This window comes from Malus domestica, chromosome 02, assembly GCF_042453785.1.
Source record: "Malus domestica chromosome 02, GDT2T_hap1".
In the NCBI taxonomy this organism is placed as follows: domain Eukaryota; kingdom Viridiplantae; phylum Streptophyta; class Magnoliopsida; order Rosales; family Rosaceae; genus Malus; species Malus domestica.
In genome coordinates, this window is record NC_091662.1 from 33,888,605 (window position 1) to 33,957,080 (window position 68,476).

The 68,476-nt window shown below is 38.9% G+C and overlaps 2 protein-coding genes across 4 annotated transcripts in view; one reads left to right on the plus strand and one right to left on the minus strand.

Annotated features, from left to right (window-relative positions):
• Nucleotides 1-559, minus strand: part of LOC103434683 (uncharacterized) — a 5,216-nt gene extending 4,657 nt beyond the window's left edge. Inside the window, exon 1 of the mRNA XM_029099155.1 lies at nucleotides 215-559. Within this exon, the coding sequence (XP_028954988.1) occupies nucleotides 215-559 (345 nt within the window). The remainder of the gene's footprint in view (nucleotides 1-214) is intronic.
• A 31,437-nt stretch (nucleotides 560-31,996) lies between these two features.
• LOC103411978 (E3 ubiquitin-protein ligase KEG-like) lies at nucleotides 31,997-53,427 on the plus strand. 3 transcript variants are annotated; one of them, XM_029095812.2, is made up of 16 exons: nucleotides 31,997-33,055; nucleotides 43,142-43,504; nucleotides 43,597-43,827; nucleotides 44,438-44,563; nucleotides 44,660-44,996; nucleotides 45,089-45,246; nucleotides 45,773-45,930; nucleotides 47,624-47,745; nucleotides 47,874-48,008; nucleotides 48,746-48,870; nucleotides 49,161-49,265; nucleotides 49,371-49,604; nucleotides 50,394-50,727; nucleotides 50,807-50,995; nucleotides 51,100-51,405; nucleotides 51,793-53,427. In XM_029095812.2, the coding sequence occupies exons 1-16, from the start codon at nucleotides 32,331-32,333 to the stop codon at nucleotides 53,008-53,010; spliced, it is 4,866 nt and encodes a 1,621-aa protein (XP_028951645.2). In that variant the 5' UTR covers nucleotides 31,997-32,330; the 3' UTR covers nucleotides 53,011-53,427. The 3 variants fall into 3 exon arrangements, with proteins under 3 accessions (XP_028951645.2, XP_070666058.1, XP_070666064.1); XM_070809957.1 differs by having other exon boundaries at nucleotides 32,023-33,055; nucleotides 47,627-47,745; XM_070809963.1 differs by having other exon boundaries at nucleotides 32,165-34,575; nucleotides 42,723-43,504.
• The last annotated feature ends 15,049 nt before the right edge of the window (nucleotides 53,428-68,476 follow it).

Here is a 68,476-nt window from a genome sequence, read left to right on the forward strand (position 1 = left end):
ACACTTGTTTTACATTTGCCATACTGAGATGGCAGTGGCACACCTAAGAATTTAGTTAGTTTTGATTGTGAGTTTTAAGACTTATACCAAAGGCCCCACAAAGGCACCTTTCAGAACTAACTTTGTCATCTTCTTACCGTATTTTGGCAAACTGGAGCCCGACAATTGACCAAAATGCCAACTCCTCGGGGAGCTATATGCTCGAGCCAGGGACCCCTCCCAGTGAGATTTCCTGCTTGAACAGCTTTAGTGTGGCCATGGCTTCTGCAAGAACTGCTTGTCCAAAATGTTCTCTTCGTGTCCGGATACTACCTTCGTCTGCCCCTACTGCTGCTATGTCACAGTTGTCAGGAACTCCGTTTAGGCCCTCTGCAAGAACTTCGTTGTGCTTGCCTTGATTCACTCCAGCTCTAATGGTGTCTCGTCTGCTGCTACCGCTAATTTCGATTACGATTACACAGAAGACGACGATGAGGATGGGGATCGACGATGTGCTCGTGGAGCCCACACGTCGAGCTCGGGTGGGTGTGAACAGGCGATCGAGCTGGTGGTGCACCATAGCTTGAAGTTGGTTTCTGAGAAAAGACAAAACAGAGTATGGTTTCTCTAGGGATCACAACCCGACCATCTTGGAGGCCGAAATTGCACCTTCTGGGGACAACCCACATGAGTTTATGAGGTAATTGACTTTAAACTCATGGTGAGTTTCTGAGATTTCTGAGGTGAAATGTCTGCAGAGTAGCAGATTTTGAAGAGGAAAATGCGAGGGTTTTAAATCCCCAACCCTAACAACAAATCTTTTAGTTTTGGAAAAAAATGGATAACCCAATTTGCGTGCCTTCAGGTTGAAGAGGGCTGTCATGTTAGACGCCACCGTCACCGATCAATTTCAGGTGGAAAATCCAAAACCTCGGCGGCTCTTCCGTAGCCTTACACTACTAGGAATGCCCCTGCGGGTTTTCAAACTATAATCGACAACCTACATGAATAATATCCATAGAAAAATTAATTGAAATTGCTGCAGCAATACAATTGCAAATTGCATTCTTAAATGTAGCAATTTAGACAACACACATTTTATCTAAGTAACGCTCACAAAACCACAAACAACCTCATAAAAGGTACTAACTTAGAATCAAATCAAGTATATAGGATCACACTTGCACTCAATAGAGGGGAACCAATCGAAAGCAAATTTGTAGCTTTTCTAACTTTATTGTTTGGCCTAAAGAGAATTTGTGGGCAATAACCCTAAAAGCTGTCGAATAAAAAATAAAACAAAATTTTACAAATTATCTAAATAAATTTCAGCAACAAATTGCAAATAAAAAGCACACAGCTCATAAACAATCAAAATTAAAAGTAGGAAAGAGTGAGAGTAGTGTACTAGGACGATGTTCGACTCGTCATGGAGAGCTTCAATTACTGATTCTAGCAACTCGATTGAAAGATCTTTGAGAGAAAAATAAGCATTATCGCAACTATCTCGAGAAGTGAATTTCACATCCATAACTGAAATTTCAAAACCCACCACATAAGCAGCATATGAAAACAACAAAGAAGAAATTTAGTCAAAGTTATTTTATGATCATTAGTATCTTAACCAAAGCAATTTCTAACTTCAACATTCAAAACGAAAAATGTACAGAGTGTGAAATCCCGTCCCCGAATTTCACTATTTAAAATTACATATTTCGTATTTCGTATTTCATATTCTTCTTCGTAGTTTCGACGCTTTTGTATTTGTGATGTTTTTTTTTATAATTTAAAAGGACAAAATTGCCCCTATTGTATTAAACAGGATTCTTCACAGACATATTTGATCCTTTCATGATTTTCCAGATTTCTTTACATATTCGGATAATATGTCTATGTAATTTGGAGTTATAACGAAAGAGTTATAAACGAACAAAGTTGAGGGCAAAATGGTCAATTGACCATAAATCTAGAAGGCTCGGTAAATCTAATGTGCCACTTGTGTGGCTGTGATTGGAGAAGGATGAGAGAGAAATGAGGGAAATGAGGGGGGAACGGCTTAATTAGAAAAAGGGAAAGGAGGGGACGAGAGGGAGAAGAAAACCACCAAATCGGATCTTTTTTTTTACCTGTGACCCGACCTGGTTCCCTTCGTCTTCTCTAGTGGTTTTTCATCGGTTTTTCTAGTGAACCACGTCACTTAATCACTGAAAAACATTCATCATTGCTCCCTCTTCCTTTTCCACCAAAAAACCAACAGGAATAGACCTCAATTTAGTGAGATTGCATCAATGAGTTCATTAGTGCACGGTGGCGGAATCTGTCAATTCTGAACTGTTTTCCATCAAGAACCACCACCAAAATACTCCCCTTGAACCCAGGAACAAAGCCCAAACAAGTATAGGCACTGCTGAGTTGCAAATGTTTTCTGGGTGAATTGGACTTCAACACAGGTATGAAAGTTTTTTTCCCTTGACGAGTTTTACATTTCTATAAAATTTGGTAATTTTTGGAGTTAGTTGGAAAATTGGGTTTCCGTTTGCTAGAAACCACCACTCGCGGCTGCTTGTGGCTAATGAGCTGACGATGCCATTTTAAGCCAAATTAGATGTCCTAATTTCATATTCAATATCCACTTGATGTGATTTGATTGTTTGAACCTAATTTCATTATAATACGCCACTTGATCATTATATGATTCGATGATTCGACCGTTGGACTGTCATCAAACTTTAATGCTTTATAGTACGTAATATTTGAGGATCTTAGAAGCTTACGGATCGAGAATCCGATGTATGGATCTTTCTAAATTGAATTTCTAAGTTTGTAAACAATACATTGACCACCTTGTATCTTTAGTGATTGGCAGAGATTCGACCGTTGGATCGTTCTAAAAATTTAAGATATTATTCTAGAAGATTAATGAGACTCTTGGGGAGTTACAGATTGAAAATTCATGGTCGGATATTCCGGATCGAATTATGTAGAGCGGTGGACCCCACCTTTGACTGAGAGTTGACTTTTGGTCAACATGTCTCAAACAGTTTGAAATACTAAAATTAGTATTACTAGAGACTTAGGGAGGCTTTGTGAGCTTATCTCAGTGAGTGACTTTAATACATGTGATATAGTTATTACCCTGAAAACCTCAGGTGCTAGTATACTATGTAAATACAACACATATTTCTAAATTATGTTTTATATTAAATAATTGTTTTTATAAAGTTTGTCATTGATCTACCTTATGAAAAGTTATGTGACTTGCCTATTTGAAATGTTTGCAAAATGTATTTAAAATATATATATATATATATTATATATATATATATATATATATTTGAAATGTTTGAGAAACGAGAGGACTAGTAGATGACCATTACCCTAGTGTCACAGGGTTAGATGACACCGAGTCTGCACCATGTAGCAGTGGTACATGAATGGTCATACTTGGTTAATCCGTGATAAGGGACCATATTATTTATGGGTTCTGCTTGGTTAATCCACGATAAGGGACCTTACTATTTATGGATCATGCTTGGTTAATCTGTGATGGGCGATCCTTATGGCGATACATACTTAAGGGTGATCATGCTTGGTTAATCTGCGATAGGTGATCACTGCCTAACAGTTCTGTAAATGTGACTCTGCTTGGTTAATCCGCGATGGGCGATCCTTATGGCCATACATACTTATGGGTGATCATGCTTGGTTAATCCATGATAGGTGATCATTGCCTAACAGTTTTGTAAGAGTGACTCTACTTGGTTAATCCGCCTTTCTCAAATGTGGCTTTGCTTGGTTAATCCGTTGTAGAGGGCCACTTCCTGTTTGGTTACTTATGTAGGCTTCGGCCGAACTGCGTCCATCTAGCCCTAGTTTTAATGTATTTATGAACGATAGTTTTTGAGAATCTTTGTGGTTGGAATTAGAAAAGCTGTTGGATGTTTGGGTGACTCATTCAGAGTTTTCAGTGACTTGATTATGATTTCATAAATTATGATTTTATATTTGAGGTTTATAAATTGTGATCGATGGTCTGATTTTATTGATTATCACATATATTGTATTATTCTCACTCACACAAGCTTCGCAACTTATCCAGGTTCTTGTTGCCCGGTGCATCATTTCCGTGGTGTAGGCATTGATTGTACAGATGAAAGGTCTAAGTAGATTACAAGTAGTCGCTTGGTATTTTTGGTTCCGTTGAGTGGTTCAGAACCCGATATTATTGGATTTCGTTGAGTAGTCCAGAATCCTTACTCTTGCTCATTTCCATAAGGTTAATCCAACCTTAGATTCGAGTGAACAAGAATTGCTCACAATAGACGTTGTGTTTATAAATTAGATTTATCATGTTATTACTTGGAATCCAAGTAGGGAATTATGTAGAATTCCTTTATTAAATCTTGTGAATTGATATGTGATCTTATTGATTGATTAACGTAGTTAAATGTTAATATCATGCATCTTTGATTATTGGGATTGATTAATTGGAGTGATTGTGGAATGATGTTAGATATGATTGTTATTACTATGATCAGATTCGATGACCAATGTGGCTAGAGAATAATTTGTGCTCCATTGGTTGTTCGCTGAGATGTTGCATGCTATAAATTTTGGTCTAGTCTCGGAGGCGAGACATGATAGATAAATAGGAATGTGGTGACGTGTACGTGTCGATCTTGGCTGTATGTCGGGATCAGGGCGTGAAACAGCGTTTATATTGATCACTCAAAGTGATGTTTACATTTTGTACTACTACAACACTACTGATTAACCTTTTCGAGGTCCTCATTAACACTTGAAAACTCTTGGACACATAAAGCTGAAAACTGCAAATAAGTAAATTGCTTCAAAAAATATATTAGGATGATGTTACCTTCCCAATCACAACCCATTTGCATCTTGCCAAAACTATCGGACTCATATTTAAAAAATTTCGAAGTTGTATTGGTAGGAGGACCCAATTGGCTTGATTAAAAAGCGCTTCTTTCCCAAAACCTTTGAACTGTTCAGAGTCCAAATTCCATAAAACAAATGCTAATGTCAAATTTACAGCCAAATGAGCAATCAATTTACTGAACTCCAAAGAAAAATCTTCACATAAAAAATATCTAATTTCACAAAATAAATGAAACCATATCAAATGTCTTGATATAAACTAAGAACTCAAAAGCTTAAGCAAAACCCACTCCCAACAATATTGTAAAAAAAAAAAAAGGGCTAATTCATTCATAATTTGAAATAATTCAAAATTGCAAGCAAGAAAACACTCCATTTCAAAAAAGCTTTGCAAGGTCATGAAATTGCCCATGAATATCGCCACAAATTGTCACTGACCTTTTCACTGGCATGCAAATAAATAATAATAAGTGTCTACCCATATAATTTGAAAGATCTACACTAGCGTTACCAGCTCAAAATGAAGGACAATAATAATGTTTTTTCCCCATATAAAATGCAATAACAATGAAATATGTAATGTAATACAAATATAATAAGAGACTAAAGAAACCAAAATTTCCACCTGAACATTGCTTTCTCCCATTAAAATTTCCTTTGCTTTCTCACATAATATTCTCACCTACAATGAAGTAATGAAGAAACGATCATGTACAGATAGACGGTTCTGATACTAAAAGATAGGAGATAACTTTTTTTTTTAAATAGAAAACATAATATAACTTAAAAGGTGCTTAAACAAACCATTCTGGCATATAGCCAAGTTCTATACTGAGGTAAATGACACGCCCGACCCGATATCCTCCAAACACCAGGGTAGGCACATGTTGGCCGACACCCCAAGGTGACGAAGCCATGCTAACATGCATGAGTAGAATGAAGAAATACGAATATAAATAAAACTCATAAATTTAACTATAATGAATATGCAATTGGGGAATGTGTTCAGAGCTTACAACTAATCTGAGACACTATAAAGGAAAAATATAATATTGAAAGAACAAAGGAATGGGTCCTACACTGAGAGGACTCAAAGATGCCGATGCAGGAGTGCCTTGACGCCGGGAATGTACGTCTCAATTCTAAGTCCTGAAGGGGCACAAAACAAAACATGAGTGGACCAAGTTGATATATAAGTAATACTAAAATAGTTATTCAACAACGTACTAACCCCCAAAGTTTATGAAAACTCAATAGTATAATATTTAATAGGTTTTCCGTAATCCTAGCATGCCATAAAACCTTCATTAAGCATATAATGTATATAATATGCTTAGTAGTGGTATCATCTCCCGCCTGAAGACATATAGAACTCCCAATTCGCCCGAAGGCATATAAAACTCTTTCGACCGAAACCACCTACACATACCCGGCTGAAGCCAAAATACGTATCATCCGCCCGTAGGCAGTATCGTATAAGTAACCACTAAATAAGCACATAAAAACATGAACGTAATATTTCCAAAATATATGTATATATCTCATAGGAGCTCAATAGCTTAAACATCATATCTTAAATCATATTCATGAATATCTCAATAAGCATAAATCTAGTGAAGGATGATATTTCATAAAGCGTAAAACCAATTAACTCATAAATGTTTCATAAAACGTAGCCATTAAATCATGTTTTTCATGTATGCATTTCTAATAATAAAATCATGCATTTTAGAAAGGGGTCCACTCATAGATACCCTGTTGTCGAAGAGCCATGTAAACTAGGGAGGACGAAAATGCCACTAACAAATGCACCTAAGCACATAAAGGGACCAATTAATAAAGCTATACTATAACGATTGAATTTGGGAAAACGGAGAAAGGATTTGGAATCAGGACGTCAAAGTTACTCTAGGAGGGATCACAGCCAAAACCCGAAAAAGTCAACATTGATAATCAACAATTAATGTCAACGGTCAAAGTCAACGGTCAGGTCAACGGTCAACAGGTCGAGTCAACAGTCAACGAGTCAGATCCGGGTCTGGGCTTTGGGTTTCTGGGTTGGATTGGTTTATTGGGTTGGGCCTATTTTGTTGGGTTAAGCCTTACTTTGGTTGGGTTTAGTTTAGTGGGTTGGGCTTCACTTTGGTTGGGCTGGGTAGTTGGGTTTATGGGTATGGTCAACCCATTCACTGGAAAACCCCCCGGAAATTGGGTTTTTGGCCAGATTCTGGGGTACAATTTAAAGCTCCATAACTTCTTCAATACTCAACAAAATCGAGTGATTCAAAAACAAAAATTATACTTCTCGAAGAGACAAAGAGAATGGTACCTTTCTTGATGGCTAATTCGTTGTGGTTTGGCCGAAAAAGCCTCGAAAGTGGAAGAGGTTGCTGGAAACTGGGTAAACTTTAAAAGGTTATAACTTCCTCATTTCTTAGCCAAATCGGACCCATAATATGTCAAAACGAAGCTTAAGACGAAAGGAATAAGATTATACCTATTCAGAATCCAAAATGTGATTGGACATGGCCGGAAAATTCCTGCAAACACACGGGTCTTGCTAGTAAACTGGGGAAGAGTCACCTCGCCATTTCTGGGTTTATGGGGTTCACATAGAGGGTGGGGGATGGTGGTGTGCAGCATCAGTTGTTGTTGTTGTGTTTGTGTGCCTTCCCAAAGAATGGAGGTTAGAGAGGGAGAGAGATGATAGAAATGAGAGAAGAGAAAGTGAGAAAGCCTACGGAGGAGAAGAAAGGGAAAGAAGATAGAGAAAGAAGATAGAGGGAACCGGGGACCTAAAACAGGGGTGGGCCTCACTAGCAAACCAAACAAGATCAAAAGCAACCATTTACAAAATATCTCCCAACCAAAGTGAAATTACAAATTTACCCTTCCATTTCATAAAAATCTAGGACTGGTTGTTATAATCTACCCCCGTTAAGAAAGTTTTATCCTCGAAATTTGAAATAGCTTGCTATACATAAAAACTCGAAGATAGAAAGAATATATATATATATATATATATATATGTATAAAGAAGAAATCAAGTCAGAGCAGTTGCATAAAAGAGAATATGCCACACCGTCGCGATTGGGTTGCAATGATTCATTTTTTCATGCCTCCAGGCTCATACATTCTTCCCCCATCAGTGTAAAAGTAGAAACATACTTTATAAAGATATAAAGTCGAACACATATAATAACGTAATGTAAAAAATATGTATGTAAAAATACGATAACATCAAAATAGATATGTACTAACATAGAGGTTGAAAACTCGTACTGAACTTAACACTAAAAGTGGAAAAGACTCAACCAAACATTTGTAATGTCAAAAATACAAATATAAAACTATAATAAGGTAAGTTAAAATACTTGTACTGAAAAACCAAACCGAACATGAAAGTGGGTCTCGCCCAAGCATACGTAACGTCACGTACTTCGAGAACATGTGTGTCTTTGGGTCGAGCCCCAACAATAACTACTCAGTAACATCTACCGTAGGTGGGTCTACCTGCTTACTTCCTTAACAAACCCAACAAATAAGTTATCGATATTACAGCCAGTTGCCCGTAATATTAACCACACATTGTTGTCTCGATAAACAAGTAGTAACCTACCAAGGGTGTAAGACGAAAGGCTGAAAATTCATAACCAACGTCAAGAAAAGTAGGGATGGGAGTATGAGTAGGACGATGTTCCAAACATCAAAAATTTCTTTCCCAACCTTTGTCCCACAAAGATTTATAAAAGAAAATGATGTCAATAGATTTTCAAGTAAGATGGTAACCGTTGGCTCAAGGTCGAAGATAAGATGGTTCGCATTATACGGTTTTAACCATCCAGATGAACACACGTCACTCTGTCATGCTGCACTAGTTCACAGCTAGACATTAATTATCACATCACCGTAGGATTAGAAATTTATCGATGTCGTCGAACGGTATGAGAACAAGAATCAAGCAAGACAACACTTAATTGTTAGAAACTTCGGCCACCATCAGCATTGCAAACAAATTGTTTGGCCTCATAGTCAGAAAAGAAAATAGGGTTATGCTCAAAGAACTGTTAAGAACTACTCAAATGAGGTGACAAGACCAATGATATTTCGTATTCACAACACCTTGTGAGGATTTTCAATCCCCAACGACCGCAACCCATTTTGGAAATTGATAAGAATAGCATTTGTTACCAAAGAGTCTCCCAAGAAAAGTATATACTCTAAACAAACAATGTTTGAAGAATTCGGTGTAAAGCTGACTATCGATGTTTTGTGAACCTAGCCTCGTTGTTGGAGTAAGCAAGAAAGTTATCGATAGAACAATCGTCGAGGATTGTTCTAAGGATCCACATGAATTTCCTCAGCGGGAATGAGTTCGAGAACATTGATTCGATCCCACAAACTAACACTTACTAAACTTCGCAACAACTAACGTTTACTCGCTTTCTCCAACACGCACTTCGAATGTTTTGAGCAATTTCCATTAGGGTTGGGTTGGGTTTTAAACGGAAAAAACCGAAATTTCGGTTTTTTTTTCTTTTCAAAATAATGTAAAAAAAATTAAAATATGAAATTTTAACATCTCCAACACAATTATCAATCAAGTCTTCCAAAGTCCAAACTTAAAATAAACATCAAAGTTTAAGTTTTCAAAAAGTCCAAATTTAAAATAAACATCACACAAGTCTTCCACACCTAAAATAAACATAACAACGTCCAAACATAACAATGTCCAAACTAAAATTCTAAAGTCAAATAAACCTTCAAGGAATAGCCCACAAACTGCGACACTCACTTTGCTTTCAGGCAGAATCCTTAACGTAGCAAATCATTAGCAATGCTTTTGCCCATCTTCTATGTCTTCTTTCTTGGGATAAAAGGGTTTTCTTACAGCAGCTACCACCAACCTTATCATATGATTAAGCCATCTTCCTAAGGAACTGTTTTCAAGATAAGAGAAGATTACATACTAGAACATTGGGTGATTCTAGCAAAAAAATAAAGTAAAAAGGCTAAGGTATTTTCAGATGTTTTTCTGACTTAGTTGAAGAAGTAGCAATCAAACTTCATCAAACCAAAAAATATGTGTTTCAATGCTTCAGTTTCAATCCTTCTAATTTATTCTCTTTGGATCCCAAAATCATCTAGCACAGTTGTAAAGGGATGGGGATGGAAGTATGGAACCTAATTATTTACTAGGTCACAACAGACAGGTAAATTAGTTGATGAATGACTCGAAAGGAAAACCACAAATACAAAGTATAATAGATATGCTTATTTCAGGCAAATCAATGACCATACTAAGAATCTTAGGCGGCTCAAGCTATATGCAAAGTCTAAGATAGAGGAAATATGTGATAACAAATAAGGACAAACCTCTCGTGCTATATGCAAAGCCATGTTCGTGCTCAAGTTCAACGCTTAGGCGGCCTAGGAGGCAACATAGCACCTTTCTTTGAACTTTCACTTTCCATTTCTACATACAAATAAAAAAAAAAGAACATGATGTAATGCAAGTATGCAACATAGCATCTAATTAAAATAGTCTAACAAAACCAAATGCAATAATTAAGATTACCTTTCTCAACTTATTCACAAAATTCAATCTCCTCAATGGTTGGCTCATGATGTAATGCAACATAGATAGACCTAAGCCAATTTTGTGTACACATCAAAGCCTCCACCATTTTTGGACTCAAAGAACTATGATATGGATTCGTCCACTTGTGCTAAAAGAGGATTTCGAAGCAATGGTTGATACGAGAATAACTAAAATCTCTTTTCCAACTCATGCCAAAATAGGATACTTAGAAAGTCCATTCACCCTCCACCAATTCAAGATATCAAAGTTTGCCTTTTCTTCCCCTTCATTAGGATCCGAAAATACTTATCCAAATCATTGTGCATAATACGAGCTCTCTTTGCTTTTCTCATTTCACTTTTCTCTTTCAATTTTCTTTCAATCTCTGTCATTCTTGATAAAGGATCTCCACTTGTGGTTGCCAATTGAGAACTACCACCACTACTTGTGCTTTGTTGTATATCAAAAGACAACTCTTCATGAATCTTATAAAGATCAAACAACAAATCTTTCATTGCATTTGTTGCACTTTCAACTTTTTCTTGTCCTTGCCAAATAGTATCTCATAATAATCAACCACCTTCTCCAATTTATGGCAAGGATCAAGCACAAGTGTAACAAAAACATATTGATTCATATCCTCAATTGAACCCCAATATTTGTCATATTTTTCTTGCATTAACATGGAGATCATAGACAAAAACTCATTATCTTTGTTTTCATGGATGAGACTTTTGATCTTAAACAAATCACCAAAAGTAGTATGAATTGTTGGAGTATTAGAACAACATACTTTTAAGGTGACTTCATAAAAAGTTCTCAAAAAGGATGCAAATATTCCCACCTCACTCCAATCATATGTCAAAGTTGGCCCCTCCCTTATATTATCATGATTGTCTTTACTAAAGTAAGGAAGGTAATGACCATCATTTACCTTTAACCTATCAAAAGCCATCTTGAATTTCAAAGTCGATTCCAACATTAAAAATGTGGAATTCCACCTAGTAGGAACATCCAAAATCACAAGCCCTTTGCTATCTATTCTCACTTTCTCAACACACCTTTTAAAGCTGTCCAACCTTTGAGGTGAAGATCTTACATACCTAACCGCATTACGAATGCTTTGTATGATGGTATTCAACATCTTTATCCCATCATTCACCCCCAAATTAAGGATATGAGCAACACACCTCATGTGCAAATATTTTCTATCATGCAAAATTGCATTAGGAATCCCCCACCCACTTATTCGGTGCACCAAATCCCTTAATCTGGAATCATTTGCTGAAGCATTTTCAACTGTAATAGTTAACACCTTCTCTATGCCCCTCCACTAAACACTCATCCAAAAGTTGAGTAATGAATTCTCCTTTATGATTTGGAATGACTCAAAAGTTCAAAATCTTTTTATGTAACATCCAATCATCATCAATAAAATGAACGGTGAGAACCATGTAATTTGTTTGTTGAATAGAAGTCCATGTATCCGTTGTTAGACACACCCTAAATGTCTTCAACTGACTTTTCAATTTCTCCTTTTCAGAGTAAAACAAGCTAAGTACATCTTTAGCTATTGTCTTACGACTAGGTACCCTCCACAAAGGACTTGCATGCATGCAAAAATGACAAAAACCATCTCCCTCAACGAAAGAAAAAGGTAACTCGTCTATAATTATCATCTCAACACAAGCCTTAGTAACTTCTACTTGAGAAAAACCTATAGCTTCCAACTTATCTTTTGTGCCGGCAAAGGTTAAGATCTTTTTCCTATTTGTGGCAAATATTTCCATATTAGGCCCGTAGCTTCTACATCTTGCTAAGTGATTTCTTATACTAGTTGTACCATTTTTATCCGTGTCGGCCATATATGATTTGTTGCAATACTTGCACACCCTTTTAACTTTTCCTCCCTCAACTTTCGTATCAAAGTGCTACCAAATTGTAGACCTTTCTTTATTTTTAAGTGAATCCAAGAGGGTGTCTTCTTTACTTACTTGGTCACTTGAGCCACCTTCTTTTGGAGTTGCATCGGAGGAATATTTGGATCCATCGTGAGTAAGAGGAGTTTGTTGAGTTGCCACCATGGGGAGTTGAGGTGGAGTTGATTGACCAACAATGTCCTTAAAAAATACGAGAGAGAATCATTACAATTAATTATTAAATAAATTGAGACATAAGAACCATAAAGTATAGAGATGACAACTTACTTGCGATGGAGTAGAAGTAGATGAGTTCATTTTTTTCACGGGAGCTATTTGATGATTTTGATCTCATTAATTTTGAGCTTGAGCTTGAGGCCTTTGATGTATTTGACTTCATCTAATTAAGATATAAAACATATAATAAGATTCAATTATATAAAACATATAATCAGATGGAACTTCCATCTGCTCGAGACCCCCTAACCCCCTAAACCTTAACCCCGTAACCCCGTAACCCCCTTAACCCCTAACCCTGTAACCCCCTTAACCCCGTAACCTTGTAACCCCCTTCACTATTATAATTTATTGCCTCTGCCTCTTACCCAAACCGAAAAGAGTTGTAAATCAAATGCATCAACCAGCCATAAGACCAAAATGGAAAAAGTAGCCATAAGAGCATCATTTAGAATTTTAGCATACCCAAAATGTAGCACAAGACCAAATTGAAAGGAGTTCTTAAAATCAAAAGCTAAAATTTAACACCAAGAAAACCATAGAGTGAAAGTTGCAGAATCAAATCCTTAATCCAACATACCTAAAATAAATTGTAGAACCAAAATTTCTCACAAATTAATGAAACCTCAACTAATAGTGTTCATAACTGAAGTTACCCAAAACAAATTGCAAAACCAAAACCCATGAAATTAAAAAACTACAAAACCCATGAAATTGAAAATAAATTCTGCAAAACACATCAAATTGAAAACAAAATATGTAGAACATGAGAGAAATTATTATGAGACTAACCTTGCAAAGGAATGAAGTAGTGGGTCGAGACTCGAAACAACAAGAGGTCGTGGGTCACAGGTCACGGGGGTGAGAGATTGAGAGCAAATCGGTGACGAGGAGTGAGACGGCGAGACTTGCAGGTTGTTGTGAAGGAAGAAGACGAAGCGGAAGAGCGGCGGAGCTGGGAAGGAGAGAGGGTCCAGAGTACAGAGAAGAGGCGAGAGGGATAGGGAAATGGATCGATTTGTTTAGGCTCTTTTAGGGTTTCAGTCTCCAGACGCAGAAGTCACTAAACTGAACGACCAAATTAAACTTCACTGAATGACGCTGTTCAAGGGAAAAAAATATTAATTTATATTTACTTACGAAACGACGTCGTTTTGCCTAACCTCGGTTAGGTTCGGTTTACTTGTTTCGGTTCGATTTTTTTTTCGCTTCGATTTTTTCGACCTCGGTTCGGTTTTCTGTTCGATTTTTTTCGGTTTTCGATTTTTTGAACCCACCCCTAATTTCCATATAGATATGACCATGCCTGCCATTCCTAGGGAACGCATGTTGCAGAGTACCATCACTGTTTCAGATCTCCAGTTGGTCTTAACTAACTCTTACCACTAAGATTCTTCTATTTCTCAACACTTCTATGTAGCTTCGACTCTACCCACTATTCCTAGCGAACGCTTGTTGCAGAGTATCAGTCCAATGTTGCAAGTCGTTCAACAGTCCATTTCGTCACCGATGAGGCACAATCCCGACATAAATTTCTTATTCTTCAATAAGATGTGACTATTCACGCATAATGAGGATTGCACAACCGTGCCGAAAGACAACAATAAACAGAAGTCGTGACATTCAAATGATATCAAGGCCGACACACTACTAGAGAAAGAGAGAATCCTAAGTATGCTATAAACAAACCACGCTCAAATATCAAATTGACATGCCTGACCTTGATATCCTCTAAACACGAAGGTAGGCACGTGCTAGCCGACACCCAAAGGTGACAAAGCCATACTAACATGCATGAGTAGAATGAAGAAATACGAATATAAAAAAAACTCATAAAATTAACTATAATGAATATGCAATCAGGGAATGTGTTCAGAGCATACAACTAATTCGAGACACTAGAAAGGAAAAATATAACAATGAAAAAACAAAGGGATAGGTCCTACATCTAGAGGACTCGAAGATGCCAATGCAGGAGTGTCTTGACACCGGGATTGTACGCCTCAATTCTAAGTCATGAGGGGGCACAAAACAAAACAAGAGTGAACCAAGTTGATATATAAGTAATACTAAAATAGTTATTCAACAACGTACTAACCCCCAAGGTTTATGAAAACTCAATAGTATAATATTTAATAGGTTTTCCGAAAACCCTAGCATGCCATAAAACCTACATTAAACATATAATGTATATAGCGTGCTTAGTAGTGGTATCATCTCTTGCCCGAAGGCATATAGAACTCCTTATTCGCCTGAAGGCATATAAAATTCTTCTGGTTGAAGCCACCAACACATGCTCGACTGAAGCCATATATAAATATCTTTTGGCCGAAGCCACCTACACACACCTGATTGAAGCCAAAATAAGTATCATTTGCCCGAAGGCAGTATCGTATGAGTAACCACTAAATAAGCACATAAAAACATGTACATAATATTTCCAAAATATTTGTATATATCCAGTGGTGGAGCCAAGATCTTACATCACGGGGGGCCTTTCACAAATATGAAACTTTATTTTTTAATGCCTAAAATACGACATAGATTGGTTGTATTTCGATTTATTTATCTCAACTCAGAAAAATATCATACCGCATCAACCATTAGGTTAATATGCAAGATAGAGGTAGATTATACCCATATTGTATCAACCATATAGTCACATAATCCAACTAATATTTAAAAGCAGATGGACTAGAAGTTCAAGCCAACAAAGAAAAATATCAGCCAACATTCTTAGAGTAAGTGATAAATCCTAACAATTAGATTCAATTACGGCGGTCAAAAACTTCGACCTAAATTAATCTCCTCCGCCCAAAGATGAACATGAAGTAATTAACAAGTTGAAGAAGCTACATCATTATAACTAGAATAAGAGAATCCCAAATCCATGAATTTCAAGATTGCAACTAAACTTACCAGAAATAAAAAGAGGTTATGCTACATCTTATACATAGAAAAGGGAAAAAAATTTGTAGGATATGCCCATGACTACCCTTGTCCTTTAGTGGCTCTGCCACTGTATATATCTCAACGGAGCTCAATAGTTCAAGCATCATATCTTAAATCATATTCATGAATATCTCAACATGCATAAATCCAGTGAAGCATGATATTTCATGTTGATGCACAAAATCAGTGAGGAGTTTAGTACAATAGAAAGTGTTAAGTTTATGACATTCGCTAGATTGCTCCGGTCACTAGTGTGGATAAGTATGTAAATGGATAGAGACAGGGAAGCAAACACAAGATGTACGTGGTTCACCCAGATTGGCTATGTACACGGAGTAGAGGAGTTCTCATTAATTGTGAAGGGTTTACACAAGTATATAGGTTCAAGCTCTCATTTTGTGAGTACTAGTGAATGATTTAGTACAAATGACATTAAGAAATATTGTGAGAGAATGATCTCTATTTATAGAAGAGAGTTTCTAGTTTCATTCTGACATTGACACGTGTCGTGTTATGATTGGCTTCTGATGTTGACTATGATTGGCTTCTGATGTCGACACGTGTCGCACTGTGATTGGCATCTTGATTAGAGGGAAACTCTTATGGGTCCTTGAGGTATAACGTTGACCGGTGCTCAGTAGTTTTGGAATTGGTCAAGTATGGTACAAACAGTGCTCCACTAAGTTCCCAAGTGGGGGAAGCTTCTTGGTTGGGGACTTGCAAGATCCAAGCTATTAAGTAATCACGAAACTTCTAAGTACCGAAGTGTGGTATCATTTTCACTTGCCTTATCTGTCTCATATGTAGATGTGGCATATTCTCTGGAAGTACTTTTCCTCCATCCAGAGGTGGTATCTATAACCGATGAAGATGCACAAGGTAATGTGTCAATCTCACTTGAAGCTTACTTATAGTTTCGGGCTTGGTCAAGTGCGATACAAACCCTATAGTAGGAGTCCCCCAAGTTGCCGAGCTCGGACATTTGTTGAAGGAGGTAACAGACAAGGTAAGCAATCAGACTTCCAAGCAAGCAACCTGGATCGGAGGTTCGACTTCGGCTTCCGGTTGATTGTTCTTATTCTCCTTATGTCGTAAACAGCAACAAGGATACAGATAAACAAATGGAGAAGAGATGATATGAGATACTTTTGCTTTTGAAAAAGTAACTTTCCACATGCTTATTCTTGAACTGGGCTGGAGGGTTTTCTCGTTTCCTCCAGAGTATAAGGCCGACTCAAGAATTTGAAGGTCAAAACAAGTCCATCAAATCTAGAGTACGTTCGACCCTGATGATATGAGATGCTTTTGCTGTTGACAAAGTAGTGGATGTATCAGCACGTGTTCTGTTACGTTTGTCTCCACATGTTTCCTTGTATCCTTCTCACTTGCCCTATCTATTCCTCAGGCAGATGTGGTATCTTCTCTAGAAGCATAAGATGTTGAAGATGAGTACTCGAGAGCAATGCCAGGTAAGTAATCAGGCAAGGGGTTCCAGGCAGTCAGTTCCTGATTTGAAGCTTGATTCCAAGTGCTGACTGATTGCTCTCTTTCTCTTTGTCTTGCAAGTAAGAACAAGGCCAAAGGAAAAGACAGGGAAAAAGCATGATATGAGATACTCTTGCTTTTAACCCTGATGATATGAGATACTCTTGCTTTGGTGTGGCTTGTTTGCAGAGGTATTATAGGGAAGAAAAAAAGCTGAGTATTTCGAGAGACTGTGCTAAGAATGCCTTCTCAAATGCGAAGAACAATTGAGCATTTTTTTTATTTGCAGGTCTGCCTAGCTGTGGAGGATAAAAGTCGACATATATAGGAGTCTCCCTAACAATAGGTAGTAGTGTTATTTCTTTACCCTTCTTGGTCATAGCAATGTAGTGGGAGCTGCAAGCTTCACGTGTTTTAACTTTGTCAGAGCACTTTGAAAAAGTGGTATGTGGTATCTGGAAAGCTGATGTTGTGTGTGAATATTGCAGACAAGCTTTATCCGAGGAAATCTGGCTCTCGAAGTTCGGATAACGGTGCCTTTTCGATTTTTGAACAAGCAATCCTGTCGGGGATCTGACTCTCGAGATTCAGAGAACGGTGCCTCTCCGATTTTTGAGAAAGCAATCCTGTTGGGAGTCTGATTCTTGAGATTCGGAGAGTAATGTCACTTCAATTTTTGAGAAAGTAATCCTGTTGGAAGTATGACTCTCAAGATTCGGATGGCGATGCCTCTTCGATTTTTTAGCACGTAATCCTGTTAAGAGTCTGGCTCACGAGATTCAGGAAACAGTGCCTCTTCGATTTTTGAAAAAGCAATCCTGTTGGGAATCTGACTCTTGAAATTCGGAGAGCAGTGTCTCTTCGATTTTGAGACAGTAATCCTGTTGGGAGTCTGGCTCTTGAGATTTTGAGGGCGGTGCCTCTTCGATTTTTTAGCAAGCAATCTTGTTGGAGTGTTTTATCGAATGTGAGTAAAGGTTGGGCATTTTTGCTAGTCTGCCTTACCACGGAGCACGGAGGTTGACCCATATTGGGACTTTTTAATTATCAAGCAGTAGTGATGTTCCTTTACCCTTATGGGTAATAGTAGGGTAGTTGGACCTTCAAAATTTATGTGTCTAAACTTTGTCAGAGATCTTTGGAAAAGTTATCTGTGGTACCCGATGAGCTGATGTTGCGTGTGGAAAGTGGTGCCTCTTCGGAATCCAGAGAGTGGTGCCTCTTCGATTTTTGAACCAATGACCCTGTTGCCTTTTCTTTTATAAGGGCACCAATTGTGTGCAAGAAGTACATTCAGAGAGTTATTGCTTATAGGAATTTTCCCCTTACTTTAGAGATTTATTGCACTTCATTTCTCCTTCATCATTTCTGAGAACGTCTAGCCCATCCGACCGTCGTTTTGACTTGAACTTTTGTGAAGAGGCAGCCATGCCTTCTCAAGACAACATATGGCACCCATCCTTCTTATCTCCTACTGGTCCTCTTACCGTTGGGGATTTTGTGATGGAGAATGATATGACCGCTGTGGTGGTGGCCAGGAACATTCTCACTCCCAAAGATAATATACTACTTTCCAAACGGTCTGATGAGTTGGCTGTTAAAGATTTTTTGGCTCTCAGTGTTCAGCGTGCATGTTCTGTGTCTAATATGGCCCAACGCCTATTTGCTCAAACCCGCCAAGTTGAATCATTGGCGGCTGAAGTGATAAGTCTCGAACAATAGATCAGAGGGCTTAAGCATGAGAATAAACAGTTGCACAGGTTCGCACATGACTATGCTACAAACATGAAGAGGAAGCTCGTCCAGCTGTAGGAATCTGATGGTCAGATTTTACTTGATCGTCAAAGGTTTGTGGGTTTATTCCAAAGGCATTTATTGCTTTCGTCTTCTGGGGCTGTTCCGCGTAATGAAGCTCCAAATGATCAACCTTTGGTGCCTCCTCCTTCTGGGGTTCTGCCTAGTACTGAGGCTCCGAATAATCACTCTATGGTGCTTCCTCTTTCTGGGGCTCTGCTGACTGCTGAGACTTCACCTGAGCAACCTTTGTGAAGGCTCCCTCTTGTTTGTTTATTTTGATTCATGTATATGTACATATTTGTAACTTATCGGAGATATCAATAAACAAGCTTTGCTTCATTTCAACGTATTTGTTAAATACACCAAGACATTTTTCACTAAGTTTTTTGAATTTTTCCTTTTGTTGAAACTTGTATGTTGAAACTTTGTGAGTGAAGCATGTAGGTTGAGGTAGTACTCCCTTAATTTCCCAAGTGAGGAAAACTTCTCGTTTGGAGACTTGAAAAATCCAAGTCACTGAGTGGTCGTGAGAATTACGAGTATCAAGGTGCAGTAGCATATGGTAGGAGTCCCTCAAGTCCCGGTCGAGGGAGTTGACGAATGAGGCATTTCCTTTCTAAGTGGTAGCCCAAAACTCCTTCTTCATATATATTTGTTATGAAAGTTGTTAGGCCCAAAGAAAAGGAGGCCTAGACAATTTTTTTTTCTTTTCGATTCTTCGAATTTTGGAATTTTAGAATTTTTGAAAAAAAATAAAGCTTTGTAGGTGAAGCTTTGAGGTTGAAGCTTTGTTAGGTACCATGAATTGATTTTGCTTCACATTATCTTGATCAAGATAGTGTGAAGTTTTTGTAGGTGAAGCTTTTGTGGTGGGTGAAGCTTTTGTTGGTGAAGCTTTTATGGGTGAAGTTTTTGTGGTGGGATAAGCTTTTGTGGGTGAAGCTTTTGTGGTGGGGCAATCTTTTGTGGGTGAAGCTTTTGTTGGTGAAGCTTTTGTGTTGGGTGAAGCTTTTGTGGTGGGTGAAGCTTTTGTTTGTGAAGTTTTTATGGGTGAAGCTTTTATAGGTGAAGCTTTGGAGTTGAAGCTTTTGTTGGGTACCATGAATTGATTTTGCTTCACACTATCTTGATCAAGATAGTGTTAAGCTTTTGAGAATTTGTAGTTGTCCTCCATTGATGAAGTTTTTGTTGGTGAAGTTTTTGTTGGTGAAGTTTTGTTGGGTACCACGAATTGATTTTGCTTCACACCAAGGTCTGAAATGCCGATATTATCGACGATATTTCGCCGATAATATCGGTTTTGTGAGAGATGGATATTTTAATACTTATCCACTGAAATTTCGTCAAAATATCGCGATATTTTAGAAATCAACCCCAATCTTGTTCCAATTGCAGATCAAGAAACAATAAAAAAAGATTCAACCCCAATCTTGACAAACCCTAGAAATCAACCCAGAAAAAAAAATCAAAATAAAACCTTATATTTTGAAATCAACCCAGAAATCTCATCGTTCATTCCGGCGGCTGCTTTTTCTACGACTGCTTCGTTCCTTCCGCTCCCTGAAGCTCCGCCGGAGAGGAGTTATGACTATCGAAACCATTGGACTCAGTATACGATGCAGAATCGTTGTCAAATCTTCTACGGCGACTCTTGGATAACAACAACGTCGACAACTCTTAGATGACAATGATGGTGCCTCATTCATACTTCTATAGAATGAGAGGCAAGAGTCTCGATGACGGCGCCTCTTTACTTTTGATGACAACGGCTCCCCTTTTTTCTGCGGTTACTCTTGGATGACGACGATGGCGTCTCGACGACTGTGGAGTCGACACTGAGAGAGATGAGATTGGGTTCAGACTTGAGAGAGTTTGAGAATGTGTGTGTGTGTCTGTGAATCAGAGATTCAGAATGAGAGATAGAGATGAGAAGACTGAAAAACTTAAGTCGGATTGGACGGTTGAGATTAAATCTCAACCAATCCGACGGTCCACATAATTCTTAAACCTATTTAAATGAAACATATATTTTATAAATGTCTATGTGTGTGTGTGTGGTGGCGTGTGAGAGTCTTTGACTCTGTGTATGTGTGTGGTGGCGTGTGAGAAAAAAAAAAGCATCCAAATAATTCATAACCTTGTCTCTGACTCTCTGTCTCTAACTCTTGACAACTTTTACAACTTTTACAACTTTTGACAAGACAAAAAGTAATGGTGGTTTCATCAAGATTCTAAATCACTCATGTACCTTACCCTGCAATGTATAAAGTGTAAAATATTGTAGTAAATCATTATATATAAATGATTATGGTGTGTTTAATCTTTTTTTCATTAATTACTACATATTTTCTACACTCACAGTGTTTGCCAGCTCGTTGTATAATCAACTTAAATCAGTTAAATCCATCATGTAATGCATTTCCTCCTAATTTTTTTTGATAAACTAATAGATAATTGACTAAATAAACATTCTCCAAAGTTTCAATAAAAATTTCCAAGTTTTTCTTACAATTTCTGTGGTTTTTATTCAATTTTTATCGATATCGATAATATCCTGACATTTCCATCGATATTTTCGTGTTTTTGGACTACCGATATTTCCGATATTATCGATATTTTATACCTTGCTTCACATTATCTTGATCAAGATAGTGTGAAGCTTTTGAGAATTTGTAGTTGTCCTCCATTGATGAAACTTTGTTGAATTTCCCTTCTTTTTTTTTGGGAAACTAGATATTTGAAAATGTGGGAAAAACAATATATACAAATTTTGCTTCCATACTGTTGAGCAAGAGATTGTGATGCAAGCCACACCTTGTAGTAGTCGAAGGTTTGGATGAACCATATAAATTGAAATTGCTTCGAACAGTCTTGAATTTGCTTCAAATGTTTGAGAATTGTAGTTGCCCTCCATTGATGAAGCTTTTGTTGGCACCATAAATTGGTTTTGCTTCACACTGTCTTGATCAAGAGTGTGTGGAGCTTTTGAGAATTGTGGTTGAACTCATTTGATGAAGCTTTTGTTGGCACTATAAATTGGTTTTGTTTCACACTGTCTTGATCAAGAGTGTGAAACTTTTGAGAATTTTGGTTGAACTCCTTTGATGAAACTCTTGTTGGCACCATAAATTGGTTTTGCTTCACACTGTCTTGATCAAGAGTGTGTGAAGCTTTTGAGAATTGGGGTTGCCCTCCATTGATGAAGCTCTTGTTGGCACCATAAATTGGTTTTGCTTCACACTGTCTTGATCAAGAGTGTATGAAGCTTTTGAGAATTGTGGTTGAACTCCTTTGATGAAGCTCTTGTTGGCACCATAAATTTGTTTTGCTTCACACTGTCTTGATCAAGAGTGTGTGAAACTTTTGAAAATTGTGGTTGCCCTTCATTGATGAAGCTCTTGTTGGCACCATAAATTGGTTTTGCTTCACACTATCTTGATCAAGAGTGTGTGAAGCTTTTTGGAATTATGGGTGAACTCCTTTGATGAAGCTCTTGTTGGCACCATAAATTGGTTTTGCTTCACACTGTCTTGATCAAGAATGTGTGAAGCTTTCTATGAGTTGTAGTGTTTGCATTGTTACAGAGGGGAAATGTTTGAAGCAGATGCAAGAAGGCTGAATAGCTTGATCTTCGTATGCCATGCACTGAAGTTGTTGTTGGCTTGCAATAAGACTTTGTTGGTGACTATAACTCTTGTTGGGCATAAGTGCTCCCTTAGTTGAGTTGTCAAGCTTGAGGGTTTTTTATTATTTGTGAATGCTAGGAATTCACATGTACAAGTTGTACCACCCGTCTTCTGGTAAATGGAATGAATGGTGAGTTGTTTTCATCACTTGGTTGGTGGTACGAAGATGAGTTCCTTCATCACCTTTCATCACATTTCATCACCTGGTTGGTGGCACGAGGATGAGTTCCTTATTCCTCTGGTTGGTGGTATGAATGGCAAGTTGCCAAATGATATTAGAGTACGGGTTGTACATTTCATCACCTGGTTGGTGGCATGAAGGAGAGTACGGGTTGTACATTTCATCACCTGGTTGGTGGCATGAAGATGAGTTCCTTCTTCACCTGGTTGGTGGCATGAATGGCAAGTTGCCAGATGATATTAGAGTACGGGTTGTACATTTCATCACCTGGTTGGTGGTATGAATGGCAAGTTGCCAAATGATATTAGAGTACGGGTTGTACATTTCATCACCTGGTTGGTGGCATAAAGATGAGTTCCTTCTTCACATTTCATCACCTGGTTGGTAAGAATAAGGGCAAGGTGTCGAGGCACATTGTAACAAGTGTCAAAGACACAAAGTATGTTGAACCCTTTCGAAGCACAATTGGCTTATCTATGGATGTGTTGGAATGTATGATGTTTATGTATGAATGTGTTGGAATGTATGATGTTTATGTATGAATATGTTAGAATGTATAATGTTTATGTTGATTGATATGAGTGATGCTTATGAATGTTTTGCTATGCATGAAGGGATCCATGCTTTTGATGTGTGAACCATGTTGGTTGTAACACTTAGTATCACATACTTTGTGTCAAAGTACGCATGTTGAAGCTCTGAATTGGAGTATAAGGGTAGGTCAGCGTAGACCAAGTGTTCCAGTGCTAGGAACACAAAAGACTAAGAAGAAGTTGTCTGAATTCCCTTTTCTTTAAATATTTTCCGAATGGCTTGTGTGACAAAAGATCTCAAGCTGTTGAGAGTTAAAACATTTGTAATGTGTATGCCTTCTTATAATAGCATTTCTTTCAGTACCTAGTCCTCCACTTTGAAGAAGTGAAGCTTGGCCCCATAGTCATAATAGTCGACGGTACGTTCACCCCTGGTTGTCTTGATACAAACTTTTATCCCTCTTGTTGTAATGGGCTTGCTGAGAGTAAAAATCCTTCCTCTTACCAAGAGACAGATACGTTTGGTGACTTAGCGAGTAGCTAAATGAGGCAGGAGATGATGCAATGGGTGTCTGAATGGCAAATATCTCCTCACTTGGTAGAACTTGACTTCAACTTCCCATTTGTTGATAAGGGTTAACCATATGGGGGTTCCCTTGGTATGTCCTTGCTTCGGCGGAGACGTGGTTGTAAGCATGTGTCATCACCTCAGAGTAAGTCTTCCAAGTGTTGGCATTGATCATGAACTTGAAGAAACAATCACGTAGGCCTGCCGTGAAGGCCTTGAGGGCGGTCTTATCATCTGCCTCAGCGCAACGAGAATACTCATAGCTGAAGCGACCGACATACTCTCGTAGTGACTCGTCCGGCTTCTGGCGAATAGTGTACAAGTCATCTGCAGAATGCAAGTGATCGGTCTGGAAGATGTGTTGAGAGACAAACAGTTTCCTCAATTCCTCAAATGAGTCTACTGTCTCAGGTGAAAGACGACAATACCAGTTTAGAGCTCCGTCAGAGAATGTGGAGGGGAAGAGAAGACATCGCTCTTCGTCGGTGTGCATCTGATATGCCATGGTGGACTCAAAGAGGTTAAAGTGTTCAATTGGGTCCTCCATTCCAGTATAGAGTTGTAAACCAAGCTTTTGTTTTGTCTTCGGTTGAAGGGGGTGTCGAGGATCCTTCTTGTGAGTGGGCCAGGCCTGGGTTGGTTCCAGTCAGGTATCTCGGCCTGACGTTCAGCCTTCAACTTGTTTACTTCCTCAAAGAGTTGTAGGACAAAGGGGTCCTGAATGGAGTCATGTACCACTAGAATTTTCTTTCATAAGTCTCCATCGCCTATTGGAAGTAGGAAAGTTTGAGCAAGGGCGTGTGGTTTTTTCTTGGACTCACCGTACTGACTTCTAGGGCGAGTCTGTCGGAATACCTCAGAGTCCCCCATACTTTCATGTTCCTCTATGACCTGTTGTTCCTTCCCTAGATTAACAGCTGGCCTGGGTCGTAGGAGGGGACTGAGTCTTTCAGAAACACTTGGGTTATTGATCTTTGAGCATATGTGGAGGGGATTTTCTTGACGTTGTTTTAGGAAGTCTCGGCAGTCACGATAAACGGCTTTCGATCCTTTCAACCCTTCTGCAAGGAGGTGTCTTCCTCCACTTCTTCTACTTTGGGTCGAAGCATCTAGGTTGAGAGAAGTCTCATGTTGATCAATGTTTTGATGATTAGCTCGCTTCTCATCAGGGATACCCATGTTGAAGGGAGGTGACCCTCAGTGTTGGGGGCACCCAGATGATGGTTGATGTCCACAGGGGTAACAAGCTCGCGTGTTTGAGTACGCCTAGTTTCGTGGAGCGTCTCAAAGAGCTTCTCATACTGCTCCTGGAGGACCTCATTCTTCATTGTTATCTTGTTTTTCTGAGCTTCTAGCTCATCGACTTTAGCTTGAAGAGCAACCATCTTTCATTCCTTCTTTCGTTGCTTCGCACTAGGTGCATGAGGGGTGTCATTTTGTGTGCTGTGGCTTCCTTCGCTCCCCATGTTGGAGAGGGAATGCTTGGTCAAAAAAGAGTGTACGAATGATGGAAACCAGCTTGGCAAAGTTGAAGAAAGTGGGAATAAGTGTTGTTCCTACAGACGGTGCTAAATGTTGATGCACAAAATCAGTGAGGACTTTGGTACAACAGAAAGTGTTAAGTTTATGACATTTGCTAGATTGTTCCGGTCACTAGTGTGGATAAGTATGTAAATGGATAGAGATAGGGAAGCAAACACAAAATGTATGTGGTTCACCCAGATTGGCTACGTCCACAGAGTAGATGAGTTCTTATTAATTGTGAAGGGTTTACACAAGTACATAAGTTCAAACTCTCCTTTTATGAGTACTAGTGAATGATTTAGTACAAATGACATTAGGAAATATTGTGAGAGAATGATCTCTATTTATAGAATAGAGTTTCTAGTTTCACTCTGATATTGACACATGTCGTGTTGTGATTGGCTTCCAATGTTGACAATGATTGGCTTCTGATGTCGACACGTGTTGCGCTGTGATTGGCCTTCTGGTTAGAGGGAAACTTTTCTGGGTCCTTGACGGTATAACGTTAACCAGTTCTTAGTAGTTTCGGGATTGGTCAAGTATGGTACAAACATTTCATAATCCATAAAACCAATTTACTTATAAACGTTTCATAAAACGTAGCCATTAAAGCATGTTTTTCATGTATGCATTTCTAATAATAAAATCATACATTTTAGACGGCGTCCACTCACAGATACTCCGTCGTCAAAGAGCCGTGTGAACTAGGGAGGACGGAAACGCACTAACAAAAGTACCTAATTACATAAAGGGATAAATTAATAAAGCTATACTATAAAGATTGAATTTGGGAAAACAGAGTGCGGATTTGAAATCAAGACGTCGAAATTATTCTAGGATGGGTCCCGGCCGAAACCCGAAAAAGTCAACCCAAAAGTCAATGATGACGGTCAACGATTAAAGTCAACGGTCACAGTCAATGGATCAAGTTAACGGTCAACGGGTCGGGTCAACAATCAACGGGTCGAATCCAGGTCTGGGCTTTGGGTTTCTGGGTTGGATTGGGTTATTAGGTTGGGCCTGTTTTGTTGGGTTGGGACTTACTTTGGTTGGGTTTAGTTTAGTGGGTTGGGCTTTACTTTGGTTAAGTTTAGTTTAGTGGGTTGGATTTCACTTTGGTTAGGCTAGGTAGCATAATTGAGCCGGGTAGTTGGGTTTGTGGGTCAGGTCGACCTGGTCACTGGAAAACCCATCGGAAACTGGGTTTTTGGCTGGACTTTGGGGTAATATTCAAAGCTCAATAACTTCTTCAATACTTAACGAAATCAAGTGATTCAAAAAGGAAAATCATACGTCTCGATGAGACGAAGAGAATGGTACCTTTTTTGATGGCTAACTCGCCATGATTTGGCCGAAAAATGCCTTGAAAGTGGCAGAGGTCGCCGAAAACGGGGTAAACTTTAAATGGTTATAACTTCCTCATTTCTTAGCCAAATCGAACCCATAATATGTCAAAACGAAGCTTAAGATGAGAGGAATAAGATTATACCTATTCGGAAGCCAAAAGGTGACCAAAGATGGTCGGAAAATTCCTGTAAACACACGGGTCTCACCGATAAACTAGGGAAGAGTCCCTTCGTTGTTTATGGGTTCGTGGGGTTCACATAGAGGGTGAGGGATGGTGGTGTGTAGTAGTTGTTATTGTTGTTATTGTTGTTGTTGTTGTTGTTGTTGTTGTTGTTGTTATTGTGTTTGTGTGCTTTCACAAAGAAGGGAGGTTAGAAAGAAAGTGATGAGAGAAATGAGAGAAGATAGAGTGGGAGAGCCTTATAGGGGGAAATAGGGAAAGAAGATAGAGGGAACCGGGGACCAAAAACAAGGTTGGACCCCACTGGCACACCAAATAAGCCCAAAGGCAACAATTTATAAAATATCTCCTAACCAAAGTGAAATTACAAAATTGCCCTTCTGTTTCGTAAAAATCTGGGACGGGTCATTACAGTAAAAGTCCGAGATTATACTTTAGTCCATTTCACATCGTTTTGTATGTGTATAAGATAATTCACTTTGAAAAATACAACTGCCTTATCTTAAAATGGCAATACAACTACCTTATTTACAGTCAATCGCTAAAATATTTACAGGAATCCAATCCATTTTTAAAATAAATCAGAAGCATGCTATAAGACAATTTGGTTCTTCACCTAATCAGCTCAAAGTTCCCTCGCCAAGATACTGAAATAGATTTATGAGCCTATAAGTATCCCGCATTTGATTTAAAATCACAATATATAGAACCTGCATTACATCACTATGAGCACAAATAAAAGAAAATGAAATATTTCCAATTTGGTGGCTAAGAAACCAAAAAATGTATTGAACTTTTTTCCCTTATGAAAAAACACACAAAAATTCCACCAGAAATTGCAATTCCCATTAATCCAACAACAAATTAAGAAACCCCATGACCCCATTTTCCTTCCCCAATTTTCCAGGTAACCAAACAGACCCCAACCCAAACTTAATTCCAAATCACTCAACAATGGGTGGAGAACACATTTATATAACATGAAATTAGAATTTGGGTTGGAGAGAGTTACCAATAGTGTCTCATAGGCCTAAGTTCAAAGTGGTGCCTTCAACCACCACATTTGCATTGAATTTATAAACACAGTTGGTATATAGTCCTGATGAACAAAAAAAAAAACAATTGAAAAACAATATCAAATAATTTGGAAGGGGGAAAAAGCAAAACAATTTGTCTATAAAGAAAAAGAGAGCAGTGAGATTGAGAGGTATTTGAATATTTCCGAACTAAAACCCTGAAAACAACAGGAAAAAAACAACAAAATCATATGCATAAACACATAAAGTAATCCAAAAAATGACACGCCCGACCCCGATATCCTTTAAACACCAGGGTAGGCATGTGCTGGTCGACACCTAAAGATGACAAAGCTATACTAACATGCATGAGAACTATGAAGAAAGAACGAACATAAGTAAAACTCATAAATTTAATTAAAATGAATATGCAATTGTGGAACGTGTTCAGAGCATACAATTAGACCAGAACATTGAAGAAGGAATATTATAAAAATGTATGAACAAAGAAATGGGTCCTACATCGAGAGGACTCAAAGATACGCTGCTAGAGTGCCTTTACGCCGGGGTTGTACGCCTCGATTTTAAGTTCTGAGGGGGCGCAGAACAAAACATGAGTGGACCAAGTTATATATAAGTAATACTAAAATAGTTATTCTTCAATGTACTAACCCCAGTTTAGAAAACTCATATAGCATAATAAGTAATAGGTTTTCCAAAAACCTTAGCATGCCATAAAACCTTTAATAAAACATATATCATATATAATGTGCTTAATAGTGGTATCACAATCGCCCGAAAGCCCTACATCTCCTAACCGAAGCCATATATAAATATCTTCCGCTCGTAGGCACTACATCTCCCGGCCGAAGCCATATATAAATATCTTTTACCCGTAGGCACTACATCTCCCGGCCGAAGCCATGTGTAAGTATCATTCACCCGTAGGCACATAGTATGAATAACCACTAATTAAGCAAAAAAATCATGAACTTAATATTTCCAAAATATATCTCATCAGAGCTCAATAGCTCAAACATTAAATCATAAATTCATAGGAACGTTCTAGCTCAAATCCTCATCATAAACCATGTTCATAAGTATATAATCATAAATATTTCATAGAATGTAAATCCAATAAAGCATGATATTCATAAAGTGTAAATCCAATTTACTCATAAACGTTTCATAAAACGTAGTCATAAAATCATGCTTTCATGTATGCATTTCCAATAACAAAATCATGCATTTTGGAATTGGTCCACTCACAAATACTCCATCGTCGAAGAGCCATGCGAACTAGGGTGAACAGAAACGCCACTAACAAATGCACCTAAGCACATAAGAGGACCAATTAATAAAACTCTAGTCAAACGATTGAATTTGGGAAAACGAATGTCATAAACGGATTCAGGACGTTGAAAAACCTAAGGGGGAACCTCGGGTACCCTACGCGTCACCGCACGCGCTACCACGGGGTGGGTTGGGTCGCCGGAAAGTTGGCTGGAAAAGTCACCGTTGCCGTCCACACGACGAAGGAGCACAGTACCTCCGGTGATAGCGTGTGTGCTCAACGCGCCAGCCAAGACAGGTGGCCACGAGTGCCCATGCATAGGCCCACGTGCTGACCCACATGCTAGCTGGAAACTAGGATTCGCTTGGGTCGGATTCGATCTGGGTTTTGGGTTTGGGCTTGTTTCAAGGTTTGGGCCTGAGGTTTTTTAGTTGGGTTTAGTGGGCCGAAGGCCTAGGTTTGGGCTTGGTAGCATGGCCCAAAAGTCTGGGTTGGGCCGGCTGCACAGCTGGATTTTGGATTTGGTTGAAAGGGTATTGGGTCGGGTCGACTCGATTTTAGGTCGTGGGTCGGCCGGAAACTGGGCAACCCTTCCCGAGCTCCGTTCAAGCTCATTTCTTCACCATTTTCAATGTACAAGCTAGGAAATGAAAAGAGATAGCTAGGAGAGAATTTTAGAGTGAGAGTCCACGAGAGAAAGAGAGAAAAGAAAAGGGATTTTGGCTGGGGACAAAACCAAAAAGGTGGGCCCTCTTTGGGCACACCAATTAAGACCAAAAACAACATTTTAGAATATCTCCCAAGCAAAGTAAAATTACTGAAATGCCCTTAACGTTATGTAGAATTCGGGACGAGTCGTTACAAAAAACCCAAAAGTCACACAAATTAGTCAAATTTGAGAGACCCAGATGGATCTTCTTGGCAGAAAATAAAAAAAAATTGTGAGAAGAATGGGCAAACATGGAGCCTAGAAGAGTCGACCTCGACAGCTGGGCAGCCTGTGAGAATAGCTAAGAAGAAAAATTGAAATAAATCTCTTTCGTATCTCAAATTCAGATTGATTGGGATTTCAATTAGGGATTTCAGTTTTCTTTCTTCTTTTTCCCTCCCAGAAGAAAGAAGGAAGAAGAGAAAGTGCGGGAATGGTGATCAAATAACCAAAATCCCCCCCAAAAAGAAGCATCATTTCTTCAATAATTGGACACTAATAGAAAAACCCTAATTCATATTATTCAGATTACAAATACACAGAGCACCAAATAGCTAATAAAGCTGGACACGGACTTTGTGATCCAGTAAATGTTGTAGATCAAACTTCTAATTGCGATTTGCTTTCTTTATGAATTTTTAATTGTAAGTTTATCCTATGGCTTTTGAAATTTTGGTTGAAATTGTGAATGTTGTTGTGTTAATTAAATGTTGAATGGATTTTGTAAAAACAATTTATATATGTTTTCCAGAGACCTAGAATATACCGTATCTCTACCCAATAATAAAAAACAGAGAAGATCATCCTTATAGGCAACAAAAGTAGAATAGAAATCCCACATTTCATAACCAAATCATTACATCCTCCAACAAAAGCCCAAAAGCATGCAACTCCGAAACATTAAACTCTAAGAACAAAAAAGAATAATAACAGTACCTTGAAATGAACCCTCAGGTCAGAACGTCATGCTTTGCAAACTGAAACAAACGAAAGAAACCAAAACCAAGATTGGCATGCAAAAACCCATTAGATCTGTAAATCAAAAAGAGCAAATATACTTGGTGATATTGTCGTGCTCTCGGGAGTAGTTCACCTGGAAAAATAAATAATACAAAACAAAATCACTGTCAGTTCATTTGAAGACGCAGAGATTCAGACATAATTGCAGAAAACCCTCTGAGCCATCAAATTCAGATCGACCTACCCCCAACCCAAGTTACAACATGACTAAAACGCCCCCTAATCCTGTTCGTGATTTCGACTCTCTCCATCCAAGCCCACAAAACGCGCGCCCAATACGTGCATAAGAGGGCACCCAAACCCTTTGGACAAAATTACCGTCCTAACGTTTCATAATTACCATTTGGTTGACATTGTTGTATGTAAGATGAAATTGAATGACAAACTTTTGACTGTAGCTAAATCCCTGCTCAATTTTATACCACAAATGGTGGTCCCTTATGTTTTTAACAAGTTATCAATTTGATTGTTTAAGTTTCAAACTCATCGACTTTATCCTCCAATGCCAGTCCTTCTCCCCAAATTTTCAAGCCTTCTAACTTAATTTTCGGTTCCTATGCCTTGCTGCATATCTATTTTTTGTGCTATTTTTTTCGTTAATAAGTGTTTTTTTTTGGTAAGATTAATTGTGAGTTGTCTCTCAATGAATATTTTAATTTTTGATTGGTGTGTTTCTAGTTTCTCATGAGTCTACTTTGTTGTGTGAGTTGGTACTATTCATTGTTGATGAGTGTCATCTCGTTCGTTATATTCAAAATTTTATTTGTAGATTTTCTCAAATGTCAATTGTAAAGTGTTTGACATTTTAATCATGAATAAAATTCCTTTGACTTTAGAATGTGAGTTTGAATATGAATTCTTTTGACTTAGGCTAATGACCTCTTAGTTTTGTTAAAAATTTCTTTGAATTGAAGACCTCAATAATACAATAAAACCGGTATCATTTCGTCCTAAAATGGTTTAGCTCAAAGAAAGCGAAACAAAATCACAAAACAAATAAAATTAAAATTAAAAATCTTAAGAAAAAAAGAATAACTTCACCAAAACAAAAAATTAAAAGAGCAAAAATAAAAAACGTGTTGCAACTTGCAAGTTACAAGACATGACACAGCCTCCTCTCTCTCTCTCTCTAGTTTCTCTCTCTTTCTTTTCTTTCTCTCTTTCTCTTTCTAGTTTCTCTCTCTAAAAAGGCTAAAACCCTGTTTTCTTTGTTGGTGTAGATTTCCTTCCTTGTTAGCCCAACACCCCAACTGATCATTCATTTCTCTCAAATCTCCATTTTCTCTCCCCATTTTATTTATGGATCTGCCCTTTCGCACTCGCGACCCGACCTTCTGAGCTCCCCCGGAGCTCCGAAATCCGAAACCCGATTCCCGATTCCGATCGATTCAATTCAGCTGAAAGAAAAGCAGCCGGAATCCGATGAAGGTACCGTGCTGCTTGGTGTGCCAGACCCGCTACGACGAGGAGGAAAGAGTTCCGCTTTTGCTTCAGTGCGGCCATGGCTTCTGCAAGGACTGCTTGTCGAAGATGTTCTCTTCGTGTCCGGATACTACCCTCGTCTGCCCCCGCTGCCGCCACGTCACCGTCGTCGGGAACTCCGTTCAGGCCCTCCGCAAGAACTTTGCCGTACTCGCCTTGATTCACTCCAGCTCCAATGGTGTCTCGTCTGCCGCCGCCGCCAATTTCGATTACGATTACACGGACGACGAGGATGGGGACGACGATGAGGATGAGGATGGGGACCGACGGTGTGCTCGTGGGTCCCACACGTCGAGCTCGGGTGGGTGTGGACCGGCGATCGAGCTGGCGGTGCACCACGACTTGAAGTTGGTGCGGCGGATAGGGGAGGGGAGGCAGGCCGGGGTTCAAATGTGGACTGCTGTCATTGGAGGTGGAGGTGGAAGGTGTCGTCACCGGGTTGCGGTGAAGAAAGTGGCGGTGGCGGAGGAGACAAGTATGGATTGGGTGATGGGGCAGCTGGATAATTTGCGGTGGGCATCGATGTGGTGTAGGAATGTGTGCACATTTCATGGGGCTATGAAGAGTGAAGGCACCTTGTGTCTTGTTATGGATAAGTGTTATGGGTCGGTTCAGTCCGAGATGCAGCGCAATGAGGGCAGGCTGACTTTGGAGCAAATTCTAAGGTTTTGTGGTTTCAAATTTCCTTCTTTTCATTTTTTCTTTGAAAGGTTTTGTATTCTATAATGTGTTATATTCTGACTGAGTTGTATCTGTCACTGTGCGTATGTGTGTGGAAAGTAATTTAATTTCTTGGTCTGTTTGGTAATTCTGTATTGTTAGTTCATAAAGGTATTTTGCGAGTGTAGGAAACTCTTGTGGATGTTGATTTAGTGGTTAGAGTTATGTGCTTTATGATTCGTTAAGTCATGGATTATGATTTTGTTGAGTGGATGCATATTTTAACAAATGAGCATGGAAGCAGTCCTACTCGCAAGAGCGGAGTCAAGAATTTTCAATTGGTTAGGCTATCTATGTTTTTCATTCATTTAGGATTGCTATTAGGTTTAGTGGGTTGTTTACTAGGTATAATTTGATAGACAAACACTCAACATAAGCAAAATTATAGGAGGATTTTTTCAGTCCCCAAAAGGCTAACTAGGTTGCAGTCCATGGTAGCCTCGTATGTGTCCTGCCAATGCATTTTCGTGTCAATGTCTTACTATGCAAGTGGGATGGTATTCTATTGAGTTTGATATAGCATAATCCCATGTGAGGCCCTAAAACTACAAATATAACCCTTTGCATTCAATGCTAACTGAGGATACAAGTTATATTGCAATCACCAAATTGTGGTGGCTTCCATTCCCAGAAAGGTTGTCCTCACTAAAAAGCTTTCAAGCAGTTCAATTCTTGACCTTTCTTACTTAGCTAAACGTAGTTTCTGTTCCAATATATACCTCATTTTTTTAACCCTGAAACGGAGAATTAGAAACTTTATAAGAATGTTGATTTGCTCACTAAGGTTGATGTTGAATAACGGGATTTTCTTTGTGACTTGAGAGTAATCTCTCAATGGATGGACATGACGGAACAGGTATGAATGGAAAAAATGGGGATTGCTGGTTGCATGAGACCTACAAGAATTTCCCTTGACATGGAGATCAAGCTTATACATAACCTTTCATTCAATACTCCTGCAAATTCTTTAAATCCATTGAAATTAGTTGTCAGATTTAGCCATATCATTCTTACTATTGTTGAGTTTGTATTAACTTTACTGTTGTAGCCATAAGCTGGAAATAAAACCTTCCAATTAATTGCAAAATTGTGAACAGCTGTATCAATTTAGTAAGTCAAAATAGAGACTTTTAATAAAAATGATCTTATATGTTAATTTTCCCTTCAATAGAATGGGCAATCAACATAATAAATGCATTGTTATACAAGATCAATTGTTAATTGTAGTTACCCTGTCCTCCTTTAACCACCATTTGTGCTACAAATGTTTGATAACTGATGCAAAGGTTTTATTTACATTGATTAGCAACGAGGAATCTGAAAGGAAAAAAAAAGAACTTTTGAAACTTGGAAATATTGAATGAATATCTCATTTGTTCCGAAATATATGAAGCTTAAACTGATTCTTGTAGAATTGTTTTTCTTTCATAAACAAAGAAGCTTTCTTTATTTCTGTATTTATGAGGTAGAAGCGGGAAATACTACAACAACAACAACAACAACAACAAAGCCTTTTCCCACTAAGTGGGGTCGGCTATATGAATCCTAGAACGCCATTGCGCTCGGTTTTGTGTCATGTCATCCGTTAGATCCAAGTACTCTAAGTCTTTTCTTAGAGTCTCTTCCAAAGTTTTCCTAGGTCTTCCTCTACCCCTTCGGCCCTGAACCTCTGTCCCGTAGTCACATCTTCGAACTGGAGTGTCAGTCGGCCTTCTTTGCACATGTCCAAATCACCGGAGCCGATTTTCTCTCATCTTTCCTACAATTTCGGCTACTCCTACTTTACCTCGGATATCCTCATTCCCAATCTTATCCTTTCTCGTGTGCCCACACATCCCACGAAGCATCCTCATCTCCGCTACACCCATTTTGTGTACGTGTTGATGCTTCACCGCCCAACATTCTGTGCCATACAACATCGCTGGCCTTATTGCCATCCTATAAAATTTTCCCTTGAGCTTCAGTGGCCTACGACGGTCACACAACACGCCGGATGCGCTCTTACACTTCATCCATCCAGCTCGTATTCTATGGTTGAGATTTCCATCTAATTCTCCGTTCTCTTGCAAGATAGATCCTAGGTAGCGAAAACGGTCGCTTTTTGTGATCTTCGCTAGATTGCTCCGGTCATTAGTGTGGATAAGTATATAAATGGATAGAGATAGGAAAGCAAACACAAGATGTACGTGGTTCACCCAGATTGGCTACGTCCACGGAATAGAAGAGTTCTCATTAATTGTGAAGGGTTTACACAAGTACATAGGTTCAAGCTCTCCTTTAGTGAGTACAAGTGAATGATTTAGTACAAATGACATTAGGAAATATTGTGGGAGAATGATCTCGTAAACACGAAACTTCTAAGTATCGGAGTGTGGTGTCGTCTTGACTTGCCTTATCTGTCTCATAGGTAGATGTGGCATCTTCTCTGGAAGTACTTTTCCTCCATCCAGGGGTGGTATCTTTAACTGGTGGAGATGCACAAGGTAATGTATCAATTTCACTTGAAGCTTACTTGTAGTTTCAGGCTTGGTCAAGCGCGATACAAACCATGTAGTAGGAGTCCCCCAAGTCGCCGAGCTAGGGGGTCTGCTGAAAGAGGTGACAGACAAGGTAAGCACTCAGAGCTCCGACTGATTGTTCACCTTCTCCCCATCTTGCAACAGCATGAAGGATAAAGAGAAGAAAAATGAGAAGAGATGATATGAGATACTTTTGCTTTTGAAGAAGTAACTTTCCACAGGCTTATTCTTGAACTGAGCTGGAGGGTTTTCTGGTTTCCTCCAGAGTATAAGGCCGACTGAAGAATTTGAGGGTCAAAACAAGTCCATCAAATCTAGAGTACGTTCCACCCTGCTGATATGGGATACTTTTGCTTTTGACAGAGTAATGGATGTATCGGCACGTGTGCTGTTACGCTTGTCTCCACATGCTTCCTTGTATCCTTCGCACTTGCCCTATCTGTTCCTCAAGCAGATGCGGAATCTTCCTTGGAAACATAAGATGTTGAAGATGAGTACTCGAGAGCAATGCCAGGTAAGTAATCAGGTAAGGGGTTCCAGGCAGTCAGTTCCTGGCTGGAAGCTTGATTCCAAGTGCTGACTGATTGCTCTCTTTCTCCTTGTCTTGCAGGTAAAAACAAGGCCAAAGGAAAAGATAGGGAAAAAGCATGATATGGGATACTCTTGCTTTTAACCCTGATGATATGAGATATTCTTGCTCTAGTATAGCTTGTTTGCAGAGGTATTATCGGGGGGAAAGAAAGCTGAATATTTCGAAAGGCTTCGTTGGGAGTGCCCTCTCAGATATGATGAAGGGTTGAGCATTTTTGCAGGTCTGCCTGTCCGTTGGGGATGGAGGTTGACATATATAGGCGTCTCCCTAACAACAAGTAGTAATGCTATTCCTTTACCCTGCTTGGTCATAGCACGGTAGTGGGAGCTGTCAGTTTCACATGTTTTAACTCTGTCAGAGCACTTTGAAAAAGTGGTCTGTGGTATCTGGCTCTCGAGATTCGGAGAACGATGCCTCTTCGATTTTTGAGAAAGCAATCATGCTGGGGGTCTGGCTCTCGAGATTCGGAGAGTAGTGTCTCTTCGATTTTTGAGTAAGTAATCATGTTGGGAGTCTGGCTCTCGAGATTCGGAGGGCGGTGCCTCTTCGATTTTGGAGCAAGCAATCTTGTTGAGAGTGTTGTCTCGAATTTGAGTAAAGGTTGGGCATGTTTGCTAGTCTACCTTGCCACGAAGCACAAAGGTTGACACACAGGGACTTTCCAATTATCCAGCAATGGTACTGTTCCTTTACACTCTCTTCGATTTTGAGAAAGTAGTCATGTTGGGAGTCTGGCTCTCGAGATTCGGAGGACGGTGCCTCTTCGATTTTGGAGCAAGCAATCTTGTTGGGAGTGTTTTCTCGAATGTGAGTAAAGGTTGGGCATGTTTGCTAGTCTACCTTGCCACGAAGCACAGAGGTTGACACACAGGGACTTTCCAATTATCCAGCAGTGGTACTGTTCCTTTACCCTTGTGGGTAATATTATGGTAGCTAGACCTTCAAAATTTATGTGTCTAAACTTTGTTAGTGCTGTTTCTTTGCTATTCTTTTACCTTTCTTGGTCAGAGCGATGTAGTGGGAGCTGCAAGCTTCACGTGCTCAACTTTGGCAGAGAACTTTGACAAAGTTATCTGTGGTACCCATGAGCTATTGTTGCGTGTGGGAAGTGGGTAATTGAACAGTAAGATTCATGTGCTTTCTACTTCACTAGAAATCTTCGACAGAATGCCCATAATTTGTGCAAAGCTGAGTGTGCGTGTGACAGGTGCTGACAAGGCTAGAAAAGTAGGTGCCTCTTCGATTTCTGAGATCGGCCCTCGTGGTCTCTGAGCAGCCCAGCTTTTGAGAAAGCGAGCGCCTCTTCGATTGATTCGGAGAACGATGCCTCATCGATTTTTGAGAAAACAATCATGCTGGGGGTTTGGCTCTCGAAGATTCGGGGAGCAGTGTCTCTTCGATTTTTGAGAAAGTAATCATGTTGGGAGTCTGGCTCTCGAGATTCGGAAGGCGGTGCCTCTTCGATTTTGGAGCAAGCAATCTTGTTGGGAGTGTTTTCTCGAATGTGAGTAAAGGTTGGGCATGTTTGCTAGTCTACCTTGCCACGAAGCACAGAGGTTGACACACAGGGACTTTCCAATTATCCAGCAGTGGTACTGTTCCTTTACCCTTGTGGGTAATAATATGGTAGCTAGACCTTCAAAATTTATGGGTCTAAACTTTGTTAGTGCTGTTTCTTTGCTATTCTTTTACCTTTCTTGGTCAGAGCGATGTAGTGGGAGCTGCAAGCTTCACGTGCTCAACTTTGGCAGAGAACTTTGGCAAAGTTATCTGTGGTACCCATGAGCTATTGTTGCGTGTGGGAAGTGGGTGATTGAACAGTAAGATTCATGTGTTTTCTACTTCCCCAGAAGTCTTCGACAGAATGCCCATAATTTCCGCAAAGCTGAGTGTGCGTGTGACAGGTGCTGACAAGGCTGGAAAAATAGGTGCCTCTTCGATTTCTGAGATCGGCCCTCGTGGTCTCTGGAGAGCCCAGCTTTTGAGAAAGCGAGCGCCTCTTCGATTTCTGAGATCGGCCTTCGTGGTCTTTGAGCAGCCCAACTTTTGAGAAAGCAAAAACCTCTTCGATTTCTGAGATCAACCCTCGTGATCTCTAAGCAGCTCAGCTTTTGAGAAAGCAAACGCCTCTTCGATTTCTGAGCAGGCGCCTCTTCGATTTCTGAAGCTCCGTCGAGTGCAAATTTTTATAGGGGCTGGCATTAAGTTCTAAAGCACACTTGAATCTCCACCAGTAGAAGCTTCATTCTTGCACTTCTAAGATCTTGATTTGTCCGACCTCTTCTCTCTTCAACACCTTTGAAAATGTCTGGCCCCTCCGACCGTCGTTTTGACTTGAACCTTGTTGAAGAGGCAACCCCGCCTTCTCCAGACAACATATGGCGCCCATCCTTCGTCTCCCCTACTGGTCCTCTTACCGTTGGGGATTCCGTGATGAAGAATGATATGACCGCTGCGGTGGTGGCCAGGAACCTTCTCACTCCCAAAGATAACAGACTACTTTCCAAACGGTCTGATGAGTTAGCTGTTAAGGATTCGCTGGCTCTCAGTGTTCAGTGTGCAGGTTCTGTGTCTAATATGGCCCAACGCCTATTTGCTCGAACCCGCCAAGTTGAATCATTGGCGGCTGAAGTGATGAGTCTCAAACAGGAGATTAGAGGGCTCAAGCATGAGAATAAACAGTTGCACCGGCTCGCACATGACTATGCTACAAACATGAAGAGGAAGCTTGACCAGATGAAGGAAACTGATGGTCAGGTTTTACTTGATCATCAGAGATTTGTGGGTTTGTTCCAAAGGCATTTATTGCCTTCGTCTTCTGGGGCTGTACCGCGTAATGAAGCTCCAAATGATCAACCTCTGATGCCTCCTCCTTCTAGGGTTCTGTCCAGTACTGAGGCTCCAAATGATCCCCCTCCGGTGCCTTCTCTTTCTGGAGCTCTACCGACTGCTGAGACTTCTCCTAAGCAACCTTTGTGAAGGCTCCCTCTTGTGTGTTTATTTTGACTCATGTATATGTACATATTTGTAGCTTATCGGGGATATCAATAAATAAGCTTTCCTTCATTTCAACGTATTGTGTTAAATACACCAAAGCCTTCTTCGCTAAGTTCTTTGAATTTTCTTTTGTTGAAGCTTGTATGTTGAAGCTTTCTGAGTGGAGCATGTAGGTTGGGGTAGTGTTCCCTTAATTTCCCGAGTGAGGAAAACTTCTCGGTTGGAGACTTGGAAAATCCAAGTCACTGAGTGGGATCGGCTATATGAATCTTAGAACGCCATTGTGCTCGATCCTGTGTCATGTCCTTCGTTAGATCCAAGTACTCTAAGTCTTTTCTTAGAGTCTCTTCCAAAGTTTTCCTAGGTCTTCCTCTACCCCTTCGGCCCTGAACCTCTGTCCCATAGTCGCATCTTCTAATTGGAGCGTCAGTAGGCCTTCTTTGCACATGTCCAAACCACCGTAACCGATTTTCTCTCATCTTTCCTTCAATTTCGGCTACTCCTACTTTACCCCGGATATCCTCATTCCTAATCTTATCCTTTCTCGTGTGCCCACACATCCAACGAAGCATCCTCATCTCCGCTACACCCATTTTGTGTACGTGTTGATGTTTCACCGCCCAACATTCTGTGCCATACAGCATCGCCGGCCTTATTGCCGTCCTATAAAATTTTCCCTTGAGCTTCAGTGGCATACGGCGGTCACACAACACGCCGGATGCACTCTTCCACTTCATCCATCCAGCTTGTATTCTATGGTTGAGATCTCCATCTAATTCTCCGTTCTTTTGCAAGATAGATCCTAGGTAACGAAAACGGTCGCTCTTTGGCATTTCTTGATCTCCGATCCTCACCCCTAACTCGTTTTGGCCTCCATTTGCACTGAACTTGCACTCCATATATTCTGTCTTTGATCGGCTTAGGCGAAGACCTTTAGATTCCAACACTTCTCTCCAAAGGTTAAGCTTTGCATTTACCCCTTCCTGAGTTTCATCTATCAACACTATATCGTCTGCGAAAAGCATACATCAAGGAATATCATCTTGAATATGTCCTGTTAACTCATCCATTACCAACGCAAAAAGGTAAGGACTTAAGGATGAGCCTTGATGTAATCCTACAGTTATGGGAAAGCTTTCGGTCTGTCCTTCATGAGTTCTTACGGCAGTCTTTGCTCCTTCATACATATCCTTTATAGCTTGGATATATGCTACTCGTACTCCTTTCTTCTCTAAAATCCTCCAAAGAATGTCTCTTGGGACCCTATCATACGCTTTTTCCAAATCTATAAAGACCATGTGTAAATCCTTTTTCCCATCTCTATATCTTTCCATCAATCTTCGTAAGAGATAGATTGCCTCCATGGTTGAGCGCCCTGGCATGAACCCGAATTGGTTGTCCGAAACCCGTGTCTCTTGCCTCAATCTATGCTCATTGACTCTCTCCCAGAGCTTCATTGTATGACTCATTAGCTTAATACCCCTATAGTTCATGCAATTTTGTACGTCGCCCTTATTCTTGTAGATAGGCACCAAAGTGCTCGTTCGCCACTCATTTGGCATCTTCTTCGTTTTCAAAATCCTATTGAAAAGGTCAGTGAGCCATGTTATACCTGTCTCTCCCAAAAGTTTCCACACTTCGATTGGTATATCGTCTGGGCCTATTGCTTTTTTATGCTTCATCTTCTTCAAAGCTACAATCACTTCTTCCTTCCGAATTCGACGATAAAAAGAGCAGTTTCTACACTCTTCTGAGTTACTCAACTCCCCTAAAGAAGCACTCATTTCATGTCCTTCATTGAAAAGATTATGAAAATAACCTCTCCATCTGTCTTTAACCGCGTTCTCTGTAGCAAGAACCTTTCCATCCTTATCCTTGATGCACCTCACTTGGTTTAGGTCCCTTGTCTTCTTTTCCCTTGCTCTAGATAGTTTATAGATATCCAACTCTCCTTCTTTGGTATCTAGTCGTTTATACATATCGTCGTAAGCCGCTAACTTAGCTTCTCTGACAGCTTTCTTCGCCTCTTGCTTCGCTTTTCTATACCTTTCACCATTTTCATCGGTCCTCTCCTTGTATAAGGCTTTACAACATTCCTTCTTAGCCTTCACCTTCGTTTGTACCTCCTCATTCCACCACCAAGATTCCTTTTGGTGTGGGGCAAAGCCCTTGGACTCTCCTAATACCTCTTTTGCTACTTTTCGGATACAACTAGCCATGGAATCCCACATTTGGCTAGCTTCCCCCTCTCTATCCCACACACATTGGGTGATTACCTTCTCTTTGAAAATGGCTTGTTTTTCTTCTTTTAGATTCCACCATCTAGTCCTTGGGCACTTCCAAGTCTTGTTCTTTTGTCTTACTCTTTTGATATGTACATCCATCACCCACAAGCGATGTTGATTAGCCACGCTCTCTCCTGGTATAACTTTGCAATCCTTACAAGTTATACGATCCCCTTTCCTCATTAGAAGAAAATCTATTTGTGTTTTTGACGACCCACTCTTGTAGGTGATCACATGTTCTTCTCTCTTCTTAAAGAAGGTGTTGGCTAAGAAGAGATCATATGCCATTGCAAAATCCAAGATAGCTTCCCCATCCTCGTTTCTCTCCCCAAAACCATGGCCACCATGAAAACCTCCATAGTTGCCTGTCTCCCTGCCCACGTGTCCATTTAAATCTCCTCCTATAAATAACTTCTCCGTTTGAGCAATTCCTTGCACCAAGTCTCCAAGATCTTCCCAAAATTTCTCCTTCGAACTCGTATCCAACCCTACTTGAGGTGCGTACGCACTAATCACATTGATAAGTTCTTGTCCTATTACAATCTTGATTGCCATGATTCTATCTCCTACCCTCTTGACATCTACAACATCTTGTACCAAGGTCTTGTCCACGATGATGCCAACACCGTTTCTCGTTCTATTTGTGCCCGAATACCAAAGTTTAAACCCTGAGTTTTCTAGATCCTTTGCCTTACTACCAACCCACTTAGTTTCTTGTAGGCACATAATATTTATCCTTCTCCTCACCATAACTTCCACTACTTCCATAGATTTTCCCGTTAAGGTTCCTATATTCCACGTTCCTAAACGCATTTTGCTCTCTTGAACTCTACCCTTCTGTCCTAGCTTCTTCACCCTCCCCCGTCTAATAGGATCAAAGTACTTCTTTTGTGTGTCCCGGGTAAAGTTGATAGGAGCATATGCTCCCAAACAACTTTGAGTGGAGTCGTTCGAAAAGAAGTTTCTATGGCCCCCTTGCTCATTTAACACTGCATCCGGGTGCCGATGGAGATACAGCGACCCTTGCTCACTTATCACTGTGCTCAGGCCACACAGCGCGCCACTTACGGGTGACGCCCTAGCTTTAGCGCGATTTTGTTCTGGATTCATTTTCATAAGGATTCGACGTGATCATGGAGTGCCGGCTGTCGACTACCTGACGCCCTCCCCCTCCTCCTTTATCCGGGCTTGGGACCGGCCATGTAAGACATAGGCGGAGTTAGAAGCGGGAAATACTAACACAATAAAAATGATTTGGAATATCATTCTGGTTTTCTGAATGCACTTTTGAATCTGAATGCTGAGCTTTAGTCTTTGCGAACAAATATATAAAAAATTGTGTCTTCACCGATACAAAACTTCTATTCTGTTGTCCATGTAACCAGCTTCCAAAAGAGAGCGCCGGTTTGCTTCGCACATCTCTTGTCTTAATTTGAAATGTTTTGGAAGTTTATAAATAAAAGTTAGTATGGTCATGTATATGCTTATACTTACATTCCACACATACTTAAGTTCTAGTTGAGTTAGAGGTTTACCAATCCAAACTTACCAATGTGTAAGTGTATATAATATCTTATATTAGTAACTACTAGCTGGCTTAATTATTGTCTTGATGTTTTGAGCGCTTGCCATTTGTAGATATGGGGCTGACATTGCACGAGGAGTGGCTGAACTTCATGCGGCAGGTGTTGTTTGTATGAATCTAAAACCGTCCAATCTTCTTTTGGATGAAAGTGGTCATGCAGTAGTTTCTGATTATGGAGTTGCTGCAATTCTGAAGAAACCTTCCTGCCGGAAAGCTCGATTGGAGTGTGACACCTCAAGGATCCATTCTTGTATGGAGTGTACAATGCTCAGCCCCCACTATGCAGCTCCAGAGGCATGGGAGCCAGTGAAGAAGTTATTGAATCCATTTTGGGAGGATGCTATTGGTATTTCTGCTGAGTCAGATGCATGGAGTTTTGGTTGTACATTGGTAGAAATGTGCACTGGTTCCATTCCGTATGTGGAGCAACATACTGTATATTTGAAAGTTCTCATTCGTTTTCCCTTTGTGAAATGATTTTTAGTACAAGTTGAAATTCATTGTGCAGATGGGTTGGTTTAAGCACTGAGGAAATTTATCGGGCTGTAATCAAGGCTCGGAAACTACCTCCACAATATGCAAGTGTAGTAGGTGTTGGGATACCTAGAGAATTGTGGAAAATGATTGGCGAGTGCCTGCAGTTCAAGTCATCGAAAAGACCATCTTTTAATTCAATGCTAGCCACTTTTCTTCGCCATTTGCAGGAGATACCACGAAGCCCTCCTGCAAGTCCTGATAAGTAAGAATTCAAAGTTCTGATCGTGCCCCTGAAGTTTCTGGTATTTTTATTTGTAGCATCTTGACTTAATCAATCCTAGCTGATATCGTTGGATGAGACAGAGACACAAACATTTATAATTATATATAGGCAACATCCTTTAATATGATCACTTTTGATGAATACTGAAAAGGGATCCCATTATTGGGGCCACTCACAATGTGGTTCAGTGATCCGAACAGTAAAGCAAAATTGGAAATTGTTTTGCCATTGGATTATCATCATGAACACCTCGTTGTTTATTGGAAACAATGTGTTCGTCCATTTGTTGTGCTACAGTTAGATGACTAAACGATTTTCAACTTTTGAGGTTCTGGAAGGATGATCCTTTAGGAGGTCTTAGAAAATGAACAGTTCAGATAGATCACATTTATGATTAGGGCTGAAAAGGGATCCTCTTAAGAAGGGGGTTCTTATATGTAAATGTATATACAATTTAAATTTTTAATAACTTGGGGTATCTGATTAATCCCGGAGGGCAGAAGAAATAGCGTAACTCACTGTGTTCTAGCCAATTTCGTTAGATTTACATCAAAAGGGAAAAAAACTTATATCTCGAGTGTTTGAACAGTGTTTTAGCTAAATTCTCTGGATCAAATGCGACGGAACCATCTCCTATATCCAAATCAGAAGTTTTTCAGGGTAACCCCACCCTTCTGCATAGACTTGTGTCTGAAGGGGATGTGCGCGGTGTTAGGTTAGTGCACTTTGTCAAGGAATTATTTGAGCTATAGTTTTCTTAAACACAAACTTTTTGCCTTATTCTCCTTGTCACACTTCGTTGGTTGTCCAGAGATCTGCTTCAAAAGGCTTCAGCAGGGAGTGATAACAGCACAATATTGTCTCTATTAGAAGCTCAAAATGCTGATGGCCAAACTGCTCTCCATTTGGCCTGTAGACGCGGTAGTGCAGAACTTGTTAATTCTATTTTGGAGTATCAAGAGGCGAATGTGGATGTCTTGGACAAAGATGGGGATCCTCCACTGGTTTTTGCATTAGTAGCTGGATCCCCAGAATGCGTTCATGCTCTCATTAACAGAGGTGCTAATGTGAGATCTAGGTTGCGAGAAGGATTTGGTCCCTCTGTTGCTCATGTCTGTGCCTATCATGGCCAACCTGATTGTATGCGTGTATGTGTCAGTTGGATTTTTAATGATATTTCATTTTACTTCATAAGGTTCTTGATAGGTGTATTCTTAACATATACTTTGTATGATCTCAGGAGTTACTAATGGCTGGAGCAGATCCTAATGCAGTGGATGAGGAAGGTGAATCTGTACTGCATAGAGCTGTTGCGAAGAAATATACAGATTGTGCCCTTGTTGTTCTGGAAAATGGGGGCTCTAGGTCAATGTGTGTTTTGAATTCAGAAAAGTTTACGTAAGTACAAAGTTGATTTTCATTTTTTTCCGATATAAGAACCATGTGTATGCAAGCTATCGGGAAATGAAATTCATTGATGACGTGTTTATGCAATATATTTTGTTTTTACTTTTAATATGCACAATCCATTGAGCCATAATCAGGTTTTAGAAAATATATTTATGCTTTCTTAATTTATAGGCAGGCAGGGTTTACCTGCTGTTGATGTGTTAAAATTGTTTAACTATATCCAAAGTGCACAGTATAGGTGGTGAGTTGTACTAGTTGAGCCTTTCTGGAATCATTGGCCCAATCATTTTGCTGATCCTGTGATTCAAAGTACATGCTTAGTATGCCTGACGGTTGTCACTTTTTTTCTTAAGCATATTTGTTCTGTAGGTTATATTTTAATAGACTTGTAAATTGTTATCAGAGTAGTTGCATGTCTATCTTAAAATGATTTTGCAAATTGCAAGTGGATTAAAACTACATATATTTTTGGTCTCGATTTTTAATTGCCTGTTAATTTCTTATTGTATTATAGACCGTTGCACTTGTGTGTGGCAACATGGAATGTTGCTGTTGTTAGAAGGTGGGTGGAAGTTGCAACACCAGAAGAGATTGCTGATGCAATTGATAGACCAAGTCCAGTTGGCACTGCATTGTGTATGGCAGCTTCTCTAAAGAAAGATCATGAAATTGGTAATCTTAGATCTTTGGAATGTCTGGTTCATTGATCTGAACTTCTAATTCTTTTAGTAGTTTTAGAGGCACTTTGTTTGATATTGATTATTTTTCGGACTTTGGTTGATGTGATTATAGCATCCAATAATTGACATATGGGTATATAACTAATCAATACCTACCCAGTTTTTTAATGTTGAAACTAGGATCTTGGCACGCGCTTCATGCATGCCAATTTGCTTTTTATGCACAATTTTATTTATTTATGTCATAAAAAATTGTATATGTTTTTTAAATTTGATGTCTTTCCTAGTTTTATGCAATATGCATGATTGCATGTTCCAAAGTCTTGAAATGGTTGTTGATGAATATTTACAAGCTCCATAACTACAGTGGTCCATCGTCACAAAACTGGTCAAGAGATCTAGCTAATAGGTCTATAGATACTGATTAAGAACTTTCCCTTGGTTAACATTTTATCCGCCCATGATGACTTGTAAGGCGGGCACTTAAATCTTAAAATCCCCTTTTTTTTCAACAAATAAATGTTTTATCCGACCATGATGACTTGTAGGGAGGGCACAGATTAAGAACTTTCCCTTGGTTAACATTTTATCTGGCCATGATGACTTGTAAGGCGGGCACTTAAATCTTGAATCCCATTTTTTTTCCAACAAATAAATGTTTTCACAATTGTTTTATCCAGCCATGATGACTTGTAGGGTGGGCGCTTAAATTTTGAATCCCAAATGTTATGTCAATATGTCAACAATTAAAAGTTGTCGTCTTAAGCTCTCTTTCCGTCTATCTCTGTCTACTACCCCCCCCCCCCTCTCCTCTCTGTTAGGATTTTGGCTCGTCAAATATGTCCTAGTTGGTTTAGGATTGTTTTAGGAAACCTACAGGTATACCGATTCTTGTCCTAGAGGGATTAGGAAAGAATTTCAGTTTCCTTATTCACTTTAGGTTTGGATTTCTAGAAGTCTATTTGGATTTGGATAAGTGTAATTTCCTAATCCACTTAGAAATAGGAATTCAATCAGCTTTGGGACATATAAGCCAACCCTATGTCTATAAATAGGGTGCGGCAAGGCTGATTTTTTAAGAGAGAAAGAAAACAGCCAGACAGCCAAGAGTTTTGAGATTAGTTCTAGGGTTTGCAAAAGTTCTGTAATCTCGATTATTAATCAAAGGAGCGGTGATTTTTCTACATAGAGAAATCACAACTGTACATAGGCAAAAGTTCTGCCGAACTAGTATAATTCTTGTGTGTTTCTAAGTTTACTAATATTTGCTAGTTTAGTCTATTGCCGTTGGTTACATTAAAGAAGAAGGTCTAGTGTGCGGGTTTTTCAACACTCTCTTCTTCTTTCTTTTCTCTTTGATATAGAATATTGTATCATCTATGATCCATTTATTTTGTTTTGAGATAAATTAGTGGCTTCTGTGCTTTGTTATTTCTTTTAGACATCTTTGGATTTTCATAAACCATGTGTTTGTTCATTAGTGTAAACTATGTTGCTACATTTGCACCCACCCCAAGAAATCTTGTTTGCTTCTTTGTAGCTCTTTCCTCATTGGTTTTTATGTTTAAGTACACTAGTGGATAGGTAAAATTAATTTCATTTCTTTCTTCAAGTGTTCTACTTGAAGCAATTAAGAAATTTATGTTACTATTAGTATAGATATTTATACCTGATGCTGGTTGTAGAAGGAAGAGAAATTGTGCAAATTTTGCTTGCTTCTGGAGCAGATCCAACTGCTCAAGATTTGCAGCATGGACGGACAGCTTTGCATACAGCTTCAATGGCCAATGAAGTTGAGTTGGTCAAGGTATGGAAGAGAGCTTCCTACTACATAATATCAGAATCTAAACCCCATTTCATGATTTTTGGTCATCTATACTCTGTGTGCATTATTGAAGTATCGACACTTTGGAAAACTTTGTTTTTTCTTGGTAGATTATACTTGATGCTGGAGTTGATGTGAACATTCGGAATGTACAAAATACAATTCCTCTTCACGTAGCACTGGCCAGAGGGGCAAAGTCATGTGTTGGACTGCTTCTATCAGCTGGAGCTAATTATAATTTGCAGGTTTTTCTTCAATCACTTGAAATTGAATTGTTTTGTCAGTTATACATTCTCATGGTATCTCAATCTTTTCTTTGTTGGAACTGAGTTTTGATATAATGCCCGCATGTTATGTTGAATGCATATAGTCTTCTAAACATAGACTCCAATTTGATATATGCACGTCGAGGCGATGTTCTGAGGAGCCAGTTAGAGCATCTGCAATCATGCTCTCTATTTTCAAATCAAATTTTAGCTAAAAAGACTAGAAAGTTATTTTTGGAGCTCCTATAAAATTTCAACTCCAACCATACTCACTAGTTTAGGGAGTTATAATAATTGTGAACCAATAGGAATAATTAATGCTAGGAGCTCCTTTCTCACTCCCTAGATTTAGGAGCTCCTAGAGGTTTTGCTATCCTAGGAGCATAATAGGGAGTGTGATTGGAGATGAAAATTTTCAAGTCTTCCTATATTTTGGCTAGGAGTTCATTTAGGGAGCCCATTGGAGATGCTCTTAGGATTGGCAGGCTGTCCGTTTAACCGATATGGTGATTGATTGGATGTTACCAAGATTTTAGCCATAACTAATAATGATATACAAGTCCGTTACACCCTTGTTAGAGTGTTGCACGCACATACACAAGGACAGCTTTTATATTTTGATGATGCCTGATGACTTTGCTCCTATATTTTACTACTCAAAGCAGCTTTCTTCTTTTCATTACTTATGTACAAAGTATTTTGCTCATTGTTATCAGGATGATGAAGGTGACAATGCTTTCCATATAGCAGCAGATGCAGCAAAAATGATACGTGAAAATCTCGAATGGCTTATTGTCATGCTTAGAAATCCTGATGCTGCTGTTGAAGCTAGAAATCACAGGCAAGTGCCAATAAATGCATCGTGCTTTTGGGTGGCTTGACCTTCACTTGCAAGAGATTGTCCTCTTTCAGCTTTGTTTTCTATTAAGCGGTTGAACTTTAACAGCTATTTTTTCCCAAGAAACAAATAATGACTAATACAATAACATGGTTGTGGATGACTTATTGATGACTATTAGGCCTTTATACTTTTGCGTTTAATGAGTACTTTTTGGAACTACAAAAATGTGGGAAGGCACAGGGTAAGCTATCTACTATATGACCAACTTATGCATTTGACTTTGATGGCAGTGGCAAGACTTTACGCGACTTTTTGGAGACACTTCCTCGGGAATGGATATCTGAAGATCTGATGGAAGCACTTGTAAATCGGGGAGTGCGTCTATCTCCTACAACGTGAGAAGAGATGATATCATTGTGCTGTTTTTTGATATTTTTTGCATGTCTTATACACCCTTGCGACTAATAGATTCCATATTTCTTGTTTTCTCTATGGTCTAGATTTGATGTAGGAGACTGGGTCAAATTTAAAAGAAGTATAACAGCTCCTACGTATGGCTGGCAAGATGCAAAACATAGAAGTGTTGGCTTTGTGCAAGGTGCCCCAGATAAGGACCATTTGATAGTATCATTTTGTTCTGGAGATGCTCGTGTTTCGGCGAATGAAGTTGTAAAAGTTATTCCCTTAGACAGGGGTCAGCATGTCCAGCTGAAACCAGATGTCAAAGAACCCAGGTTTGAATCTGATTAGTTTCTATTTGCATCCATATTCAATTAGATTTTGGTAGTATCTACTTTTGATTAGCTTGTCTTGTTCTTTGATCCTGAATGTAATTTTCATACTGCAATTCCCTTGTTAAAATTCAAATTTTCACTTTTTTAGAAAGGAAGGATCAATATTTTAGGTTCTCCCTTTGAAATATTATAATTATTCACTAGTGAAACCACTTATATTGCTTGTAGTAATTATGGGATTGTAAGGTTGATTCACATTTCTTGCAAAATCTACTGGTCCAAGTGTAGGATAAAGTATTTATGCAGTTCAGAGACCTGTCATGCCTGATACCACATACCCAATAACGGGTTCTACTCCAGAGCCTGTACAAAAAAAAAAGACTAGACATTTTTTGGTCACAGCCCCTCTTACTGATTTACCTCAATCTTCAGGATTATTTTTTCCTAGGTACCATAGATTATAACAGACTGAAGTACTTAATAGTTTGGCTGATTGGACTTTTAGATTATTTAACCAACTCATTACCTAAACAATTTTTTAAGCTTACTTGAGTAAACAGCTCATGCATTGTTGCGTGGTTAGTTTTTTGTTTTTCTTTGTGGTCGAGTAGTTCATTAGTTCTTAGTCTTCCCAAGTGATGGCATCTGATACACTTTATCTTGTGTTGGGCTTTTAATTTTGCCTCTGTCATAGATAAGTCCTTTTCATATGCGCCTTCTTATATCAACTTACTTGTAATCCTTATTCAACGTGATAAATTTGTTGACTAAACCTTGTTTGGTTATCAGATTTGGGTGGCGTGGCCAGTCGCGTGATAGCATTGGTACTGTACTATGTGTCGATGATGATGGGATCCTACGTGTTGGCTTTCCCGGAGCCTCCAGAGGGTGGAAAGCTGATCCAGCAGAGATGGAGAGAGTTGAAGAATTCAAGGTTGGGGACTGGGTTCGAATTCGCCCCACTCTTACAACTGCAAAGCACGGATTAGGATCTGTTACACCTGGTAGCATTGGTATTGTGTATTGCATAAGACCAGATAGTAGTCTGTTGCTGGAATTAAGCTATCTTCCAAGTCCATGGCATTGTGAACCAGAGGAGGTTGAGCTTGTAACTCCTTTCAGGGTGAGCGAGATATGTTGATATTTGTTGTACAGTTCTTACTCTGTAGTCTTTTCAAACACTAATAGTGTTTACTTTGAAGATTGGTGACAGGGTATGTGTGAAGCGATCTGTTGCAGAGCCTAGGTATGCATGGGGTGGTGAGACACACCATAGTGTTGGAAAAATAAGTGAGATAGAGAATGATGGGCTCCTGGTAATTGAAATACCAAATCGACCAATACCATGGCAGTCTGATCCTTCTGACATGGAGAAGGTGGAAGATTTCAAGGTAATATCTAATTTTTCATTCATATGATATTTATTAAAAAAATACAACAGGATGGCATTTTTTATTCTTCTTCATATCCACATATTGCCGTTTCTACCATGCAGGTAGGTGACTGGGTTAGAGTCAAAGCTTCTGTACCATCCCCCAGATATGGATGGGAGGATATCACAAGGAACAGTGTTGGGATAATTCATAGCTTGGAGGAAGATGGTGATATGGGTGTCGCCTTCTGCTTCAGGAGCAAGCCTTTTTCTTGTTCTGTCACAGATGTGGAAAAGGTACCCCCTTTTGAAGTGGGGCAAGAGATTCATGTGATATCATCTGTTACTCAGCCAAGACTTGGATGGTCAAATGAAAGTCCAGCAACTGTTGGAAAAATTGTTAGGATTGATATGGATGGAGCTTTGAATGTAAGAATTCTTATCTTAGACATTTATACAATATCTTATTTGAGCGGAGGACGAGAGAAAGAGATCAAGGGAGAGGAGGAACAATACCTAAAATGTTTCAAAATTCTAATGTCTTTTAGTTTTCTGTTGAATTTATCTTATCTCATGTCTTCTTAACCCGTCTGTCTCGTCCCTTTCTCTTTTTAATTGAAGACACATAAAACAAGAAATTAAAAAAGGAACTTTTGCTAAATGAACACTTCCATTTTTTCGGTTAAATTAGTTGTAGAACATTTTTTATTTTCTGCTGGTGCATGACAATTTCTGCAACTATATATTATATGCTTCTGTGTGCGTGCAGAATTCAACAACCATATAACAGGACCTTTTTGCTTGTTTGTTATGTAGACAAGAGTCACTGGCCGACAGAGCTTGTGGAAAGTTTCTCCTGGAGATGCGGAACGACTCTCTGGATTTGAAGTTGGTGACTGGGTACGTTCAAAACCAAGCCTGGGAACTCGACCAAGCTATGACTGGAACAGCGTTGGAAAGGAAAGTTTAGCTGTCGTGCACAGTGTTCAAGATACAGGTTATCTGGAGTTGGCTTGTTGTTTCCGTAAAGGCAGGTGGATAACTCATTACACAGATGTTGAAAAGGTCCCATGCTTTAAAATTGGGCAGTATGTCCGGTTCCGGACTGGGCTAGTTGAACCAAGATGGGGCTGGAGAGGGGCTCAACCTGATTCTCGAGGCGTCATAACTAGCGTTCATGCTGATGGGGAAGTGAGAGTGGCTTTCTCTGGTTTGCCAGGGTTGTGGAGAGGAGATCCTGCAGATCTTGAAATAGAGCAGATATTTGAAGTTGGAGAGTGGGTGAGATTAGAAGATCAAGCAGGTGCTTGGAAATCCATTGGACCGGGTAGTGTTGGAGTGGTGCAAGGATTGGGATACGATGCAGATACATGGGATGGAACCACTTCCGTTGGATTCTGTGGGGAGCAAGAAAAATGGGTTGGGCCTACCTCTGCTCTTGAAAGGGTGAACAGGCTCATGGTTGGCCAGAAGGTTAGGGTTAAACTGTCTGTCAAGCAGCCAAGATTTGGGTGGTCAGGCCACAGCCATGCAAGTCTTGGAACCATATCCACAATTGATGCTGATGGCAAGCTGAGAATATACACTCCAGCTGGTTCAAAAGCTTGGATGCTGGATCCATCAGAAGTGGAACTTGTGGAGGAAGAGGAGCTTCACATCGGTGACTGGGTTAGGGTTAAAACATCAGTTTCAACTCCAGCCCACCAGTGGGGAGAGGTGAATCGTTCAAGTGTTGGGGTTGTGCATCGGATGGAAAATGAGGAGCTCTGGGTGGCGTTTTGCTTCACAGAGAGGTTGTGGCTTTGCAAGGCATCGGAAATGGAACGGGTTAGGCCGTTTAAAGTGGGGGACAAAGTGAGGATTAGAGAAGGGCTGGTGACCCCACGGTGGGGTTGGGGAATGGAGACCCACGCGAGCAAAGGACAGGTAGTGGGGGTCGACGCAAATGGGAAGTTAAGGATTAAGTTCCGATGGAGAGAAGGGAAGCCGTGGATTGGAGACCCTGCTGATATTTCTCTTGATGAAAGCACGTGACTGAACTTTTCCAACTTGTGCTTCTTTTCACGTGCTTCCTCAGCCTATCGGGGTTTTCTCCCTCTCGAATGTGCAGACAAGCAGGAATTGCATTGTTACGGCAGCATGCAATCAGATCTGCCTGGAAACTATAACTTTGTTGTAATGGGCTCTGAAGGGACAATTTCTTTGTTAATACAGAAGATTGCAAGAGACGGATAGATAGGAATCGGGGGAAATTGTCTTTCCCTACCGTTAATTATACGAGACACAAGGGAGGCGAAGAAAGACGTGGCAGTTTGCCATTTGTGTTTCATAGATGTGCAGTTGACAAGCTGTTGAGGTATATATATATATATATAAGGTTATATATACTGATGTACAAATTGAACCCTTAATCTTGCTAGTTAATACACTCGTCTAGTCCATTTCTCTAAAGCTTTTCTCGTTGGTGTTTTATTTTGTCTGTAAACGAATTGGCAGTAGCGTTATTACCATTTATATTTGGATGAGAGTTGCAAGAGCCAGGGGGGTTCGTCTAGTGTTCTTGTGATTCATTTGTAAACTAATTGTCCTATATCTTTTGGTAATTGTAAATTCCTCCTCCAAACGTAGCCTAAAAATTACAGGGATAAAGGTTTTCTCCTTGGGATTTCAAGGCCGGATTGGAACCGAACAAACGAATCCAAAATTTTTCTGGCATTGCAAGAGGAACTCATGTCAAAGTAGCACGATCTAATTCAAAAATCTCACCCAATTGAGCACATCTAGCATATTACCTGCACGAGGAGTGTAGCACGCAGATCATCCACTGCGATATCAGGCCCTGCAACACACTTCTAAATGATTCATTCACGTCAAGGGTTTCAGACTTTGGATTGGCTGCGGAGTGATCAAACTCTTAGTAATTCAGTCATCAGAGGGACTAGATGATATCTTGCACCAGAATGGTTCAGGAATATTCCGATTACTGCAAAGGTTGATGTTTATAGTTATGGGGTCATGTTATTGGAGATTATCTGTTGCAGGAGCAGCCTTGAATGGAAAGGAAAAACGAAGAACAAGTGATACTAACGGATTGGGTTTACGATTGCTACAAGGGAAAAACATTAAAGAAGCTGTTAGAGGATGAGGAGGAGGCAAGAAATGACATGAAAAGGCTGTTGAGGAGGCTTGAAGGAGTGGTTGATGTATCCATGCCTCCATGTCCTCTCTTTAGTTCAATTTGCTGAAACCTACACGTTACGCATAGTCTTTGAAATTTCGTAGCCATTTTCTATTCACTAGAAAAGCATAAAAAGTCTTGTATGTTTAGGATCATAACATCTTGTTCTCCGCATACATAATTCAGATTTGAATGTTGCAGACAGGTTGCCAATTAGTTCCAACCCAAACACAAGCAATATTTCAAATGGCATGCAATATCTTAATCTCACCTTATGTGCTCTTCCTTCTGATATGAAAAAGTGAAGGAAAGGTACAGATTACAGCCTTTTAGCGTTGTTGGCAAGTAATCCGCTAGGTCTGCACCTTCATCACTATTTGAACATGCTGGGGACGAACGAAAAAGCAGACAAAATGGTCCGTGAGAAGTTGGGTGGTTTTAGGGATAAAACAAGAAATAGATGCTTTAATGGAGGCACAAAACTTGCATGGAGTTCTGTTTCTCTCTTTCCAACCGATGAATCCTCGAGAAGGATTTGTTTGTCCTTAAGTAAAAGGCACCTACGTCTCACCACATGTCCTGGATTTGCGGAGGTAAAAAGATGAGACTCTGATTGCATTGTGCGCCTTAGTATGCTAGATTAGTAAGCAAGATCATTGCATGAATGTAACACTATTGATTCATACGTTCTTAACAGAATTAATGTGTCGCAAAGATTTTAACAAGTAAAGATCGTACTAGTTGGATTACATTCCATCAAAAATAATATTTCCGAAGACTAACAAGAATAAAAATCATCACCAGAAAGTAAAGAGTACTAGTTGATCTTAATTTCATTAACTACTAGACTTGAGAAGAAAACAAACAAGAGAGTTGTTCTGATGCTTTCCCATGATAAAATCATTCTTCAAGCGGATTGAGCACGTGACCAATGAACCAAACAGTTCCAGTCATTTCCTCTCTGATAAAAAACATGAATGGGTGATCAGCCACAAAGTTTATGCTTTTAATCGGTTCAAAGGGTCAAGCACAATCTGCCCCACAGTCAAAAATAGAAACAGCTGCAGCTTTTGTACCACCTTCGTCAACTTCAATGAAGGACTTGTGGATTATTTTGGGGTCACCAATGCCCGACTCCACCATCTCACTGAAATCACCATTACCGTTGAAAGGCAACACCAGTCCTAACTTCATGAGTATTTCGGAAGCTAAAAAGTTAAGAGTTAATATTAAACTTTGGGATCTTCAAGGCACCAGGTTCACGTTGTATTTCGGGGAGATGGCAATCTAAGAAATCAGGTTCAGAACAAACTCTCTTGACCAAAGCTGGGAGCCCATTTCTTGAATTTGGAAGTAAAAAGTACATAGAAAACCGCCTCTCCTTGTCTTTGCCTTGCTTGTACGGAAGCTTTGAGACTTTGAAGCCGTCAAAGGCTTTTACATAATGCCATCCGTAGCTTTCAATCATGAACGGTGCCTCTGTTAGAGTTCTATGGAATTGCAGAGTACAAAAAACAAGAAGAAATCAATAAGATTTTGATTTCTATCAAGAACACAAAAGAAAAATGGAGATGCCAGGAAGATGAAGAGCTCTGTGTATTTTCTGATTTCATTCAGCTATGACTGAAATGATTAATTGGCTACAAACATAGAGTGGGGAAGATATATCCGTTTGAGGGCGCACTACCATTCCCATTACACAAACTCACGTGTGTTTTACATGCTCACATGTCAGTGAGATGTGATACCATGAGACACACATATATTTAGCCTATTAGCTTTGATTTAATCTCAGCCTTACATTTCAAAACTAAGAGAGAAAAGAGACATTGAATTACAATGAAACAGAACACACCCAAAATACAAGGCAGCTGCAAGGCTTAAACATCAACACTCTCCTCTAAGCTAGCAGCTGACTTTACTCCTAGCATTCCTCTGAAATAGTTGAACTTCTCCTTTGGTAGTGCCTTTGTCAGAATATCTGCCATTTGTTCTTCAGATTTGCAATAAACAAGTTCAATCTCATTCTCTTGTATTGCATCTCTGATGAAATGAAATTTCCTGCTAATATGTCTTGTTTTCTGATGAAACACAGGATTCTTGGCAATAGCTATTGCTGAAGTGTTATCACACATTAGCACAGTAGGTTCAACTTGTTCTTCCCCGAAGTCTTCCAATACAAATCTTAACCATTTGGCCTGAGATGTTGCTTCAGCAGCACTTACATATTCTGCTTCTGCAGTGGATAATGCCACTGTGTTTTGTTTAACTGATGCCCAAGAGAACACACCTGAGCCAAGATTGAAGGCATACCCTGATGTACTTTTCATGTCATCTATACTCCCAGCCCAGTCACTGTCACAATATCCAATAAGAACTGCTGACTTTCCTTTTACATATTCAATGCCAAAATCCATAGTACCTTGAATGTATCTCAGTACCCTTCTTGTTGTTCCCATATGTTTCTTAGTTGGACCATGCATGAATCTTGCCAAGAGACTAGTACCAAACATTATATATGGTCTAGTGGCAGTAAGATACAGAAGACTTCCCACCAATTTTCTGTATTCTGACTCATCTGCAGCTTCACTTCCATCATTCTTGCATAACCTTTCATTTGCTGCCAGTGGTGTTACCACAGACTTACAACCTTGTAGTCCAAACTTCTCCAGCAGTTTCATTGCATATTTCTTCTGATGTATGAAGATGCTTTTCTTGGTTTGAACAATTCCCATACTAAGAAAATGATGTAGCAATCCCAAATCAGTCATTTCATAATGCTGCATCATGTCGTTTTTGAATCTGTCAAGCATTGTGTCACTGCTTCCAGTGTACACAATATCATCTACATAGACAGAGACTATGAGAATCCCTGACTTTTCAACCTTAGTATATAAGGTGGCTTCATTAGGACTTCTTTTAAAACCTGCCTTGGTGAAGTAAGAATCAATTTCATCATACCAAGCTCTTGGAGCTTGTTTAAGGCCATATAATGCCTTACTCAACTTATACACTTTATCCTCCTTGCCTTGTATGACAAATCCTTGAGGTTGATCAACATAAACTTCCTCTTTGAGTACACCATTAAGGAATGCAGATTTTACATCTAACTGGAATAGTTGCCATTCTTTCTGAGCTGCAAGTGCGATCAAAGTCCTTATGGTGTCAAGCCTAGCAACTGGTGCAAAGGTCTCATTAAAGTCAATGCCTGGCTTCTGTGAATAACCTTTTGCAACCAGTCTAGCTTTGTTTTTCTGAATGCTTCCATCAAGGTTCAGTTTTGTTTTGTATACCCACTTCACACCTATCACAGGTTTGCTAGATGGTCTATCTACCAGCATCCATGTATTATTCTTCTCAATCATGTCTAGCTCAGCTTGCATAGCTTTCATCCAAGACAAATCTAGGGCAGCCTCTTCATAATTCTCGGGTTCCATAATGCATACATTACACTGTGCAATGACTTCATTTAAGGATCTCCATTTCTTTGGAGTAGAATCATAGCTCTGTGATAGATCAATGTTTGAGCTTGGATCATCAGCATTAATATTTAAATCATCTAGTGAAGTATCAGAAATAACCTCAGGGAATACACTGCCATCTTGAACATTTGACCCTTGAGTTAGATCAGATTCTGCCATATCAGTAGTGATCGATACACTGGACTGTTTTCCAGAGCTGTCATCCCAATCCCATCTAGCACTCTCATCAAATACTACATCTCTAGACAATATAATCTTACTAGTGATAGGATCAAATAATCTGTATCCTTTCTCACTGGTTCCATAACCCACAAACACACATTTGTGACTGTTGCACTCAAGTTTGTGTCTTAAATTCATGGGAACATGAACATAGCATACTGACCCAAAAATCTTCAAGTGTGCAATTCCAGGTTTTCTTCCACTATAGGATTCAAAAGGGGTCCTTTTATCCAAAGCTTTAGTGGGACATCTATTGAGGAGATACACTGCAGTGTGCACAGCTTCTGCCCAAAACTGGTATGACATGCCCTTTTCATGTAACATAGATTTTGCCATCTCCACCACAGTTCTATTCTTTCTTTCTGACACACCATTCTGTTGTGGTGTGTATGACATGGTTAGTTGCCTTTGAATCCCAGAAACATTGCAATAGTTACTGAATTCAGAAGACAAGAACTCACCACCTCTATCACTTCTTAGATACTTGATTTTGTACCCACACTGCAATTCTGTCATTGCTTTGAACCTTTTGAAATACTCCAATGCCTCAGATTTGTACCTCAGAAAGTAGACCCATGTCATTCTTGTACAATCATCAGTGAACAGAATGAAGTACTTGTTTCCAGCATTTGAGGCAATTTGCATTGGACCACAGATATCAGTATGTATCAATTCAAGTGGGAATTTAGCTCTCCAAGCAGATTCTCTTGGAAACTCATCTCTATGTTGCTTGCCAAGCATACATCCTTCACAGACATTCTTGGAATTTTCCAAGTGAGGTAGCCCATGAACCATTTCTTGCTCCCTGAGTTGCAGCACACTCCTTGTGTTTAAGTGCCCTAACCTCTTGTGCCAAATCTGAATGCAATGAGATACACTAGCTTTTAATGCTAGTGGTGTGGCAGGCATCATTGTTAAAGGAAAGCATCTGTTGCTAGTCATTTGAACCTTAGCAACCAGTCCATTCAAGTTCCAGCTATCAAAAATACAAACTGCATTACCACCAAATAGCAGATAGTAACCATGTTCCAACATTTGCCCCACACTTAGAAGATTTTCGTCCAAACCAGGCACTAGCATTACTTCTTGTATGTGCTTTCTTCCCATCTTAGTTTCAATGACTAGTGTGCCTATTCCTGCTACACTCACAACTTCACCAGTTCCCATTTTTACTTTTGCATTCAGATTTCTACTCACATTCACCAGCAAGCTTTCATTTCCTGTCATGTGGTTGCTACAACCACTGTCAATATACCAAGTGTTATTGACCTTCACCTGAGACACAGAGTTGCAAGCAAAAAATAATGTTCCCATATCATCAACCTGATTTGCATAGTTAGCCTTCTGCACCACTTTGTTCCCATTACAGTTTCTGACTTCATGACCAAATTTATTGCAATTTGTGCATTTAGATTTTCCTTCAAACCAGCACTTTCCATAGTGCAGTTTATCACAATGTTTGCAAGCTGTTTTGTTCGAATCATGAGGATTATTCTGCTTAGAGATAAAATTAGGCTTAGTATCCCACTTTTTCCCTTTGTTCTTCCAATTTTTTCCTGATTTCTGAGTACCAGAGAACCCACTGGGTTTTTGAAACTTAGACCCAACATTTAGACTAGCAAATGCCTTTTCAGTGGAATGATCAGTATGCATATCAAGCCTTTGTTCATAACCCTTCAGAGAAGCAACCACTTCTTGGATTTCAAGTGTTTCAATATCCTTTGAGTGTTCAATCACAGCACAGATAGAGTCATAACTTCTAGGCAAGCTTATAAGTAATTTTTGAACAACCCTCTCCCTAGATAGTTCTTCACCATAACTCCTCATTTGATTCATGATGTCAAACAGTTTAGTAAGATATGCAGACAAAGATTCATCATCTCTCATCCTAGTATACTCAAACTCTCTGCGTAAACCTTGTAATTTCACATTTCTAACCTGTTTATCACCTCTGAATTCTTGTTGTAGGATATCCCAAGCTCCTTTGGAGGTTTCTTCATTAGAAATCCTGGGAAAAATCTGATCAGACATAGCTCCTTGAATCAACCCAAGAGCCTTAGCATCCTTCATTATGATCTCCGCAACGTTTGTTGACATTTGAGTAACTGCATCCTTCTCCTTCTTTTCATCAGCTATCTCAACCACAGTCGATGACTCTGGGATAGTAAACCCAGTCTCTACAAGATCCCAAAGTCCATGAGACCTGAGAATGGTTCGCATTCTGATATTCCAGAATTCATAGTTCTCGCCATTGAAAATGGGAGTACGAAGTTCAGAACTCATTGATCCAGCCATGTTAGACACAGATCTTCGATTTGAAAATTTTAAAAAAAAAAACTCGATTCTTCAGCGATTCACTGAAGAACCCAGAAAACACAGATTCACGCCCAGATTAAAAACGATGAACCAGGCTCTGAGGCCATGTTAGAGTTCTATGGAATTGCAGAGTACAAAAAACAAGAAGAAATCAATAAGATTTTGATTTCTATCAAGAACACAAAAGAAAAATGGAGATGCCAGGAAGATGAAGAGCTCTGTGTATTTTCTGATTTCATTCAGCTATGACTGAAATGATTAATTGGCTACAAACATAGAGTGGGGAAGATATATCCGTTTGAGGGCGCACTACCATTCCCATTACACAAACTCACGTGTGTTTTACATGCTCACATGTCAGTGAGATGTGATACCATGAGACACACATATATTTAGCCTATTAGCTTTGATTTAATCTCAGCCTTACATTTCAAAACTAAGAGAGAAAAGAGACATTGAATTACAATGAAACAGAACACACCCAAAATACAAGGCAGCTGCAAGGCTTAAACATCAACAGCCTCAACAGTACTACCATCGAGAAGGCCAAATTTGCACTCTTCTGTCTCCGATGGATCAAACCGATCGCTCCAAACTCCTTTGAAGTATATCGTATTTAAAAGTAAAAGCATGGTATTTTCATCAACTGACCCAGGAGGGAGAGCCTCAGGGATAAGGCCCTTCGTCTCCTTTTTGGTCCATGAGTTCACTTGAACCCACGCTTTGTCAGGGTCGGTTCCAAAGCTAACTTCTTTAATGACCGCATTGTAAACATTGACCAACATGCGTTTGAAAGAAGGTTTGACAGTCAGAGAGTGCTCAACCCAAAGGCTATTGCCAGAGTTCACGCAGGGACCACCTCTAGTGGATCCGTCGGACAACCCGAGGGACAAGATGGGAGACGAGGGAGTTGAGTTCATCGGAGGACTTTGACTTGAGGAAAGAGAGCAACTGTTTCTTGGTTGGACCCTTAGATCCTGCAGTCACCGAAGACAACAGGACCTGGAGGGACAGCGGCGAGTACACCATGTTCTTCCCTTTGCCTTCGGTCGTGAGCAGCTGCTTGGTAATTCTGAGTGCGACATCGGTTAGGTTGCTGATGGGTTTTTTGAGATCCATGGTGAAACTGACGGATTGATCGGCGCGGCAGGAAACACCAGGCAGGCAAGTGGGAGAGATTTAGATAATTGAAATCAAACCCTAAAACACACACTCACGGCTCTCTCTCTCTCTCTCTCTCTCTCTCTCTGAACAAACCCTAGTAACTAGGCTATTATATACACATGGAATAAAACCATTTGACCTTTGGAATCCCCATCTATTACTTTCCGCACAAGAAAGTGTACCGTTGCGTAACCCTAAAGAAAATAATTTAATAAACATCTATTCTTTATAAAAAGGCTTATTATATTAACACCTCATAAATTGTTGAATAAGCCTCACATACTTAATACACCCCACATTTACTTTTTTCAATTAAAAATTATCTTTATACACCCCACAAACCTCTCCATAATACCCTCACACCCCCACATTCTCAAAACACACATTATATTTCTATATACACCCAAATTTCTTCAAATTTTATAATACTCATTTTTAATTTTGATGGATTGAATCTAGATACCCTGCTGTTCCTAGGCTAATTACATCTGTGATTAACTTGTTTTTCGTTTCTAGCTTGAGAGCATATTATCATTAACCGATTTGGACGCTAACGCTTATCTTAATTTTTTTTATCTTTGTGCAGATTGAAAAATCTTATGTCACTTCCAAATTCAAGAATTATCCAAACTCAAGATCTTATGTAACTTTTCTATAACAAAAGAAATAAAAAAAATAAAACAGAATTATTGAAAGTTTCAAGCTGTTGGCATTTCAATTCACAGAGCTAGTTCAAAGGCATAAGTTCTGAAGTTTTTCGACATAGTAAATGCTGGGATGTGATAAAATGTGTGGTTGGAGAGAAAATAACTTCTTGCAGTCACAATGATCAATAGCATTGGCATATTCATAGACATTTTATTAGGGTTTTCTCAATCAATGTGTTTGTAATTTCATTAGTTAGGATTTTGTTCAACAATGGAGGGTGGGAGGGTTTTGATAATTGAATAAGATAAATAATACGTTAAAAATGGTGTGGGGTGTATTTGGAATTTTTTTTTTAAACTTAATAAGGTCGAAATTGGCATTGCATAGTAGAATAAATAAGTAATTTAATATTGAATTTTTTGTGGGATGCATTCAATAATATGTGGGGTGCTAATAAAAAAAAACCTTATAAAATTTTGATTAAATATTTTATTTTATTTAAAGTTTATTTCTTCACTTTTCTCAAGAAAAAAAGTTTATTTCTTATTACTTTTTTTGTAAACTTCAAGTTATTTCTTTAGCATTCCCTTTTTTTCTCCTATTATTAATGCATTTATTATGCATCTCTTTATGATGATTTCATCATATCTTTTTTACTTTATTAATTACTAGCCTCTCTGCATGCGCTCAAGAACATGCGAGTGGCATTTTTTTTTATATAGCGCCCCTCGAAATGTGTTGCTTTATTTATTTCCTTAATTCTTAAGTGTTTCTTTATAAATATCCAGCTTAATTACCATAGTGTGGTATAATTGTGAATGTATTCTTTTCTTGATTCTGCACTTTTGCATGTACTTGGGCTTGGCATGAGGCGTTTGCATGTGACATTTTTAGGTCTCAACACTCAGATTCGTAATGAAAAACACCCCTCAAAATCCGTCTCGGGAGATATGTTCGTATGAAAATATTTGTTTTGATCATTTGTCAAGGGTAAACAAAAATAAAATAAAATGCAACATACGGTTACAAATAAAAGAAACTGAAAATATGACTTTAGCCCTTGAAATTTAATTTTCTCCACATAAAACCCGTCATAAGTTTTTTACTCAAATAAAACCCATTAACTAGATTCCACATTAGCAAATTCATTAATTATATTTGACTTTACACATTTAAAAAATTTCGATTCCCAAAACACCCCTATTTGAATGTTTTGATGTATACAATTAGTTCCATATAGATTGTAAGGGAGAATTAATGATTTTACGAAAATAATAAATAATAAATTTATTGCCTAATATATAATAACAACAAAACATGCCTAACATATGTAACAATACATGCTTAGATAAGTCAACAAATTATATTTTACATATAAATGTAGGTAAATTATTTCACACACATATATATAACAAAAAAAAATTAAAAAAATTCCTGGTATACGTAAAAATTCATGCAAAATAATTTACCTACAAAAAATGTTATTTGATTCAGTGCACCTACTATTCAAATTTTAAAATGTTAGATTGCTTAAAAAAAAGCAAAATAATTTCCCCACTATATGTAAAATACATGCAAAATAATGTACCTACATAAAAAAATATTATTATTTTATTCAGTACTATTTTACCTATTATTTTGTACATATAATAATAAAATGTGCCCAATATATATGATGATACATACAAAATAATATACCTACAAAATATATGTTATTTGCACATCATAAATTTACATATAGGTAGATTAATTAGTATAATGTGTTTGATCATATATGTAGTATTGTGCATACATACGTACATATATATATATATATATATATTGAGCTTGTGGTAGTACTAGATACATTTGAACGTGTATATATATGTATATGTGTGTGTGTGTTAGGGGTAATAATATGTAATAAATTATTTGTTCATTGTAATTAAGGTGGGTAATAATATTTATTGATTTATTTTGAATGTTGTGGTACAAGTTGTAAATATTTTGTATTAATAGGTCAATTACTTTCTTACATGGCAATCACTTTTAAATTTAGGTTTTATTTGAATGTTTATAATTAGGTGGGTTTTTATATAGAAGACAAGAATTATAATGGTCTATATCTAAAGAACCCTAAAAGAAAAGAAAACCAAATTAAGTCGCGCGCAAAATGCGTAATAAAAGAAAGTCTCCTTACATGCACAAAAGCACGTTCTTGGAAATTAGTAATAAATAAAGGAAGAAATACAGTAAGAACCAAATAATAGTGTTAGAGAACAAACTAAACTATCAATCTCTAAAAAATATCAAAACTCATCCCAAAGTAATATAGCAACCAATCATGTTCCATATCCATGTCCTCTCTTTGTCCAACTTATTTTTCTTTGAACATAGATTGTCCTTAAGCCTCTCAATTTGTAGCAAATTCAAATTTGAAAGCAAAATCTGCATATTTTTTTGTACCTATAGACAATAATTAACAGAATCAAAAGTTAAAAGATGACTTGATGACTGGAATGAGATATTTTCTATCAACGCTTAAATCCAAATGCTATCAAACCAAGGGCACATGAATTATCAAAATGAGACGTGTTAAACCAATTCGGACATTTCGACCAAAAAAAAAAAAAAAACTAAATCAGACGTTGTTCTCAATTTTATTAGCCAAACTATGACTTGTAGGGCAAAGAAGTAATAGTAACCGGAAGAGAAAAAGCTATGAAGGTATGCTAATGAACTATTTATGTTGCCTTATTTAATATAGGTTTTTTTGTGTTCTACATGTCCTCCATTTGTTGTATTCTTTTTTCTCCATTTCTATTTTATTTGATTTATAAATACATTCAGTTCTCTTTTAATTGGCTATATACTGCGTGTGAGAGGCTTTAAACATGCACACAACAGGCGTCTTACACATTTGTCATATTTAACACACGCCAAAAATAAAACTAAGAAAAATATTACCCTTTATCTTGATAGATTAAAAAACATGTATTAGCATGTCCTAACATATGATTCTGTTTTGAGGGTCTAATTTGTCAATATTTGAAAGACACTCTTGTGCTCTCTTCAAAACAATAGGCAAGACAACAATATTGTTGGGCACTTTATCTTTGTTCAATCACATCTTTTCGGTATCTCCATTAGCCGTTAAAACCTTCTCTATTAGAAGCAACTTGTCCTACAGCTGCATAATATGCTCATATTAAATGGTTCAATAACAACTGGAGTGTTGTCAAATGGCATGTAGGCATACTCAATTGAAGGTGAGGTTCTGATCATGACAGAGTGCAAGAAATCCTGCATCAGGTTCAACCGAAGCACCAATTAAATGGCAAAAAGCTATGTAATAAATTTTAGCTGGTGTTTGTTCTAAAACTTTAATCCATCGGAACCACAAAGGAACCTAAAAAAGTAGGAACAACCACATTAAGCTATAAAAATGATAATTTTTCATTTTAAGTTTTTACTTATACATGCATAAAGCGTATGTCTAATTTCATGTTATATCTACAAAGAGTAAAGCGAGTACAACTCATCTAACCAGAAGAGTTAGAAAAAGCAGCCAACCATGCAAAGAAGTTCTTTATAAAAATTAAAAAAAAAGGAATGCAAACAGCAGGATTTCTCAATGCAAACATCTTTTGCTCAGGATTTCGTTTGTCAAACATTTTTTTAGTACAAATTGTTTATCAAGCATCATGATCATGATGGTTTTTCTCAGGCATTTCATTAAACTATACACATTAAACAAAATATAAAATGTCAAACAAACCAAATATTGGACTTGCCGCTTCCAGTTGCCATGTAAATCAAGTAGTCACTTCCCTTCTCTATGTATATCTGGATAACTTTCTTTCTGTATAGAGGACCCATAGTTACTATCTAAAACATAAAAAGAGAAAGAAAGAAAGGAGACAATTAAAACATGAAAATATAGAGCAGGGGACGAAGAGAAAAGGTTATCCCCGAAAAATCTGACCATACGAATTTGATTTCAATCGTAAGTGGGTAGTGTGCCAAAGAAAAATGAAACACATAGGAATTGAATTAAACTCCAATAAACTCCCAAACAATTATATGGCATAGATGATAAATCAGTAAAAAGTGGAGAAAGGAAACCGGCTTCACCCACAGAATCACCAGAGAGAAATACCCAATCCTTGTTCATAAATCTGCAACATAAGAAAACATAACTATATGCTAATCTTAGAACCAAGTTGTGTGATCCATTGGAAAAAAAAAACACAGAAAGAATGAAAAGAGTGTGGTGATCCAACTGTCAACAGTAATGAAGAAAAGTACAGAGAGAAAATGTAGAGAGAGGAAGTAGAGAGAGAGTAAAAAGAATGTTATGTATATTCCAAGATATCAGCTACAATCTGTTTACATCCCTTACTTATATATAAATACAACCACCTTATAACTAACTCCATATTCTCTACTCTACTAATGACACCTAGCACTAACCTAAGTCATTCCCTAACATTCCCCCTCAATCTTATGAAGGGAAGAACCCAACATAAGATTGGAACAATGAACCTGAAACTGAGAGGAACATAAACCTTTGGTGAGCACATCAGCACACTGTTCCATGGTAGAGACAAACTGAAGCATGATTGTCCCTTGTTGAATGAAGGATATGATTAGTAGCCAAGGCCATAGCAGAAAGATTATCACAATGAAGAAGGGGTACAGATTGACATGAAATATGCAAATCCAGTAACAACTGTTGAATCCATACTATTTCAGCAGTAGTGGTGGCCATAGCACGATATTCGGCTTCAGTAGACGAGCGACTCACTGTATGTTGTTTCTTGGAACTCCAAGAAATAGGATTAGAACCCAAAAACACAACAAAACCAATGGTGGATCGGCGGTCATTGGGGTCTCTAGCCCAATCCGCATCAGTATATGCTTTAATGTCAAGAGAACCAGGTGTAAAATGGATACCAAGATGCATAATGCCACGGAGATATCGTAAGATCCGTTTACCAGCAATGAAATGATCTTCAAGATGAGCATGCATAAACTGACAAACCTGATTCACGGAATAGCCTATGTCAGGTCGAGTAAAGGTTAGATATTGAAGAGCCCTAACGATACTCCGATATTTGAAAGGATCTGAGAATGAGGGACTGCCATGAGTCAACAGCTTGTGATTAGGATGGCATGGAGTAAGGCACGGCCTGCAATGGAACATGTCTGCCTTGTGTAACAAATCCGTGATATACTTGGATTGATGAACAAAAATACCACTGGAACGATACTAAATCTGTAAACCAAGAAAATAATGCAGAAGACCAAGATCTTTCATATCAAACTCTGCAGTCAACTGTTGTATCACACTTTGAACCCCAGCAACACTATTGTCTGTAAGAATAATGTCGTCCACATACAACAAAAGAACAACAATAGATTGATTCTCATACTTGACAAACAAGAATGGATCAGCATAAGAGGATTTGAAGCCCAAAGTGAGAAGAAATTTGGTAAAACGCTCATTCCAGGCTCGGAGAGCCTGCTTCAACCCATATAGAGATCTTTGGAGTTTACACACATGTGTGGGATGAAGAGGATCTACAAAACCCTAAGGTTGAGCCATATAGACTTCCTCGTCAAGAAAGCCATGTAAAAAAGCATTTTTTACATCCAATTGTTTGAGTTTCCAGCCATTAGAAGCAGCTAAAGAAATGAGAAGTCTCACTGTGGTAGGTTTAACCACAGGACTAAAAGTCTCATAATAATCTAACCCAACTTCTTGTGAAAATCCCTTAGCCACTAACCTGGCTTTGTACCGAGCAACAGTACCATCAGGATGTTTTTTTATCTTATAAATCCATTTACACCCAACCAAGTTCTTATCGGGAGGAAGGGGAACCAAGGTCCAAGTTTTCTGCTGACGAAGAGCATCCATTTCTTCCTGCATTGCTCCTCGCCACTCTGACAATTTACATGCTGCAGAGTAGGACTGAGGTTCTTGAGCACCAGATTGAACGTCAACAGAAAAGGCCTGCTTTTTCTTAAAAATGCCCGACTTGGATCCAGTCTGCATAGGATGAGAGTTAACAGCAGCAACAGAAACGGGTTGCAACTCAGAAACTTGAGACAGATGAGTATCAGGATGTAACTCAGACATGACGGGACCAGAAATAGCAGCACCGGGCATGTGATCCATGGAAATATCCCCTGGTAGTACAAACTCACTTGGTGCTGAAGAACATACTAGAGGACTATGCTGAGAACTTGAATCCCTGGAGAACACTTGTGGAAACGGTATAGATGCTAAAGGAGGATGATGAAAAGTATTGGAGGGTACGGTGGAAGATATGGAAGCCACCTTGGAACCAAAGTCAAACGGACTAGCCATATGAGTCGCAGGAAAATGACTTTCATCAAATAGAACATGCCGAGAGACAATTAGTTTATTGTCTTTAGGATTAAAGCAGATAAACCCTTTATACTGAGCAGCATATCTCAAAAATATGCATTCACTGGTCTTTGGTGC

Bases quoted from the DNA above. Each gene is read 5' to 3' on its own strand.
- LOC103411978 (XM_029095812.2), top strand. From the start codon at position 32,331: ATGAAGGTACCGTGCTGCTTGGTGTGCCAGACCCGCTACGACGAGGAG. The intron at 45,931-47,623 runs GTAATCTTAGAT...TGCTGGTTGTAG, and splicing joins AAAGAAAGATCATGAAATTG to AAGGAAGAGAAATTGTGCAA. The intron at 49,266-49,370 runs GTGAGAAGAGAT...TCTATGGTCTAG, and splicing joins GTGCGTCTATCTCCTACAAC to ATTTGATGTAGGAGACTGGG.